General features: G+C 44.4%; 1 protein-coding gene across 3 annotated transcripts; it reads left to right on the forward strand.

The window, feature by feature from the left end:
* The first annotated feature begins 41,483 nt into the window (after window positions 1-41,483).
* On the forward strand, window positions 41,484-50,144 carry rnaseh2a (ribonuclease H2, subunit A). Of its 3 annotated transcripts, none has more exons than XM_065001361.1 (9): window positions 41,484-41,584; window positions 45,626-45,792; window positions 46,012-46,083; window positions 46,302-46,428; window positions 46,533-46,620; window positions 47,047-47,184; window positions 47,482-47,569; window positions 47,926-48,049; window positions 48,755-50,144. In XM_065001361.1, the coding sequence occupies exons 2-9, from the start codon at window positions 45,666-45,668 to the stop codon at window positions 48,918-48,920; spliced, it is 930 nt and encodes a 309-aa protein (XP_064857433.1). In that variant the 5' UTR covers window positions 41,484-41,584; window positions 45,626-45,665; the 3' UTR covers window positions 48,921-50,144. The 3 variants fall into 3 exon arrangements, with proteins under 3 accessions (XP_064857433.1, XP_064857435.1, XP_064857434.1); XM_065001363.1 differs by lacking the exon at window positions 41,484-41,584 and adding an exon at window positions 41,643-41,784; XM_065001362.1 differs by lacking the exon at window positions 41,484-41,584 and adding an exon at window positions 42,268-42,690.
* The last annotated feature ends 21,945 nt before the right edge of the window (window positions 50,145-72,089 follow it).

Below are 72,089 nucleotides of genomic sequence, written 5' to 3' on the forward strand. Positions count from 1 at the left end.
CAAAGGGTCTGAATATTTATGTAAATAAGGTATTTCTGTTTTATACATTTGCAAACACTTCTGAAAACCTGTTTTCACTTCATCATTATGGGGTATTGTGTGTAGATTGCTGAGAATTTTTATTAATCCATTTTAGAATACGGCTGTAATGTAACAAAATGGTGGAAAAATTAAGGGGTCTGAATACTTTCCGAAGGCACTGTATATGTACTGTATATATATTTTATTGGCCTTCAGTTAATAAAAAAGTAAGTAGGTCAAATAAAATATTCACAGTGGAATATATAGCAGTTTATTCAAGGGCACTCCAAATGTATAAAAGATATCTAGACATTATGGTTAAATTATTTAAGTTGCCTTGTACCACCTGAATTCAAATCGCTATCAAGCTCTGTAACTGAAGTTGGAATGTAGATTATTGAACTGTTGACTGTTCAGTGAAAGTTATAAATGAATCCTTTATGGTGGAACAGTGTACACACACACACACACACACACGCACACACACACACACACACACACACACACACACACACACACACACACACACACACACACACACACACACACAGAGAGAGAGACTTTGATTCTGGTAGTGACAGCTCAGGGATTCTTATATCTCTCTTTTCGGTTTCCAGGTTGAGGTTTGGGGTTGGGTGGGAGACTAGGGCGGAGGGACATTGTAGTTCACCTTTTCTTGTTGTTCTCAACTTGACTTTTATTAAAACAAACTTTCTTGGGTTTAAAAGGTGTACAGAATAATGAAGATATTGACATAAAAGTGAGGGTAAGGTTGTGTTGGATATAGGATACAAACCCGGTTTAGGGTTTAGGTTTGGGGGTAGGGTTGGGTACATGATATGAACCCAGTTTAGAGTAAGGGTAAAGGTTTAGGGGTAGGGTATAGCATATTAACTCAGTTTAGAGTAAGGGTAAAGGTTTAGGGGTAGGGTATAGCATATTAACTCAGTTTAGAGTAAGGGTAAAGGTTTAGGGGTAGGGTATAGCATATTAACTCAGTTTAGAGTAAGGGTAAAGGTTTAGGGGTAGGGTTGGGTACATGATATGAACCCAGTTTAGAGTAAGGGTAAAGGTTTAGGGGTAGGGTATAGCATATTAACTCAGTTTAGAGTAAGGGTAAAGGTTTAGTGGTAGGGTATAGCATATTAACTCAGTTTAGAGTAAGGGTAAAGGTTTAGGGGTAGGGTATAGCATATTAACTCAGTTTAGGGAAAGGGTAAAGGTTTAGGGGTAGGGTATAGCATATTAACTCAGTTTAGAGTAAGGGTAAAGGTTTAGGGGTAGGGTATAGCATATTAACTCAGTTTAGAGTAAGGGTAAAGGTTTAGGGGTAGGGTATAGCATATTAACTCAGTTTAGAGTAAGGGTAAAGGTTTAGGGGTAGGGTATAGCATATTAACTCAGTTTAGGGAAAGGGTAAAGGTTTTGTGTAAGGTTAGGTGCAGGATACGAACCCGGTTTAGGGTAAGGATAAAGGTTTGGGGGTAGGGTTGGGTACAGGATACGAACCATGTTTAGGGTAAAGGTTTAGAGAGTAGGGTTGGGTTGGGTACAGGATACGAACCATGTTTAGGGTAAAGGTTTAGAGGGTAGGGTTGGGTACAGGATACGAACCCAGTTTAGGGTTGGGTATAGCATATTAACCAGGTTTAGGCAAAGGGTATAGTTTGGGGGTAGGGTTGGGTACAGGATACGAACCCAGTTTAGAGTAAGGGTAAAAGTTTTGGAGGGTAGGGGTGAATACAAGATACGAACCCAGTTTAGGGAAAGGGTATAGTTTGGGGGTAGAGTACAGGATACGAACCCGGTTTAGAGTAAGGGTAACGGTTTTAGAGGGTAGGGTTGAGTACAAGATACGAACCCAGTTTAGGGAAAGGGTATAGTTTGGGGGTAGGGTTGGGTACAGGATACGAACCCGGTTTAGAGTAAGGGAAACGGTTTTGGAGGGTAGGGTTGAGTACAAGATACGAACCCAGTTTAGGGAAAGGGTATAGTTTGGGGGTAGGGTTGGGTACAGGATATGAACCCGGTTTAGAGTAAGGGTAAAGGTAAAAAATATCAGAAACTTTGAACATCCCACGGAGTACCATTAAATCCATTATTAAAAAATTTAACGAATATGGCACCACAACAAACTTGCCAAGAGAGGGCCGCCCACCAAAACTCACAGACCAGGCAAGGAGGGCATCAATCAGAGAAGCAACAATGAGACCAAAGATAACCCTGGAGCTGCAAAGCTCCACAGCGGAGAATGGAGTATCTGTCTATAGGACCATTTTAAGCTGTACACTCCACAGAACTTGGCTTAACGGAAGAGTGGCCAGAAAAAAGCCATTGTTTAATGACAAGAACAAGCAAAAACGTTTGGTGTTCACTAAAAGGCATGTGGGAGACTCCCCAAACATATGGAATAAGGTACTCTGGTTAGATGAGACTAAAATTGAGCTTTTTGACCATCAAGAAAAATGCTATGTCTGGCGCAAACCCAAAACCTCTCATCACCCAGAGATCAACATCCCGACAATGAAGCATGGTGGTGGCAGCATCATGCTGTGGGTATGTTTTCATTGGCAGGGACTGGGAAACTGGTCAGAATTGAAGGAATCATGGATGGCGCTAAATACAGGGAAATTCTTGAGGGAAACCGGTTTCAGTCTTCAAGAGATTTGAGACTGGGACGGAGGTTAACCTTCCAGCAGGACAATAAGCCTAAGCATACTGCTGAAGCAACACTCGAGTGGTTTAAGGGGAAACATTTACATGTCTTTGAATGGCTTAGTCAAAGCCTAGACCTCAATCCAATTGAGAATCTGTGATATGACTTAAAGATTTCTGGAGCAGTTTTGTCTTGAAGAAAACAATCCCAGTTGCTAGATGTGCAAAGCTTATAGAGACATACCCCAAGAGACTTGCAGCTGTAATTGCTGCAAAGGTGGCTCTACAATGTATTGACTTGGGGGGGGTGAATAGTTATGCACACTCAAGTTCAGCTTTCCTGTCTCATTTTTGTTTGTTTCAATATTTTGCATCTGCAAAGTGGTAGGCAGGTTGTGTAAATCAAATGATACAAGCCCCCCCAAAATCTATTTTAATTCCAGGTTGTAAGGCATCAAAATAGGAAAAATGCCAAGGGGGTGAATACTTTTGCAAGCCACTGTATCTATAGGTGTGCATTTATATTTGCCTGGAGTGAAAGTCTCTATTGCCTAGACAAAGAGAGAAGTATTTCACTGAATGTATTTCCCTATGGCATATCCCTGAAGAGGTTACAAGAGGTGTAGTGGAGAAGACAATGGCTGCATCTTAAATGGCACCATATTCCCTACATAGTGCCCTACTTTTGACCAGGAACCATAGGGTGCCATTCGGGCCACACTCTGCCATCCTCAAATACTACACAGCTGGTGGTGTTCACACATACACACGCGTGTTTGTCTCTGTCATCCACCCAGTGAACTACAGCTGGACGCTTCACATCATGAAATGTCAAGTGATGATGAGGTGTTTAGAGGGAGAAAAGAGAAAATATGGTGTGTGTGTGTGTGTGTGTGTGTGTGTGTGTGTGTGTGTGCACGTGTGTGTTTGTGTGTGTTCGTGTGTGTTTGTGTGTGCACGTGTGTGTTTGTGTGTGTTCGTGTGTGGGTGTTGTTGTTGTTGTTTTCTTGTGTCTCTAAACTGCGAGTTAAACTTGGAAACAGATCAAGTAAGATAACCATGATGGATGTTAGATCTTGACACATTCAAACCCAACCCTGTTGGTAATTCACAAGAACAGAACAGCCCGCTAGAACTGCCTTTTCAATTCCTAGAACTTTTGCTCAACCCCCCTGCTGATCCCCTATATGGTGCACCCGGTGTGTGTGCGCGCGCGTGTGTGTGTACGCATGTGTTAGTGTGTGTGTGCACATTACAACAGCCTCTTCAATTCAATTCCTCCTACAAGAAGAGCCTCAGCTCAACCCCCACTGATCCACCTTGATGGTGTCCTCCCCCGCTAATCACCACAACAACAAATATCGGCAGATAATGCTACCAGACAATAACCAGCAGATCATGCTACCTTCAGGGTCATTTGATGCTTGAAAAGCCCAGCCAGACGTGAGGGGACACGAATGGGGAGTTTTTTTTGAAAATGCATTAGAACTCATGAAACAAAGATGAACCGGTGAACCGGTGACCTCGACCCCCTCCATTCATCCATCCCCCTCCTGATCGATTTGAGACACACACATGCCCGCCTGCATGCACATAATCTCCCTCTCAAACACACACACACACACACACAGGTTGCCCATCCACTCTCCGATCTCAGCAGGGTACATACTCCAGCCGCCTGGCATAACATTAAAAAAAGGTTGTCTGATAGCGTTTATATCATGGATAGTGGATATAGGGTTACTTAATGGCTGAATCCCTATGGGCCAGGTCAAAACTAGTGCACTTCATAGGGAACAGGTTCAAAGCTAGTGCACTTAATAGGGAACAGGGTCAAAGCTAGTGCACTTCATAGGGAACAGGGTCAAAGCTAGTGCACTTCATAGGGAACAGGGTGCCATTTGGGACGTAGACCATGTCTATTCTGTTTGTTTCAGACTTTGCACTAATATCATAGCATTAACAAAGGTCCTACTTTGAGTAAATACAGATACCTATAGATCACCTAAAGACTGATAGTCCCCATCGGCTCAACCCACAGCAGACATGGCTATTTTCGGTTTTGTTTACTCATTGAAAGTGAGTGCATGTCATAGCATTAGTAAAAGGTTACGCTACTCGAAACCTGATATGTTAATTTCAAACCTTCCACTAATGTCATAGCATTAGTAGCAAATGTTCTACTTCGACCGAAACAGCCTATGCTCTGACACTCCCCATGGGTTAAAAGCACAGCACTGTTATTTTCTCTTACCGCTTGATGGAAGTTGATGTGTTTTTAAATGTATTTTTTTCATTGATGCAGAATTATTGAAGCACCCATGCATCTGCTCTGAATGTATATTTCAATGGTGATATACACTACACAGCCAAAAGTATGTGGACACGGGCTTGTCGATCATCACATTCCAAAATCATGGGAATTAATATGGAGTTGTTCCCCCCTTTTGCATCTATAACAGCCTCCACTCTTCTGGGAAGGCTTTCCACTAGATGCTGGAACATTACTGCGGGACTTGCTTCCATTCAGCCATAAGGTCATTAGTGAGGTTGAGCACTGACTGGCTTGCAGTCGGTGTTCCAATTCATCCCAAAGGTGTTCGATGGGGTTGAGGTCAGGGCTCTGTGCAGGCCAGTCAAGTTCTTCCACAACAATCTAGACAAACCATTTCTGTATGGACCTCACTTTGTGCATGGGGGCATTGCCATGCTGAAACAGGAAAGAGCCTTCCTCAAACTGTTGCCACAAAGTAGGAAACACAGAATTATCTAGAATATCATTGTATATTGCTGTCTCTGCCTGGCCGGTTCCCCTCTTTCCACTGGGATTCTCTGCCTCTAACCCTGTTACGGGGGCTGAGTCACTGGCTTACTGGGGCTATCTCATGCCGTCCCTGGGGGGGTTGCGTCACCTGGGTGGGTTGATTCACTGTTGTGGTCAGCCTGTCTGGGTTGGCGCCCCCCCCTTGGGTTGTGCCGTGGCGGAGATCTTTGTGGGCTATACTCGGCCTTGTCTCAGGATGGTAAGTTGGTGGTTGAAGATATCCCTCTAGTGGTGTGGGGGCTGTGCTTTGGCAAAGTGGGTGGGGTTATATCCTTCCTGTTTGGCCCTGTCCGGGGGTGTCCTCGGATGGGGCCACAGTGTCTCCTGACCCCTCCTGTCTCAGCCTCCAGTATTTATGCTGCAGTAGTTTATGTGTCGGGGGGCTAGGGTCAGTTTGTTATATCTGGAGTACTTCTCCTGTCCTATTCGTTGTCCTGTGTGAATCTAAGTGTGCGTTCTCTAATTCTCTCCTTCTCTCTTTCTTTCTCTCTCTCGGAGGACCTGAGCCCTAGGACTATGCCCCAGGACTACCTGACATGATGACTCCTTGCTGTCCCCAGTCCACCTGGCCATGCTGCTGCTCCAGTTTCAACTGGCCTGGGCCCTAGGACCATGTCCCAGGACTACCTGACATGATGACTCCTTGCTGTCCCCAGTCCACCTGGCCATGCTGCTGCTCCAGTTTCAACTGTGCTGCCTTACTATTATTCAACCATGCTGGTCATTTATGAACATTTGAACATCTTGGCCACGTTCTGTTATAATCTCCACCCGGCACAGCCAGAAGAGGACTGGCCACCCCACATATGCTCTCTCTAATTCTCTCTTTCTTTCTCTCTCTCGGAGGACCTGAGCCCTAGGACCGTGCCCCAGGACTACCTGACATGATGACTCCTTGCTGTCCCCAGTCCACCTGACTGTGCTGCTGCTCCAGTTTCAACTGTTCTGCCTTATTATTATTCGACCATGCTGGTCATTTATGAACATTTGAACATCTTGGTCATGTTCTGTTATAATCTCTACCCGGCACAGCCAGAAGAGGACTGGCCACCCCACATAGCCTGGTTCCTCTCTAGGTTTCTTCCTAGGTTTTGGCCTTTCTAGGGAGTTTTTCCTAGCCACCGTGCTATTACACCTGCATTGTTTGCTGTTTGGGGTTTTAGGCTGGGTTTCTGTACAGCACTTTGAGATATCAGCTGATGTACGAAGGGCTATATAAATAAATTTGATTTGATTTGATTTGATATATTGTAGCGTTAAGATTTCCCTTCACTTGAACAAAGGAGCCTAGCCGGAACCGTGAAAAACAGCCCCAGACCATTATTCCTCCTCCACCAAACTTTACAGTTGGCACTATGCATTGAGGCAGGTAGCGTTCTCCTGGCATCCGCCAAACCCAGATTAGTCCGTCGCACTGCCTGATGGAGAAGCGTGATTCATCACTCCAGAGAACACGTTTTTCACTGCTCCAGAGTCCAATGGCAGTGAACTTTACACCACTCCAGCTGACGCTTGTCATTGCGCATGGCGATATTAGGCTTGTGTGCAGCTGCTCGGCCATGGAAACCCATTTCATAAAAGCTCCCAACTAACAGTTCTTGTGCTGACGTTGCTTGCAGAGGCTGTTTGGAACTCGGTAGTGAGTGTTGCAACCAAGGACAATGCTTCAGCACTCGGCGGTCCCCTTCTGTGAGCTTGTGTGGCCTAACACTTCACAGCTGAGCAGTTGTTGCTCCTGGATGTGTCCACTTCACAATAACAGCACTTACAGTTGACCAGGGCAGCTCTAGCAGGGCAGACATTTGATGAAAGGTGGCATCCTACTGTATGATGGTGCCACATTGAAAGTCACTGAGTTCTTCAGTAAGGCCATTCTACTATCCTCCAGGCAAGCTTCAATGCCATACAACTCTCCTTCCGTGGCCTCCAATTGCTCTTAAATACAAGTAAAACTAAATGCATGCTCTTCAACCGATCGCTACCTGCACCTACCCGCCTGTCCAACATCACTACTCTGGACGGCTCTGACTTAGAATACGTGGACAACTACAAATACTTAGGTGTCTGGTTAGACTGTAAACTCTCCTTCCAGACCCATATCAAACATCTCCAATCCAAAGTTAAATCTAGAATTGGCTTCCGATTTCGCAACAAAGCATCCTTCACTCATGCTGCCAAACATACCCTTGTAAAACTGACCATCCTACCAATCCTCGACTTTGGCGATGTCATTTACAAAATAGCCTCCAATACCCTACTCAACAAATTGGATGCAGTCTATCACAGTGCAATCCGTTTTGTCACCAAAGCCCCATATACTACCCACCATTGCGACCTGTACGCTCTCGTTGGCTGGCCCTCGCTTCATACTCGTCGCCAAACCCACTGGCTCCATGTCATCTACAAGACCCCGCTAGGTAAAGTCCCCCCTTATCTCAGCTCGCTGGTCACCATAGCATCTCCCACCTGTAGCACACGCTCCAGCAGGTATATCTCTCTAGTCACCCCCAAAACCAATTATTTCTTTGGCTGCCTCTCCTTCCAGTTCTCTGCTGCCAATGACTGGAACGAACTACAAAAATCTCTGAAACTGGAAACACTTATCTCCCTCACTAGCTTTAAGCACCAACTGTCAGAGCAGCTCACAGATTACTGCACCTGTACATAGCCCACCTATAATTTAGCCCAAACAACTACCTCTTTCCCAACTGTATTTAATTAATTTATTTATTTTGCTCCTTTGCACCCCATTATTTTTATTTCTACTTTGCACATTCTTCCATTGCAAAACTACCATTCCAGTGTTTTACTTGCTATATTGTATTTACTTTGCCACCATGGCCTTTTTTGCCTTTTTTACCTCCCTTCTCACCTCATTTTCTCACATTGTATATAGACTTGTTTATACTGTATTATTGACTGTATGTTTGTTTTACTCCATGTGTAACTCTGTGTCGTTGTATCTGTCGAACTGCTTTGCTTTATCTTGGCCAGGTCGCAATTGTAAATGAGAACTTGTTCTCAACTTGCCTACCTGGTTAAATAAAGGTAAAATAAAAATAAAATAAAAAATACTGTCAATGTCTGTCTATGGAGATTGCATAGCTGTGCACTCGATTTTATACATCTGTCAACAACGGGTGTGGCTAAAATAGCCAAACTCACTCATTTTAATGTCCACATACTGTTGGCCATGTGTGTATTTCCCCATTGTAATTTTCAGATTCTATACTTCTCCAGTATATTGATTAGCTTCATCTTATTTAGTTGATTTTTGTTTTTATGGCATAGATTAAACAGTATATTGATTAGCTTCATCTTATTTAGTTGATTTTTGCTAACCATGGAGTTTATGGCATAGATTAAACTATGAAGTCATGAAAATCCAGATCAAGTTTGTTTAATAGTAGTGACACAGCAATGACACAAAATGTTCAAATCAAATAAAGGAACGTGTGAACACCTATTTACACCCATCACGTTTCTCAGAGGGCAGTCATTTACTACATGACGCATGTTATGTATGTATCTTGGTCAAACATTTCATAATAAGCAGACAGCTGGCAGAGCGAGGGGAGATACAAGGGTTGGTGTGTTGACACGGTGCAACAGGAAGTAGAGTGTCTGTCCACTGACCAGACATTGGTAAAGAGAGTTGGCCAAAGACCTCCATAAGTGGAGAGCCTTTGTTGCTGCATTATCATTTTGTTTCATGTATTTAGCCTTTATTTTGACAGGGAGACATGCTGAGACCAAGGTCTCTGTTACAGATGAGCCCTGAATATACATCAATACACTACATAACAATATTCACATCAATACACTATACATATCAATACACTATACATATCAATATTCACATCAATACACTATACATAACAATATTCACATCAATACACTATACATATCAATATTCACATCAATACACTATACATATCAATATTCACATCAATACACTATACATATCAATATTCACATCAATACACTATACATATCAATATTCACATCAATACACTATACATATCAATATTCACATCAATACACTATACATATCAATATACACATCAATACACTATACATATCAATATACACATCAATACACTATACATATCAATATACACATCAATACACTATACATATCAATATTCACATCAATACACTATACATATCAATATACACATCAATACACTATACATATCAATATTCACATATACATATCAATATTCACATCAATACACTATACATATCAATATTCACATCAATACACTATACATATCAATATTCACATCAATACACTATACATATCAATACACTATACATATCAATATACACATCAATACACTATACATATCAATATTCACATCAATACACTATACATATCAATATTCACATCAATACACTATACATATCAATATTCACATCAATACACTATACATATCAATATACACATCAATACACTATACATATCAATATTCACATCAATACACTATACATATCAATATTCACATCAATACACTATACATATCAATATTCACATCAATACACTATACATATCAATATTCACATCAATACACTATACATATCAATATTCACATCAATACACTATACATATCAATATACACAATACACTATACATATCAATATTCACATCAATACACTATACATATCAATATTCACATCAATACACTATACATATCAATATTCACATCAATACACTATACATATCAATATTCACATCAATACACTATACATATCAATATTCACATCAATACACTATACATATCAATATACACATCAATACACTATACATATCAATACACTATACATATCAATATTCACATCAATACACTATACATATCAATATTCACATCAATACACTATACATATCAATATTCACATCAATACACTATACATATCAATACACTATACATATCAATACACTATACATATCAATATTCACATCAATACACTATACATATCAATATTCACATCAATACACTATACATATCAATACACTATACATATCAATACACTATACATATCAATATTCACATCAATACACTATACATATCAATATTCACATCAATACACTATACATATCAATATTCACATCAATACACTATACATATCAATATTCACATCAATACACTATACATATCAATATTCACATCAATACACTATACATATCAATATTCACATCAATACACTATACATATCAATATTCACATCAATACACTATACATATCAATATTCACATCAATACACTATACATATCAATATAATACACTATCAATACACTATACATATCAATATTCACATCAATACACTATACATATCAATATTCACATCAATACACTATACATATCAATATTCACATCAATACACTATACATATCAATATTCACATCAATACACTATACATATCAATATTCACATCAATACACTATACATATCAATATTCACATCAATACACTATACATATCAATATTCACATCAATACACTATACATATCAATATACACATCAATACACTATACATATCAATATTCACATCAATACACTATACATATCAATATTCACATCAATACACTATACATATCAATATTCACATCAATACACTATACATATCAATATACACATCACATATACAATATACATATCAATACACTATACATATCAATATTCACATCAATACACTATACATATCAATATTCACATCAATACACTATACATATCAATATACACTATACATATCAATACACTATACATATCAATATTCACATCAATACACTATACATATCAATATTCATACATATCAATATTATTCACATCAATACACTATACATATCAATACACTATACATATCAATACACTATACATATCAATATTCACATCAATACACTATACATATCAATACACTATACATGTCAATATTCATATCAATACACTATACATATCAATATTCACATCAATACACTATACATATCAATATTCACATCAATACACTATACATATCAATACACTATACATATCAATATACACATCAATACACTATACATATCAATATACACATCAATACACTATACATATCAATATTCACATCAATACACTATACATATCAATATACACATCAATACACTATACATATCAATACACTATACATATCAATATTCACATCAATACACTATACATATCAATATACACATCAATACACTATACATATCAATATTCACATCAATACACTATACATATCAATACACAAAAGCGAAATACAGTCATAGAAAATAAACACATTCTTCAGTAAAACACTTTTCAATAAGCCTTCAATTTACCCTAGACACATCAATCATCCAGTTTCAGAGCAGTCTGAGATTATTCCAGTAAGGTGAAATAACTCAATTGAAGGAAGGAAATTGAAGGAAGCAGCGCATCCTAATCCAGGCACTATCATCTCCCGTCTGGATTACTGCAACTCGCTGTCTGGGCTCCCTGCCTGTGCCAATAAACACAACTCATCCAGAACACTATACAGCCCGTCTGGTGTCAACCTTCCCAAGTTCTCTCACTATACATATCACCCCACTCCTACACTATACTCTATCCATGGCTTCCAGTTGAATATTCACATCAATACTACAAGACCATATGCAATATTCTGTGACATCAATACCTTCAGGCTCTGATCAGGCCCTACACCCAAACAAGGGCACTGCGTTCATCCACCTCTGGCCTGCTCGCCTCCCTACCACTGAGGAAGTACAGTTCCCAATATTCATCCCAGTCAAAACTATTATCAATATGCTCTGGCCCCCAATACAACAAACTCCCAATCACACGCCAGGACAGCGGAGTCAATCACCACCTTCATAGACACTTGAAACCCCACCTCTTTCAGGAATACCTAGGATAGGATAAAGTAATCCTTCTCAATTTACCCTTAAAAATTTAGATGCACTATTGTAATGGCTGTTCCACTGGATGTCTTAAGGTGAACGCACCAATTTGTAAGTCGCTCTGGATAAGAGCGTCTGCTAAATTACTTAAATGTAAATGTAAATGTAAGGGATACATGTACAGTTAAAGTCGGAAGTTTACATATACTTAGGTTGGAGTCAATTAAACTTGTTTTTCAACCACTCCACAAATGTCTTACTAACAAACTGTAATGATTTTCCTCCTCTTCTGAGGAGGAGTAGGAAGGATCGGACCAATGCACAGCGTGGTATGTGTCCATATTTATTTCATGAACACTGAAATAACAAAATAACCAAAGTGAAATAAATGAAAATCGAAACAGTGTTGTATGGTGAAACACAGACACAGAAAACAACTACCCACAAATCATAGGGGGAAAACAGGCTGCCTAAGTATGGTTCTCAATCAGAGACAACGATAAACAGCTGCCTCTGATTGGGTACCATACCAGGCCAAACACAGAAATACAACAGAATACAAAACAGAATGCTCACCCCAACTCAGGCCCTGACCAAACTAAAACAGAGACATGAAAAAGGAACTAAGGTCAGGACGTGACACAAACTATAGTTTTGGCAAGTCTGTTAGGACATCTACTTTGTGCATGACAATTGTTATTTCACTTATCATTCACTGTATCACAATTCCAGTGGGTCAGAAGTTTACATACACTAAGTTGACTGCCTTTAAACAGCTTGGAAAATTCCAGAAAATTATGTCATGGCTTTAGAAGCTCCCGATAGGTTAATTGACATAATTTGAGTCAATTGGTGTATTTGTTGATGTATTTCAAGGCCTACCTTCAAACTCAGTGCCTCTTTGCTTGACATCATGGGAAAATCAAAAGAAATCAGCCAAGACCTCAGAAAACAATTTGTAGACCTCCACATGTCTGATTCATCCTTGGGAGCAATTTACAAACGCCTGAAGGTACCACGTTCATCTATACAAACAGTAGTACGCAAGTATAAACACCATGGGACCAGCCGCCATACCGCTCAGGAAGGAGACGCGTTCTGTCTCCTAGAGATGAACGTACTTTGGTGTGAAAAGTGCAAATCAATCCCAGAACAACAGCAAAGGGCCTTGTGAAGATGCTGGAGGAAACGGGTACAAAAGTATCTATATCCACAGTAAAACGAGTTCTATATCGACATAACCTGAAAGGCCACTCAGCAAGGAGGAAGTCACTGCTCCAAAACCGCCATAAAAGCCATACTACGGTTTGCAACTGCACATGGGGACAAAGATTGTACTTTTTGGAGAAATGTTCTCATCTGAACAAAACTGTTTGGCCATAAAGACCATTGTTATGTTTGGAGGAAAAATGGGGAGGCTTGCAAGCCGAAGAACACCATCCCAACCATGAAGCATGGGGGTGCTTTGCTGCAGGAGGGACAGGTGCACAAAATAGATGGCATCATGAGGGAGGAGAAAATTATGTGGATATATTGAAGCAACATCTCAAGACATCAGTCAGGAAGTTAAAGCTTGGTCGCAAACGAGTCTTCCAAATGGACAATGACCCCAAGCATACTTCCAAAGTTGTGGCAAAATGGCTTAAGGACAACAAAGTCAAGGTATTGGAGTGGCCATCACAAAGCTCTGACCTCAATCCAATAGAAAATGTATGGGCAGAACTGAAAACGCGTGTGCGAGCAAGGATGCCTAAAAAACCGGACTCGGTTACAGGAGTCAGGAGGAATGGGCCAAAATTCACCCAACTTATAGTGGAAGGCAACATATAACGTTTGACCCATGTTAAACCATTTAAAGGCAATGCTACCAAATACTAATTGAGTGTATGTGAACTTCTGACCCACTGGGACTGTGATGAAAGAAATAAAAGCTGAAATAAATCATTCTCTCTCCTATTATTCTGACATTTCACATTCTTAAAATAAAGTGGTGATCCTAACTGACCTAAAACAGGGAATTTTTACTAGGATTAAATGTCAGGAATTGTGAAAAACTGAATTTCAATAGATTTGGCTGAGGTGTATGTAAACGTACGACTTCAAGTGGATGTCCATATAAATAGGAATAAGTGACAGATAGCAAATAGTAGCAGCAGCGTCATGTGATGAGTCAAAAGTTTGTGCAAAAAGGGTCAACGCAGACAGTCCAGGCAGCTATTTGGTGAACTATTTATCAGTCTTATAGCTCGGGGTAGAAGCTGTTCAGGTTCCTGTTGGCTCCAGACTTGGTGCATTGATACCACCTGCCATGCGGTAGCAGAGAGAATAGCCTATGACTTGGGTGGCTGGAGTCTGCCATTCTTCAGGGCCTTCCTCTGAGGTCCTGGATACCAGGGCGCTTGGCCCCAGTGATGTACGGTTGTTAAATAGACTTCTTTTTAGGAAAAGGACTTTAAACATGTCAGAGATTTGAAATGTTAAATTCATATGCAGTCAAAAGTACTGCCTTGGCGCTGCTAGAGTTAAATATTCAGAAATAGTATCAACAGCATCCACCAGTGCAGAGAGGGGGGGGGCAGTAATTCCCCTGTGCCACAGCCAGGAGGGGGGCAGTAAATCCCCTATGCCACAGCCAGGAGGGGGGCAGTAAATCCCCTATGCCACAGCCAGGAGGGGGGCAGTAAATCCCCTATGCCACAGCCAGGAGGGTAGAAATTCCCCTGTGCCACAGCCAGGAGGGCAGAAATTCCCCTGTGCCACAGCCAAGAGGGCAGTAATTCCCCTGTGCCACAGCCAGGAGGCCAGTAAATCCCCTATGCCACAGCCAGGAGGGCAGTAATTCCCCTGTGCCACAGCCAGGAGGCCAGTAAATCCCCTATGCCACAGCCAGGAGGGCAGTAATTCCCCTGTGCCACAGCCAGGAGGGGGGCAGTAAATCCCCTATGCCACAGCCAGGAGGCCAGTAAATCCCCTATGCCACAGCCAGGAGGGCAGTAATTCCCCTGTGCCACAGCCAGGAGGCCAGTAAATCCCCTATGCCACAGCCAGGAGGGCAGTAATTCCCCTGTGCCACAGCCAGGAGGGGGGCAGTAAATCCCCTATGCCACAGCCAGGAGGGGGGCAGTAAATCCCCTATGCCACAGCCAGGAGGGCAGTAATTCCCCTGTGCCACAGCCAGGAGGCCAGTAAATCCCCTATGCCACAGCCAGGAGGGGGGCAGTAAATCCCCTATGCCACAGCCAGGAGGGCAGTAAATCCCCTATGCCACAGCCAGGAGGGGGGCAGTAAATCCCCTATGCCACAGCCAGGAGGGCAGTAAATCCCCTATGCCACAGCCAGGAGGGCAGTAAATCCCCTATGCCACAGCCAGGAGGCCAGTAAATCCCCTATGCCACAGCCAGGTGGGCAGTAATTCCCCTGTGCCACAGCCAGGAGGGGGGCAGTAAATCCCCTATGCCACAGCCAGGAGGGGGGCAGTAAATCCCCTATGCCACAGCCAGGAGGGGGGCAGTAAATCCCCTATGCCACAGCCAGGAGGGCAGTAAATCCCCTATGCCACAGCCAGGAGGGGGGCAGTAAATCCCCTATGCCACAGCCAGGAGGGCAGTAAATCCCCTATGCCACAGCCAGGAGGGCAGTAAATCCCCTATGCCACAGCCAGGAGGGGGGCAGTAAATCCCCTATGCCACAGCCAGGAGGGGGGCAGTAAATCCCCTATGCCACAGCCAGGAGGGGGGCAGTAAATCCCCTGTGCCACAGCCAGGAGGGGGGCAGTAAATCCCCTGTGCCACAGCCAGGAGGGGGGCAGTAAATCCCCTATGCCACAGCCAGGAGGGGGCAGTAAATCCCCTATGCCACAGCCAGGAGGGGGCAGTAAATCCCTATGCCACAGCCAGGAGGGGGCAGTAAATCCCTATGCCACAGCCAGGAGGGGGCAGTAAATCCCCTGTGCCACAGCCAGGAGGGCAGTAAATCCCCTATGCCACAGCCAGGAGGGGGCAGTAAATCCCCTGTGCCACAGCCAGGAGGGGGGCAGTAAATCCCCTGTGCCACAGCCAGGAGGGGGGCAGTAAATCCCCTATGCCACAGCCAGGAGGGCAGTAAATCCCCTATGCCACAGCCAGGAGGGCAGTAAATCCCCTATGCCACAGGGGGGCAGCTTGCCGTTTTAAGAGTGGCAGTAAGTCTCCTATACCACAGCCGGCGCTACAAGGATGAGTGATGAGCCTTTTGGAGCTGTCAGTGTGGGAGCTTGAGGGGACAATGCTATTCAGTTGACTCATTTGAGAAATATAGGGAAATACAGAGAAAATAAATAGGCCGACACATACAGTACCAGTCAAACGTTTGGACACACCTAGAAATACCTGATTTAGGCTGAGCACTTGTTGACTGCTTTTAGTTCACTCCTGTGGTCCAACTCATCCTAAACCATTGCAATTGGGTTGTGGTCGGCTGATTGTGGAGGCCAGGTCATCTGATGCAGCACTCCATCACTCTCCTTCTTGGTCAAATAGCCTTTAAACAGCCTGTAGGTGTGTTGGGTCACTGTCATGTTTAAAAACAAATGATACTCCCACCAAGTGCAAATCAGATGGGATGGCGTATCACTGCAGAATGCTGTGGTAGCCATGCTGGTTAAGTGTGCCTTGAATTCTAAATAAATCCCTGTCAGTGTCACCAGCAAAGAACCCCCACACCATCACACCTCCTCTGTGCTTCACTGTGGGAACCACACATGCGGAGATCATCCGTTCATCTACTCTGCGTCTCACAAAGACACGACGGTTGGAACCAAAAATCTCCGGTCTAATGTCTAATTTCACTAGTCTAATGTCCATTGCTCGTGTTTCTTGGCCCAAGCAAGTCTCTTCTTTTTATTGGTGTCCTTTAGTAGCGGTTTCTTTGCAGCAATTCGACCATGAAGGCCTGATTCACACAGTCTCCTCTGAACAGTTGATGTTGAGATGAGTCTGTTACTTGAACTCTGTGAATCATTTATTTGGGCTGCAATTTTTGAGGCTGGTAACTAATGAACTTTACCTCTGCAGCAGAGATAACTCTGGGTCTTCCTTTCCTGTGGCGGTCCTCATGAGAGCCAGTTTCATCATAGCACTTGATGGTTTTTGCGACTGCACTTGAAGAAACTTTCAAAGTTCTTGAAATGTTCTGTATTGACTGACCTTCACGTCTTAAAGTAATGATAGACTGTCATTTCTCTTTGCTTATTTGAGCTGCTCTTGCCATAATATGAACTTGGCCTTTTACCAAATAGTGCCATCTTCTGTATACCACCCCTACCTTGTCACAACACAACTGATTGGCTCAAACACATTAAAAAGGAAATAAATTCCACAAATGAACTTTTAACAAGGCACACCTGTTAATTGAAATGCATTCCAGGTGACTAACTCATTAAGCTGGTTGAGAGAATGCCAAGATTGTGCAAAGCTCTCATCAAGACAAAGGGTGGCTACTTTTAATAATCTAAAATGAGTTTTCACTGTCTTCACTACTATTCTACAATGTAGAAAATAGTAAAAATAAAGAAACACCTGTGAATGAGTAGGTCTGTCCAAACTTTTGACTGGTACTGTACTGTACGGCAGGTAGCCTAGTGGTCAGAGCATCAGGCCAGTTCGAATCCCCAAGCTGACAAGGAAAAAATCTGTTGTTCTGCCCCTGAACAAGGCATTTACACACTGTTCCTAAACCTTCATTGAAAATAAGAATTTGTTTTTAACTGACTTGCCTAGTAAAATAAAGGTTAAATAAAAAATATAAAAATGTCAGGTAGACATACAGTATACTACACACACACTTTGTCTGTATTGCTTACTTGAAATATTTCCCTGAATTTCTGACCACCACACAACATTTGAAACATAGTGATAAGCGACAATAACGGGAGAACCATGCACAGTAGTGATCATAATGGTCTACCTTATATTACAGATGTACTTTAGACATGTTATTTGGAAACCAAAGACTGAGCTAATATCCAGGAGCCAAGACCAATATTTATACCAGGACATTTGTCCAAGATCCAGAGTTGAGACCATGACAAGTTAAAGACAAAATGTATGTGGTTTCGAGGCCAAGACCACTAGATCAAGAGTCCATGGGCCTTTTCTTCAATTGTAAAAAAAACTAAAGTAGAGTACAGTAGAGTACAGTACAGTAGTAGAGCACAGTAGAGTAGTAGAGCACAATACAGTACAGTAGTAGAGCACAGTACAGTAGTAGAGCAGAGTACAGCACAGTACAGTACAGTAGTAGGGCACAGTACAGTAGTAGAGCACAGTGCAGTACAGTAGTAGAGCACAGTACAGTAGTAGAGCACAGTGCAGTACAGTAGTAGAGCACAGTACAGAAGATCACAGTACAGTAGTAGAGCACAGTACAGTAGTAGAGCAGTACAGTAGAGTAGTAGAGCACAGTACAGTAGTAGAGCACTACCGTAGAGTAGTAGAGCACAGTACAGTAGAGCATAGGGGAGTAGAGTACAGTAGATTAGTAGAGTACAGTATAGTAGAGTAGAGCGTAGAAGAGTACAGTGCAGTAGAGTAGTAGAGTACAGTAGAGTAGTAGAGCACAGTACAGTAGAGCATAGGAGAGTAGAGTACAGTAGAGTAGTAGAGTACAGTGCAGTAGAGTAGAGTAGTAGAGTACAGTAGAGTAGTAGAGCACAGTACAGTAGAGCATAGGGGAGTAGAGTACAGTAGAGTAGTAGAGTACAGTATAGTAGAGTAGAGCATAGTAGAGTAGAAGAGTACAGTGCAGTAGAGTAGAGTAGTAGAGTGCAGTAGAGTAGTAGAGCACAGTACAGTAGAGCATAGGAGAGTAGAGTACAGTAGAGTAGTAGAGTACAGTACATTAGAGTACAGTAGAGTAATAAAGTACAGTAGAGTAGTAGAGTACAGTAGAGTAGTAGAGCACAGTACTGTAGAGCATAGGAGAGTAGAGTACAGTAGAGTAGTAGAGTACAGTACATTAGAGTACAGTAGAGTAATAAAGTACAGTAGAGTAGTAGTGCACAGTACAGTAGAGCATAGGAGTTGTAGAGTACAGTAGAGTAGTAGAGTACAGTACATTAGAGTACAGTAGAGTAATAAAGTACAGTAGAGTAGTAGAGCACAGTACAGTTGGAGCCTTCCTGCTGGCTACTTGTCCACTACCCATATGGTGGTCCTCTGTAGCTCATTTGATAGAGCATGGCACATGAAACTTTAAAATGGAGATAGCCCTCAATGGAGCTGCCCATGCTGTCACTGATGCCAATATATATATATATATATATATATATATATATATATATATATATATATATATATATATATCAATAAACAATTGATAAACAATATATATATATATATATATATATATATATATATATATATATATAGTGTAAATTGTTTCGGTTGTGATCGTTCAGTTTAGACAACTGACTTATGTTGGACATGTGTGTTTTGGTAGTGACATCAACAGGTGGGACATCTTTTTTTTAGATTTCTTTAAATAAACAAAACGACTAATTTGATCAGTATCTTTCAATGTAATAATACAACAACTCAAGATGTTCTATTGAAATAGAGTTAAGTTTTTTGTTTTTTACAAAAAACATGAATTACTTTACAACACAAAGTTTAGGAGTGAGGGTTTGGGACAGCCAGCTCTCAATAAAATAGGTGTCTAAACAATAACTTTGTACTACTATATTAATTCACCAATATGTTTGTAATTGCCTTTGAACACATCATGATGTAAATAAATAATGTCCTAAGTTTGGAGACTTATACATGCACTCTGCAGAAATCACTCTGCTATTTCCTGGTTGTTCAAATTCTAATTAGTTCGCCTAATTTCAGTTTATCTGACAAAACAAGTAAGTATAGTGTAGATAATCATTATACCATCTAAACCACTGTGAAATATATTTTCCATAACCAAAAATATTGTATTTTCAGCTGTTTGAAGCTGGTGTACAAAACCCAAACTAAAAGACGCAAAAACAAATCTTAAAAATACGAAAAGCATAGAACTAGCCCACATAGAACAGATCGATCACTTCTTAGACTTGCTTTCAACGAAAATGACAGATCTATAACTTACATTTCTAGGTTAATTCTGTCAGGTTGCTCACAAAGTTACATATTGCTGCTTTAACGATTAAAAAAAAATGCTTTTATGGGAAAGCAATGTTTGCCACTTATGCAGAATCACCATATACCATTTTCTTGTATAAAAAATAATTTCACAAAAGTAGTCCTCGACTCACACTGCATAATTCAATATACTTGGAATCAGGGTCGGCAGCTCTGTGAAATAATAGAGGTGAAACAATGATGGTGGGTGTTGGACAAGGTTCATGTTTCAGGTGTTATCTCCCCAGTTTTGAGAGCTCTTGGCTGTGAGAGATAAATATTGACATCAATTGGGTAGAACACACACACACACACACACACACACAGGTTGAAGTACAACAAGATCTCTGTTTGTTTGGAGCAGAAGTGTTACAAAAAACACTAAATTGCTGAATTAGCTTGGTGCCCTTGGATAAACTTTTCATAATCTGTTATCGGTCTTCCCCCGATGTGGAGAACAACACACACACACCTCTCTGTACATTGCTCCGTTCATCTTTCTCTCAATCCTGAGTATTCTCCCAGTCCCACTATTTTCTCATGGTCTAAGAGTCTTTTAGGTGCCTTTTGGCAAACTCCAAGCAGGCTGTCATGTGCCTTTTACTGAGGAGTGGCTTCCCTCTGGCCATTCTACTGTAAAAACCTGATTGGTGGAGTGCTGCAGAGATGGTTGTCCTTCTAGAAGGTTTCTCCCATCTGCACAGAGGAACTCTGGAGCTCTTTCAGAGAGACCATCAGGTTCTTGGTCACCTCCCTGACTAAGGCCCTACTCCCCTGATTGCTCAGTTTGGCCAGGCGGCCAGCTCTAGGAAGAGTCTTGGTGGTTCCAAACTTCTTCCATTTAAGAATGATGGAGGCCACTGTGTTCTTGTGGACCTTCAAGGCTACAGAACATTTTTTGGGACCCTTGCCCTTGGCACAACCCTGTCTCGGCGCTATACGGACAATTCCTTCTACCTCAAGGCTTGGTTTTTGCTCTGACATACACTGTCAACTGTGGGACTTAAATATAGACAGGTGTGTGCCTTTCCAAATCATGTGCAATCAATTTAATTTACCACAAGTGGACTCAATTGCTAGAAACATCTCAAAGATGATCAATGAATTTCGAGTCTCATAGCAAAGTATCTGAATACTAATACGGTTTTCCCCTTTGTCATTATGGGTTATTGCGTGTAGATTGATAAGGATTTGTATGTATTTAATACATTTTAGAATAAGGCTGTAACGTAACAAAATGTTGAAAATGTCAAGGGGTCTGAATACCTGCGGAATCAACTGTATAGGAATCAACTGTATAGGAATCAACTGTACAGGAATCAACAGTACAGGAATCAACTGTAAAGGAATCAACTGTAAAGGAATCAACTGTACAGGAATCAACTGTACAGGAATCAACTGTATAGGAATCAACTGTACAGGAATCAACTGTATAGGAATCAACTGTACAGGAATCAACTGTACAGGAATCAACTGTACAGGAATCAACTGTATAGGAATCAACTGTACAGGAATCAACTGTTCAGGAATCAACTGTATAGGAATCAACTGTACAGGAATCAACTGTATAGGAATCAACTGTACAGGAATCAACTGTACAGGAATCAACTGTATAGGAATCAACTGTACAGGAATCAACAGTACAGGAATCAACTGTATAGGGAATCAGTGTGCTGTTTGGGTAGCATATGGTGTGATAGTACAGGTGCATGTTTTGACATACAGTACAGTATGTGTGAATGAATGTGTATATATGCAAATACTTAACTCTGCACCTGTTTGAGGATTTGAGACATTTGTACTGATGCCATTTGGAATTTGAAAGGCTTCTGGAATATTTCCATATGTTTCATGAGCTCTGTTGTTTTGTTTGCTCTAGGAAAAGAAACAAATGAGCTTAGTTTATTGGCTCCTTTATGAAGAAAAGAAACACGGACACGAAAGCTGCATCTTCCCACCAGCTCGAAGCCTATTATTCTCTCAGAATAGTGTTCCCAAATGATAGTTTATCAATTGATTGTTTATCAAATTAGCTCTGTTTCTCGCTGAGTCTCTAACCAGGTAGGCGACGGAAAATTAATTGTCCACACACACGCAAGCCCGCAGCGTACGCAGCACACACACGCAAGCCCGCAGCGTACGCAGCACACACACAGTCCCTGATTGCATATAGTGCAGCTGGTGAAAATGAATATTTCTCTCTCTCTCTCTCTCTCTGTCTCTCTCTCTCTCTCTCTCTCTCAATCTAAGGGGCTTTATTGGACTGGGAAACGTGATTGAAACTAAATTGAAATGAACAAACAAATTTACAGTAAATATTACACTCGCTCTCTCTCTTTCTTACATTCCTCCCCTCTCTGTCTCACCATCTCCCTCTCTCTCTGTCTCTGTTAATTTGCCTTGTTATTCAGTGTGAAGGAGGCTACCATTTTGCCAACTAAACAGACGCTTCTAAACTGGGTTCAAATACTATTCAAAATCATTTCCAATACTTTATCTGTGCTTGATTGAGCTTGCCTGTAGAAATGGAACCAATTACAAAGCCTCACATGTGCAGACCCCACCCACCTGGCACTTGAGGGCAGACTAAAGCAAAAGCTCAAAGTATTTGAATGATTTCTAATCGTAATTAAACCCAGGTCTGAGTCACTGAGCCCCAATCCTCTTGCTGCTTACCTTCATTAATTTGACTAAATGTCAATGGCTCCTGGCGATTAAAGACGGCGATCATTTACCGGTCATGATTTTGATAAGGGCAATTAGCCCACAAGCTGCTGAAGAAAATCAATGTGGAAAGTAAAGGCAAGAAAGAGAAGCCAGGATGAGAAGAAAGGAGACAGGATGAGGAGAGGAGAGGCAGGATGAGGAGAGGAGAGGCAGGATGAGGAGAGGAGATGCAGGATGAGGAGAGGAGAGGCAGGATGAGGAGGAGAGGCAGGATGAGGAGAGGAGAGGCAGGATGAGAAGAGGAGAGGCAGGATGAGGAGAGGAGAGGCAGGATGAGAAGAGGAGAGGCAGGATGAGGAGAGGAGAGGCAGGATGAGAAGAGGAGAGGCAGGATGAGAAGAGGAGAGGCAGGATGAGGAGAGGAGAGGCAGGATGAGGAGAGGCAGGATGAGAAGAAAGGAGACATAGGATGAGGAGAGGAGAGGCAGGATGAGAAGAAAGGAGACACAGGATGAGGAGAGGAGAGGCAGGAGGAGGAGAGGAGAGGCAGGATGAGAAGAAAGGAGACACAGGATGAGGAGAGGAAAGGCAGGATGAGGAGAGGAGACGCAGGATGAGGAGAGGAGAGGCAGGATGAGAAGAAAGGAGACACAGGATGAGGAGAGAAGAGGCAGGATGAGAAGAAAGGAGACACAGGATGAGGAGAGGAGAGGCAGGATGAGGAGAGGAGAGGCAGGATGAGGAGAGGAGAGGCAGGATGAGAAGAAAGGAGAGACAGGATGAGGAGAGGAGATGCAGGATGAGAAGAAAGGAGACACAGGATGAGGAGAGGAGAGGCAGGATGAGAAGAAAGGAGACACAGGATGAGGAGAGAAGAGGCAGGATGATGAGAGGAGAGGCAGGATGAGAAGAAAGGAGAGACAGGATGAGGAGAGGAGATGCAGGATGAGAAGAAAGGAGACACAGGATGAGGAGAGGAGAGGCAGGATGAGAAGAAAGGAGACACAGGATGAGGAGAGGAGAGGCAGGATGAGGAGAAGAGAGGCAGGATGAGAAGAAAGGAGACACAGGATGAGGAGAGGAAAGGCAGGATGAGGAGAGGAGAGGCAGGATGAGAAAAAAGGAGACACATGATGAGGAGAGGAGAGGCAGGATGAGAAGAAAGGAGACACAGGATGAGGAGAGAAGAGGCAGGATGATGAGAGGAGAGGCAGGATGAGAAGAAAGGAGACACAGGATGAGGAGAGGAAAGGCAGGATGAGAAGAGGACAGGCAGGATGAGAAGAGGAGACACAGGATGAGAAGAGGAGACGCAGGATGAGGAGAGGAGAGGCAGGATGAGGAGAGGAGAGGCAGGATGAGAAGAGGAGACACAGGATGAGGAGAGGAGAGGCAGGATGAGGAGAGGAGAGGCAGGATGAGGAGAGGAGAGGCAGGATGAGAAGAGGAGAGGCAGGATGAGAAGAAAGGGGAAACAGGATGAGGAGAGGAGAGGCAGGATGAGAAGGAGAGGCAGGATGAGGAGAGGAGAGGAGAGGCAGGATGAGGAGAGAAGAGGCAGGATGAGGAGAGGAGAGGCAGGATGAGGAGAGGCAGGATGAGGAGATGAGAGGCAGGATGAGGAGAGGAGAGGCAGGATGAGGAGAGGAGAGGCAGGATGAGGAGAGGAGAGGCAGGATGAGAAGAGGAGAGGCAGGATGAGGAGAGGAGAGGCAGGATGAGGAGAGGAGAGGCAGGATGAGAAGAAAGGAGAGACAGGATGAGGAGAGGAGAGGCAGGATGAGAAGAAAGGAGACACAGGCTGAGGAGAGGAGAGGCAGGATGAGGACAGGAGAGGCAGGATGAGAAGAAAGGAGACACAGGATGAGGAGAGAAGAGGCAGGATGAGAAGAAAGGAGACACAGGATGAGGAGAGAAGAGGCAGGATGATGAGAGGAGAGGCAGGATGAGAAGAAAGGAGACACAGGATGAGGAGAGGAAAGACAGGATGAGAAGAGGACAGGCAGGATGAGAAGAGGACAGGCAGGATGAGAAGAGGAGACACAGGATGAGAAGAGGCTCTGGCCCCCCAATGGTGGAACAAACTCCCTCACGACGCCAGGACAGCGGAGTCAATTACCACCTTCCGGAGACACCTGAAACCCCACCTCTTTAAGGAATACCTAGGATAGGATAAAGTAATCCTTCTCACCCCCCCCCCTTAAAAGATTTAGATGCACTATTGTAAAGTGGCTGCTCCACTGGATGTCATAAGGTGAATGCACCAATTTGTAAGTCGCTCTGGACAAGAGCGTCTGCTAAATTACTTAAATGTAAATGTAATGTAAATGAGAGGCAGGATGAGGAGAGGAGAGGCAGGATGAGAAGAGGAGACACAGGATGAGGAGAGGAGAGGCAGGATGAGGAGAGGAGAGGCAGGATGAGGAGAGGCAGGATGAGGAGAAAGGGGAAACAGGATGAGGAGAGGAGAGGCAGGATGAGAAGGAGAGGCAGGATGAGGAGAGGAGAGGAGAGGCAGGATGAGAAGAAAGGAGACACAGGATGAGGAGAGGAGAGGAAAGGCAGGATGAGGAGAGGAGAGGCAGGATGAGAAGAAAGGAGACACAGGATGAGAAGAAAGGAGACACAGGATGAGGAGAGGAGAGGCAGGATGAGAAGAAAGGAGACACAGGATGAGAAGAAAGGAGACACAGGATGAGGAGAGGAGAGGCAGGATGAGAAGAGGAGAGGCAGGGCAGGAGAGGAGAGGCAGGATGAGAAGAAAGGAGACAAAGGAGACAGGATGAGGAGAGGAGAGGCAGGATGAGAAGAAAGGAGACACGGGATGGGGAGAGGAGAGGCAGGATGAGGAGAAAGGAGACACAGGATGAGGAGAGGAGAGGCAGGATGAGGAGAGGAGAGGCAGGATGAGAAGAAAGGAGACACAGGATGAGGAGAGGAGAGGCAGGATGAGAAGAAAGGAGACACAGGATGAGGAGAGGAGAGGCAGGATGAGAAGAAAGGAGACACAGGATGAGGAGAGGAGAGGCAGGATGAGGAGAGAGAGGCAGGATGAGAAGAAAGGAGGACAGGATGAGGAAGAAAGGAGACAGGAGAGGAGGCAGGATGAGAAGAAAGGAGACACAGGATGAGGAGAGGAGAGGCAGGATGAGGAGAGGAGAGGCAGGATGAGAAGAAAGGAGACACAGGATGAGGAGAGGAAAGGCAGGATGAGGAGAGGAGAGGCAGGATGAGAAGAAAGGAGACACAGGATGAGGAGAGGAAAGGCAGGATGAGGAGAGGAGAGGCAGGATGAGAAGAAAGGAGAGACAGGATGACGAGAGGAGAGGCAGGATGAGAAAAAAGGAGACACAGGATGAGGAGAGGAGAGGCAGGATGAGAAGAAAGGAGACACAGGATGAGGAGAGGAGAGGCAGGATGAGAAGAAAGGAGACAGGATGAGGAGAGGCAGGATGAGGAGAGGAGAGGCAGGATGAGAAGAAAGGGGAAACAGGATGAGGAGAGGAGAGGCAGGATGAGAAGAAAGGAGACACGGGATGAGGAGAGGAGAGGCAGGATGAGAAGGAGAGGCAGGATGAGGAGAGGAGAGGAGAGGCAGGATGAGAAGAAAGGAGACAGGATGGGAAAAAAGGAGACACAGGATGAGGAGAGGAGAGGCAGGATGAGGAGAGGAGACACATGATAAGGAGAGGAGAGGAAGGATGAGGAGAGGAGAGGAAGGATGAGGAGAGGAGAGGCAGGATGAGAAGAGGAGAGGCAGGATGAGAAGAAAGGGGAAACAGGATGAGGAGAGGAGAGGCAGGATGAGAAGGAGAGGCAGGATGAGGAGAGGAGAGGAGAGGCAGGATGAGGAGAGAAGAGGCAGGATGAGGAGAGGAGAGGCAGGATGAGGAGAGGAGAGGCACGATGAGGAGATGAGAGGCAGGATGAGGAGAGGAGAGGCAGGATGAGGAGAGGAGAGGCAGGATGAGGAGAGGAGAGGCAGGATGAGAAGAGGAGAGGCAGGATGAGGAGAGGAGAGGCAGGATGAGAAAGGAGAGGAGAGGCAGGATGAGAAGAAAGGAGAGACAGGATGAGGAGAGGAGAGGCAGGATGAGAAGAAAGGAGACACAGGCTGAGGAGAGGAGAGGCAGGATGAGGACAGGAGAGCAGGATGAGAAGAAAGGAGACACAGGATGAGGAGAGAAGAGGCAGGATGAGAAGAAAGGAGACACAGGATGAGGAGAGAAGAGGCAGGATGGATGATGAGAGGAGAGGCAGGATGAGAAGAAAGGAGACACAGGATGAGGAGAGGAAAGACAGGATGAGAAGAGGACAGGCAGGATGAGAAGAGGACAGGCAGGATGAGAAGAGGAGACACAGGATGAGAAGAGGCTCTGGCCCCCCAATGGTGGAACAAACTCCCTCACGACGCCAGGACAGCGGAGTCAATTACCACCTTCCGGAGACACCTGAAACCCCACCTCTTTAAGGAATACCTAGGATAGGATAGTAATCCTTCTCACCCCCCTTAAAAGATTTAGATGCACTATTGTAAAGTGGCTGCTCCACTGGATGTCATAAGGTGAATGCACCAATTTGTAAGTCGCTCTGGACAAGAGCGTCTGCTAAATTACTTAAATGTAAATGTAATGTAAATGAGAGGCAGGATGAGGAGAGGAGAGGCAGGATGAGAAGAGGAGACACAGGATGAGGAGAGGAGAGGCAGGATGAGGAGAGGAGAGGCAGGATGAGGAGAGAGGCAGGATGAGGAGAAAGGGGAAACAGGATGAGGAGAGGAGAGGAGAGGCAGGATGAGAAGGAGAGGCAGGATGAGGAGAGGCAGGAGAGGAGAGGCAGGATGAGAAGAAAGGAGACACAGGATGAGGAGAGGAGAGGAAAGGCAGGATGAGGAGAGGAGAGGCAGGATGAGAAGAAAGGAGACACAGGATGAGAAGAAAGGAGACACAGGATGAGGAGAGGAGAGGCAGGATGAGAAGAAAGGAGACACAGGATGAGAAGAAAGGAGACACAGGATGAGGAGAGGAGAGGCAGGATGAGAAGAGGAGAGGCAGGGCAGGAGAGGAGAGGCAGGATGAGAAGAAAGGAGACACAGGATGAGGAGAGGAGAGGCAGGATGAGAAGAAAGGAGACACGGGATGGGGAGAGGAGAGGCAGGATGAGGAGAAAGGAGACACAGGATGAGGAGAGGAGAGGCAGGATGAGGAGAGGAGAGGCAGGATGAGAAGAAAGGAGACACAGGATGAGGAGAGGAGAGGCAGGATGAGAAGAAAGGAGACACAGGATGAGGAGAGGAGAGGCAGGATGAGAAGAAAGGAGACACAGGATGAGGAGAGGAGAGGCAGGATGAGGAGAGGAGAGGCAGGATGAGAAGAAAGGAGACACAGGATGAGGAGAGGAGAAAGGCAGGATGAGGAGAGGAGAGGCAGGATGAGAAGAAAGGAGACACAGGATGAGGAGAGGAGAGGCAGGATGAGGAGAGGAGAGGCAGGATGAGAAGAAAGGATGACACAGGATGAGGAGGATGAGAAGAAAGGCAGGATGAGGAGAGGAGAGGCAGGATGAGAAGAAAGGAGACACAGGATGAGGAGAGGAAAGGCAGGATGAGGAGAGGAGAGGCAGGATGAGAAGAAAGGAGAGACAGGATGACGAGAGGAGAGGCAGGATGAGAAAAAAGGAGACACAGGATGAGGAGAGGAGAGGCAGGATGAGAAGAAAGGAGACACAGGATGAGATGAGGAGAGGATGAGGAGAGGAGAGAGGCAGGATGAGAAGAAAGGAGACAGGATGAGGAGAGGGCAGGATGAGGAGAGGAGAGGCAGGATGAGAAGAAAGGGGAAACAGGATGAGGAGAGGGAGAGGCAGGATGAGAAGAAAGGAGACACGGGATGAGGAGAGGAGAGGCAGGATGAGAAGGAGAGGCAGGATGAGGAGAGGAGAGGAGAGGCAGGATGAGAAGAAAGGAGACACAGGATGAGGAGAGGAGAGGCAGGATGAGGAGAGGCAGGATGGGAAGAAAGGAGACACAGGATGAGGAGAGGAGAGGCAGGATGAGGAAAGGAGAGGCAGGATGAGAAGAAAGGAGACACAGGATGAGGAGAGGAGAGGCAGGATGAGAAGAAAGGAGACACAGGATGAGGAGAGGAGAGGAGAGGCAGGATGAGAAGAAAGGAGACACAGGATGAGGAGAGGAGAGGCAGGATGAGGAAAGGAGAGGCAGGATGAGAAGAAAGGAGACACAGGATTAGGAGAGGAGAGGCAGGATGAGAAGAAAGGAGACACAGGATGAGGAGAGGAAAGGCAGGATGAGGAGAGGAGACACAGGATGAGGAGAGGAGAGGCAGAATGAGGAGAGGAGAGGCAGAATGAGGAGAGGAGAGGCAGGATGAGGAGAGGAGAGGCAGGATGAGGAGAGGAGAGGCAGGATGAGAAGAAAGGAGACACAGGATGAGAAGAAAGGAGACACAAGATGAGGAGAGGAGAGGCAGGAAGAGGAGAGGCAGGATGAGGAGAGGCAGGATGAGGAGAGAGAGGAGAGGCAGGATGAGGATTTCTATCTGATTAAATCAATATGGGAAGTCAGGGAAGGCAACACAGCAGCATACTCCTGGGTTGACTGGAAACCCTCTAAACCGACTACCTACAGGCCACACAGATAATACTGATTCTAAACAGTTCTGATTAGTTTATTAGGATCCCCATTAGCATGCAGCAGCTAATCTTCCTGGGGTCCACGTAAAATACAAATGCATGACATTAAATTCCCAAAATAATATAAATAAACACACACACACAGTATATAGACACCAAGAGACAGCAAAAATGCTATTTACACACTATTCATACGGTATTTACATATTTTTATATACAGTAGTTTAATTAGATCTTTAGAAAGAGAAGAGGATACATTGTGTGTTGTTGTTTTTTAAGTTAAACTTGTTGCCTGAGTAACCTCTGGTGGCAGAGCATTCCATGATGACATGGCCTCTATGCATAAAATATATTTTTTTTACCTTTATTTAACTAGGCAAGTCAGTTAAGAACAAATTCTTATTTACAATGACGGCCAAACCTGGACGACGCTGGGCAAATTGTGCGCCGCCCTATGGGACTCCCAATCACGGCCAGATGTGATACAGCCTGGTTTCGAACCAAGGACTGTAGTGGCGCCTCTTGCACTGAGATGCAGTGCCTTAGACCGCTGCGGAACACAACTGAGCAACACATTAAATCTGTTTTTTTGGTTTGGGTACTGTGAAGAAACCCATAGTGGTGTGTCTGGTGGGGTATATATGCATTTCTGAAAGTCCAGCATTGGAGAGATTTTAGATTTGATACAGAATAGATATGGTTACTATGGTTTTGTACTGTATGCCATTGCTTTCTTTGGGAATCCGTGTGAAAGGCAGCACAGTGTAGGTCTGGAAACCCTAACAAGGATGCCAAGTGGCAACACACATCATATGTGTCATTTTGGATTTACACAATATATCGTTTTCCATCTGTTTTAGGTCCCTGGAATCCCTCAATACTGACAACTTAAGACATCCCCAAGTGTAAGGTGTCAAGTATCGCACTGTGTTAGTACTGCTAACCTTGGCCATACAGCATACACACGCCTTCTGTGAAAGATCTCTACAGAGTACAATAAATAGACAATAGCTGAGGTCTGTGTGACTTCTAAGTGTTTTATTCACTTTATTTAACCAGGGGAACCCATTGAGACCAGGGACTCATTTAAAATGACGCCCTGAGAACAACAGTTCAAGCAATGTAAGCAACAAATAATCAAGTTTTAGAGAGACCTGTAGGTAATTCCAGGCCTGAGGGGCAAAGTAACCGAAAGCTGTGTTTCCCTAACTGAGAGGAGACCCGCGGAACCTCTAGAACCATCCAGTCTAGAGAGTCTAATAGTTACTAGATTTCCCATTTTAGAAGTGAGGTGAGGTAATATGGGAGTTTCCGGAGAAGTTCCTTATTAACGATAACAGCCAATGTCGGGGCCCTTCTGGTCATCTGAGACTCCCAGCCAACAGAACTATTTAAGAGACAGTGATGCGTACAGAACTTATCACCAGTGATAAAACGCAAGGCTGAGTGGTAGACTGAATCTAGAGGTTTTAACACAGAGGCTGAGTGCTAGACTGAATCTAGAGGTTTTAACACAGAGGCTGAGTGGTAGACTGAATCTAGGGGTTTTAACACAGAGGCTGAGTACTAGACTGAATCTAGAGGTTTTAACACAGAGGCTGAGTGAGGTTTTAACACAGAGGCTGAGTTTGAATCTGAGTGCTAGACTGAATCTAGAGGTTTTAACACAGAGGCTGAGTGGTAGACTGAATCTAGAGGTTTTAACACAGAGGCTGAGTGGTAGACTGAATCTAGAGGTTTTAACACAGAGGCTGAGTGCTAGACTGAATCTAGAGGTTTTAACACAGAGGCTGAGTGGTAGACTGAATCTAGAGGTTTTAACACAGAGGCTGAGTGGTAGACTGAATCTAGAGGTTTTAACACAGAGGCTGAGTGGTAGACTGAATCTAGAGGTTTTAACACAGAGGCTGAGTGGTAGACTGAATCTAGAGGTTTTAACACAGAGGCTGCATGTAGATTGAGTCGCCATAGTCCATTACTAGGAGTGTTGCTTGAACAATCTTCCTCCTATTTTCAAAAGTGAGACAGGACTTATTTCCAGACAAGAAACCAATCTTTACTCACCACTGTTTAGTCAGCTTATCAATGTGTGTTTTAAAGGACAGCTTCTCATCATTCCAAATACCTAGATACTTATAATGGGGGACCAGCTTCATTTGGGCTCTACTCAAGGTACAGATAGGCAGATATTTAGCATAAAAACATATACTATTATATCATAGTATATAAACAGTATATCAATATTTAGCACTAATTTAAGATCGGTGATCAATTCTTGAATTGATTCAAAGCCAAGCTGAAGGTTGTGAATGACCTTATCTGCAATATACACTGAATATACTAAACATTAGGAACACCTTCCTCACTATTCAGTTGCAGCCCCCTCCCCCTTTAGCCCTGAGAACAGCCTCAATTCGTCCAGGCATGGACTCTACAAGGTGTTGAGAGCGTTCCACAGGGATACTGGTCCATGTTGACTCCAATGCTTCCCACAGTTGGCTGGATGTCTTTTGGGTGGTGGGAATTCTTGATACACACTGGAAACTGTTGAGTGTGAAAACCCCAGCACCGTTGCAGTTCTTGACACACTCAAACCGGTGTGCCTGGCACCTACTACCATACCCCGTTCAAACGCACTTAAATCTTTTGTCTTGCCCATTCACCCTCTGAAGGGCACACACACACAATCCATGTCTCAATTGTCTCAAGGTTTAAAAATGTGTCTTTAACCCGTCTCCTCCCCTTCATCTACAGTGACTTGAAGTGGATTTAACAAGTGACATCAACAAGAGTTCACAGCTTTCACCTGGTCAGTCTGTCATGGAAAGAGCAGGTGTTCTTAATGTTGTGTATACTCAGTGTATGTCTAAACATTCTTCAACTGCTGTCATCTTGTATCTGTTTCCGAGTCAACCTTGTGAGCACAATGGGAATGTAACAGTGCCCTATAGTATCTCACAGGATATTGTGAAGCTGTTTTCAGAATTGAATATTGGCATCAACAGACATGGGGATAGTTGACATATAGGCCTACATGATCGAAAGTAGACAGATACACAATTAGTCTTTGAAAGCCTCAAACGTTTTCTTTTTACAACAAATTGCGCTCAAGCCATACTTTTGTTTGTCGCAATCATATCATCTCCTAATTATTGTAGCTAGATTTCCAAAGAGATAAAAACACACAGTAAGTAATCATGGTCTGGTTCCTATCCACCATTCAGCCCTTTTTAAACATGTCTCTCCCGATCATTACAATTGGTTTTGTGTCTGACTGTAGTTACATGAAACAATAACTGTTTCACTGTTCTGGTTTTATTTTGACAACTAAAACATATACATTTCAGAGCTGACTTCCAGTCATCTCCTATCCAACTGTCATCATCCCCCTTTCTTTCCCTCATCATCCCTTCTTTCTTTCCCTCATCATCCTCCTTTCCCCTTCATCATCCCCCTTTCTTTCCTTCATCATCCCTTCTCTTTCCCTCATCATCCTCCTTTTCCCTTTCATCATCCCCCTTTCTTTCCTTCATCATCCCTTCTTTCTTACCTTCATCATCCCTTCTTTCTTTCCCTCATCATCCTCCTTTTCCCCTTCATCATCCCCCTTTCTTTCCTTCATCATCCCTTCTTTCTTTCCTTCATCATCCCTTCTTTCTTTCCCTCATCATCCTCCTTTTCCCCTTCATCATCCCCCCCTTTCTTTCCCTCATCATCCCTTCTTTCTTTCCTTCATCATCCCCCTTTCTTTCCTTCATCATCCCTTCTTTCTTTTCCTCATCATCCCTTCTTTCTTTCCCTCATCATCCTCCTTTTCCCCTTCATCATCCCCCCCCTTTCCCTCATCATCCCTTCTTTCTTTCCTTCATCATCCCCCTTTCTTTCCTTCATCATCCTCCCTTCCCTCATCATGCCTTCTTTCTTTTCCTCATCATCCCTTCTTTCTTTCCCTCATCATCCTCCTTTTCCCCTTCATCATCCCCCCCTTTCTTTCCCTCATCATCCCTTCTTTCTTTCCTTCATCATCCCCCTTTCTTTCCTTCATCATCCTCCCTTCCCTCATCATGCCTTCTTTCTTTTCCTCATCATCCCTTCTTTCTTTCCCTCATCATCCTCCTTTTCCCCTTCATCATCCCCCCTTTCTTTCCCTCATCATCCCTTCTTTCTTTCCTTCATCATCCCCCTTTCTTTCCTTCATCATCCTCCCTTCCCTCATCATGCCTTCTTTCTTTTCCTCATCATCCCTTCTTTCTTTCCATCATCATCCCTTCTTTCAGCTTTTATATCTCCATCATAAGGACTATCTGAGTGGAGCTGCCTAATTATATGAAACAAAAGCTATTTCATGTTCTGGATTTGTTTCAACAATACAAAAATAATCATACTTTCAAAGCTCACTTCCATCCACCCCCTCCCAGTCTTCTGCCTATCATTATGACTACCTCGGTGTGTGACTGCCCAAAACACATCCACCCCCTCCCAGTCTTCTGCCTATCATTATGACTACCTCGGTGTGTGACTGCCCAAAACACATCCACCCCCTCCCAGTCTTCTGCCTATCATTATGACTACCTCGGTGTGTGACTGCCCAAAACACATCCACCCCCTCCCAGTCTTCTGCCTATCATTATGACTACCTCGGTGTGTGACTGCCCAAAACACATCCACCCCCTCCCAGTCTTCTGCCTATCATTATGACTACCTCGGTGTGTGACTGCCCAAAACACATCCACCCCCTCCCAGTCTTCTGCCTATCATTATGACTACCTCGGTGTGTGACTGCCCAAAACACATCCACCCCCTCCCAGTCTTCTGCCTATCATTATGACTACCTCGGTGTGTGACTGCCCAAAACACATCCACCCCCTCCCAGTCTTCTGCCTATCATTATGACTACCTCGGTGTGTGACTGCCCAAAACACATCCACCCCCTCCCAGTCTTCTGCCTATCATTATGACTACCTCGGTGTGTGACTGCCCAAAACACATCCACCCCCTCCCAGTCTTCTGCCTATCATTATGACTACCTCGGTGTGTGACTGCCCAAAACACATCCACCCCCTCCCAGTCTTCTGCCTATCATTATGACTACCTCGGTGTGTGACTGCCCAAAACACAGACACACACTCACACATACAATGCACACACACATACCCTCCCCCACCCCACCACCCCCATACACACCTGCCGACCCCCCCACACACACACATACCCTCCCCCACCCCACCACACACATATACCCCCCATACACACCTGCCGACCCCCACACACACCATTCTAAATATGTATCAAGGTGATTGCTTCTCTCTGAGTGACTGATTCACATCAGTGATTCACAGAGCTGATAACCCAGCCCAGGGTAATGAAATACTCACCGGCTGACAAATGACATTTTTCACACAGCAGCCCTTATTCGATTTGGCCCCCTATTAAATGTCTTCCACTCTCTGTGGCTTGTGTTGGTTTGGTTCACTCCTGCTGTTGTTGTGTGTCTCATATGCCTCAACTATATAATAAGATTTCAGAGAGGATTAACTGGTCTTGATTGACATTTTGCTTGGTCCTGCATGCTCATCACACATTTTCTGGATAAGATTTGGCCCACTCTTAAATGTCTCCCTCCTCTCTGAGGATTGGCTTTAGCCTGGTTAAACCAACGTGAATGGTGTTCTCATAATGGTGAACACAGCATTCCGTTTGGTTTAGGCTAGCTTGGCTCAGCCTTACGGTTTCCACTGCTGTTCAGACAGATTTGGTCTCCCTGTTTAAATGGCTTCTTCTGTGTTTTTGTTTGGCTAAGACTCAGGTTTAAGACCCATATACACCCACAGGCCTCTCCGTCTTTTTATTAAGGTTTAAAGGGGGAAGGAATTAAATCAACAATCTGGAGTTGAATTGCAGGGGTATCTTACTGTATTTTCACCAGCAGGAAACATCCCTGTTACTTTAATGGGAGTAAAAAAGTTAATGATACCAATCTACACGTGTCGTTCCAAATTTCACTCATTTATGGGTAAAGACTTTAATCCAGTTAAACTTTGTGAAATCTGTTCTGTTCCGCAGTGTGGTGCATGGTGGGTATTTTTCTCTGATAATTCCAGAAAAAGAGCACAGTGTTTCCACCCAGGAATTGCTTTCTCTCACCTTTTGTACCCACTAGCCAGCAGCACTGACACATGAGCACTGATTTTGCAGATGGTAGCTATCTTGCAGAAAGTTTTACTTGCAATGATTGTGGTATGTGGTTATACTACCTATAGTCGAATGCACTGATTGTCAGTAGTTCTGGATAAGAGCATCTGCTAAAGGCCTAACATATAAATGTAATGACTTGCCTAAGGATTGCCTCTAAGAGCTAATTGACAATCAAGGGAAAGTGTGTTTTTTGTATTCTGTCCATGTGCTACTTGGTTCTACTTAATAATCGCCTGACACAGTAGCAGCAATACAACTTAATGCACTACACACAGAGACGGACACACACCAGTGGAGGCTGCTGAGGAGAGGACGGCTCATAATAATGGTTGGAATGGAGCAAATGGAATGGCATCAAGCCATATGTGTTTGATGTATGTGAAACCATTCCACTCTATTACGCTCCAGCCATTACCACGAGCCCATCCTCCCCAATTAAGGTGCCACCAATCTCCTGTGACACACAAACACACACACTAATGTGCAGCATGTACCGTAGGCACTCCCTCACGTAAAGTAAGAGAGGAGAAAGAGATGTTTGCCCTTGGTAAGGTGGAGGAGAAAGAGATGTCTGCCCTTGGTAAGGTGGAGGAGAAAGAGATGTCTGCCCTTGGTAAGGTGGAGGAGAGGAGAAAGAGATGTCTGCCCTTGGTAAGGTGGAGGAGAAGAGAAAGAGATGTCTGCTCTTGGTAAGGTGGAGAAGAGGAGAAAGAGATGTCTGCCCTTGGTAAGGTGGAGGAGAAGAGAAAGAGATGTCTGCCCTTGGTAAGGTGGAGGAGAGGAGAAAGAGATTTATTTTTATTTATTTCACCTTTATTTAACCAGGTAGGCTAGTTGAGAACAAGTTCTCATTTGCAACTGCGACCTGGCCAAGATAAAGCATAGCAGTGTGAACAGACAACACAGAGTTACACATGGAGTAAACAATTAACAAGTCAATAACACAGTAGAAAAAAAAATGGGCAGTCTGTATACAATGTGTGCAAAAGGCATGAGGAGGTAGGCGAATAATACAATTTTGCAGATTAACACTGGGGTGATAAATGATCAGATGGTCATGTACAGGTAGAGATATTGGTGTGCAAAAGAGCAGAAAAGTAAATAAATAAATAAAAAAAACAGTATAAAAACAGTATGGGAATGAGGTAGGTGAAAATGGGTGGGCTATTTACCAATAGACTATGTACAGCTGCAGCGATCGGTTAGCTGCTCGGATAGCTGATGTTTGAAGTTGGTGAGGGAGATAAAAGTCTCCAACTTCAGCGATTTTTGCAGTTCGTTCCAGTCACAGGCAGCAGAGTACTGGAACGAAAGGCGGCCAAATGAGGTGTTGGCTTTAGGGATGATCAGTGAGATACACCTGCTGGAGCGCGTGCTACGGATGGGTGTTGCCATCGTGACCAGTGAACTGAGATAAGGCGGAGCTTTACCTAGCATGGACTTGTAGATGACCTGGAGCCAGTGGGTCTGGCGACGAATATGTAGCGAGGGCCAGCCGACTAGAGCATACAAGTCGCAGTGGTGGGTGGTATAAGGTGCTTTGGTGACAAAACGGATGGCACTGTGATAGACTGCATCCAGTTTGCTGAGTAGAGTGTTGGAAGCCATTTTGTAGATGACATCGCCGAAATCGAGGATCGGTAGGATAGTCAGTTTTACTAGGGTAAGCTTGGCGGCGTGAGTGAAGGAGGCTTTGTTGCGGAATAGAAAGCCGACTCTTGATTTGATTTTCGATTGGAGATGTTTGATGTGAGTCTGGAAGGAGAGTTTGCAGTCTAGCCAGACACCTAGGTACTTATAGATGTCCACATATTCAAGGTCGGAACCATCCAGGGTGGTGATGCTAGTCGGGCATGCGGGTGCAGGCAGCGATCGGTTGAAAAGCATGCATTTGGTTTTACTCGCGTTTAAGAGCAGTTGGAGGCCACGGAAGGAGTGCTGTATGGCATTGAAGCTCGTTTGGAGGTTAGATAGCACAGTGTCCAATGACGGGCCGAAAGTATATAGAATGGTGTCGTCTGCATAGAGGTGGATCAGGGAATCGCCCGCAGCAAGAGCAACATCATTGATATATACAGAGAAAAGAGTCGGCCCGAGAATTGAACCCTGTGGCACCCCCATAGAGACTGCCAGAGGACCGGACAGAATGCCCTCCGATTTGACACACTGAACTCTGTCTGCAAAGTAATTGGTGAACCAGGCAAGGCAGTCATCCGAGAAACCGAGGCTATTGAGTCTGCCGATAAGAATATGGTGATTGACAGAGTCGAAAGCCTTGGCGAGGTCGATGAAGATGGCTGCACAGTACTGTCTTTTATCGATGGCGGTTATGATATCGTTTAGTACCTTGAGTGTGGCTGAGGTGCACCCGTGACCGGCTCGGAAACCAGATTGCACAGCGGAGAAGGTACGGTGGGATTCGAGATGGTCAGTGACCTGTTTGTTGACTTGGCTTTCGAAGACCTTAGATAGGCAGGGCAGGATGGATATAGGTCTATAGCAGTTTGGGTCCAGGGTGTCTCCCCTTTGAAGAGGGGGATGACTGCGGCAGCTTTCCAATCCTTGGGGATCTCAGACGATATGAAAGAGAGGTTGAACAGGCTGGTAATAGGGGTTGCGACAATGGCGGCAGATAGTTTCAGAAATAGAGGGTCCAGATTGTCAAGCCCAGCTGATTTGTACGGGTCTAGGTTTTGCAGCTCTTTCAGAACATCTGCTATCTGGATTTGGGTAAAGGAGAACCTGGAGAGGCTTGGGCGAGGAGCTGCGGGGGGGGCGGAGCTGTTGGCCGAGGTTGGAGTAGCCAGGCGGAAGGCATGGCCAGCCGTTGAGAAGTGCTTATTGAAGCTTTCGATAATCGTGGATTTATCGGTGGAGACCGTGTTACCTAGCCTCAGTGCAGTGGGCAGCTGGGAGGAGGTGCTCTTGTTCTCCATGGACTTCACAGTGTCCCAGAACTTTTTGGAGTTGGAGCAACAGGATGCAAACTTCTGCCTGAAGAAGCTGGCCTTAGCTTTCCTGACTGACTGCGTGTATTGGTTCCTGACTTCCCTGAACAGTTGCATATCACGGGGGCTATTCGATGCTGGCAGATGTCTGCCCTTGGTAAGGTGGAGGAGAGGAGAAAGAGATGTCTGCCCTTGGTAAGGTGGAAGAGAGGAGAAAGAGATGTCTGCCCTTGGTAAGGTGGAGGAGAGGAGAAAGAGATGTCTGCCCTTGGTACGGTGGAGGAGAGGAGAAAGAGATGTCTGCCCTTGGTAAGGTGGAGGAGAGGAGAAAGAGATGTCTGCCCTTGGTAAGGTGGAAGAGAGGAGAAAGAGATGTCTGCCCTTGGTAAGGTGGAAGAGAGGAGAAAGATGTCTGCCCTTGGTAAGGTGGAAGAGAGGAGAAAGAGATGTCTGCCCTTGGTAAGGTGGAAGAGAGGAGAAAGAGATGTCTGAACTTGGTAAGGTGGAAGAGAGGAGAAAGAGATGTCTGAACTTGGTAAGGTGGAAGAGAGGAGAAAGAGATGTCTGAACTTGGTACGGTGGTTAAGAGGAGAAAGAGATGTCTGAACTTGGTAAGGTGGAAGAGAGAAGAAAGAGATGTCTGAACTTGGTAAGATGGAAGAGAGGTGAAAGAGATGTCCTTGGTATGTAAATAAAATGATGACCTTGCACTATTTACACACTGACGAAGATGTAGTGTGTGTATGTGAGCATGAGGGTATACGTTTGAGCGTGTCTCCACGTGCGTACGTCTGTGTCACATAGACTGAGACACTCAGCGACCTGATGAGGTGTGCTACTGCCCAATAGCTTGTTTTTTACCTCCCTAGCTGAGTAGCGAAGTCATTTCCCCCCGCACGTCGCCTGGGATTACGACATCACCTCAGCAGGTGCTCGTCTACATTACAGGAACCCGACAGCGAGGCCATCAAAAAGAGCAGCATCGCATTAGTGGAAACCAAGACTGTTCTCAGGGCAGGCCTGGTTGTAGCTTGATATGTTCAATTTTCGCATTTAAGCTAACCCTTTCCCTTAACCTAATTATCTTAACCGTCCACGTTAATTGTCCTAACCTGCCACGTTAATTATCCTAACCTGCTATGAAAAGTCACTTCTGCTAATCAAAACCGGCAGACCTGCCCTGAGAACAGTCTCAAAAAGGGAGGGGGGAGAGGGTCCACTAGAGAGTGAGTGCACCTGACCCTCGAGAGGGGGAGAGGAGGTTGGGGGGAGAGAAGACAGTCCACTTAGTAGCAGTGTCACCCCCTCCAGCCCTCCTTCTTAGTTCCATACACACAGTGGTCAATTACAAAGGGATGGAGTGGGGGGAGAGAAGAGTGGGGAGCGAGGTAGAGGTAGAGGCAGAGAGAGGTAGAGGCAGAGAGAGGTCGAGGCAGAGAGAGAGAGAAGGAGAGGTGAATGAGAGAGAGAGCACAAAAAAAGAGAGACACACAGAAGAAAAACAACCCCTCTGGTTTGTCTAAGAGGGTGATTGGTCTACAAACCATTATCAGAGAGGACCATAAAGACCACACACACACACAATCTAGGAGGATCAGAGAGGTCAACATGACTAACGACGCTAATGCTCCATGAGTACGTCCTCATGGTCACCACCGCTCTCTCTCACACACACACACACACACACACACACACACACACACACACACACACACACACACACACACACACGGCTGCTAGCCGTGTGCTAACCACTGCTAACTAATTAGCACCCATTGAGGGGGACTTGTCGTTCCGTTGGATGAAATTGGAACGTCCAAGTGGGAACAACAAATGAATGTAGGTTAATAAATGATATCAGTCATCATGGTGGTTGGTGTAATGAGGAAAGGGTTAATAGTTTGACATGTTGTACTATCAGAGTGAGAAGAGAGAAAACATGAAAAGAGACTTGAGAAGAAGTGTGTTCTTTCAGAGATGACATCCTGTGACATGGTTATAACCACTAACATATCTGGACTGCAGGTAAATTAGGCTACATTAAATCTAGATGTCACTGTGTAATCCCAACCGCGAGGCCATCAAGAGGGAGGGGGAGGCGGGGGAGGAGGGGGAAAGGGACCACTTAGGAAAGGCCGTGATTTTTGTTGTTGTACCATGTTAACATTCGCTTGAATACCAACCTAAGTGATTCGGTCATGTGTACGTAGCTACAATGGGATTTTGTTTTGTGTGTGAAATATTTGTTGTTCACAGGGGCCGACGTGTGCAAACACACACTCAGCATCTCGTTCAACAGAGTGACATTGTTGTTGTCACTCATGTTCAAGTTTCAGGTTTTATTTGTCACATGCACAAATAGGGAAATGCTTAATTAACATGCAAGCCCTTGAGTTAGACCAGTAAGGTGGAAGACTGTTGCTGCCATCCTCCGAGTGTAGAGGTACTGCACTAAAAGAATAGGCATTACAACCCAGGGATACAGTGGGTGGGACTACAAATCCCACAAAGCCCCGCATGAGGGTCACGTCAGCGATTCCGCGCCAAAATTGACTGACCACCAGACAAGAACATCGACAACACACGGGGTGAGTGGGAATTTTATGTGCTTATCTTTCCTTTTCACTTGCTAAACGGCGTACATTATTCAACTAAACGCAAGTAAGAAACTAAAATGTTTCTAACATGCATTAAACAAACTGCTTAGCTAGACAGTTAGCCCTAGATCACGACTCTCAGTTCCATTACTAGTACACAAGTCATTTGACGAAGGCGTCTTCTGTATGGGGTGAAGTATATATTTAATAAACAATTTAATAAACAAAAATATTGTTTTTTCCAGGTGTTTGAAGCTGGTGCACAAAACCGAAAGTAAAAAAACGAAACTCAAGCACGGGAAGCATAGAAATCGAGCACATAACACAGGTCTACCGCTAATTTGACTTGCTTTAATGAAAGTGACAGATCTATAACTTATATTTCTATGTGAATCTGGGTCACCCAAAAAGTGACATAATAATGCTTTAAAAGGTGCACTACCGCTCAGCCATTTCATCGTTGCTAAAATTAATGGTTTGCATTGCTTGTTTGTGACACACAAGCAAGTATAGTGTAGAGAATCAATGTACCTTCTAAACTGCTGTGAAATATATTTTCCATAACCAAAAATAATGTATTTTCAACTGTTTGAAGCAGGTGTACAAAACCCAAAGTGCGATGCATAAACGAAACTTAAGAACGGGAAGCATAGAAATAGCGCACATAGTCTAGTAAGCGACAGATCTGTTCTAACTTTCAATGAGTGACATCTCTAACTCACAAGTTTGGTCTGGTCGCCTAAAAAGTTACATATTGTAGTTGTAAGAGCCACGATGTTTGGTCTGAACATTAACATGCATCGCTTGAGGTACGGTTTTGGAATCATAAGGACTTTCTTTCTTACCAGCGATAAATACTTTTCAAAAAACGAAAGGTTGAATTGATAACTTTTTTATAGGGTGAATGTTCCCACAAGGCCACATCTCCATGTTACAGCGCTTGTTTATGGGACATTTATGGAAGACAGAGGCGACCACCTGTGCTAATTCGCTATCTAGCAGGCTGCCGAACCTCTGTGTGTAACCGTAACTCCGGGAGTGTAGTTTCTTTGGATGGAGGCACCTATAGTTGTATGGATCTGTGCAAAACTGCTACAGTAAGTGTATATTTTTTTATTTGACAGATTCTTTATTGCTGATGAAAAATAAGGGTAGGATGTCTGTCCACCCAGGAGGTTTGGTGATGAAATGTCACTTATTTATGGTTTGTTGTCTTAAAAACGATATCTAGCTTACCTCTGTATTGTTTTATGCCCCCGGATTTGAGAAGAAGGATGACTAGGTCAACGGCGAGCCTGTCAGTTAGTATTAATTCTCGCACAGCATCCAGCCAAGTTGACGCAGTGCGATTTCCAGATTCTTTGACACTTTTTTATCTCATGCCTCCATTGAATTATTCACCCTAATTTTGTCCCTCCTAAAGGGTAAAAACTGCAATAACTTTTGAATGAATTATGATAGAGACATGAGGTTTGGACCATTGGTTTTCTTAGAGGTGAAATTATGCGTTTTTGATTGGACACCCTAATAAGGACCATATATTTCGAAAGCTGTATGCAAAGCGCTGATTGACGTTTCTAAACGTGAAAACACAGCGTGGGGATTGTATACTGAACAAAAAATATAAACGCAACATGCAAGAATTTCAAAGACTTTACTTAAGTACAGTTCATATTGCCATCAATAAAATGCAATTGTGTTTGTTGTCCATATCTTATGCCTGTCCGTACCATAACCCCACCATGGGGAACTATTTTCACAACGTTAACATCAGAAAATCCCTCGCCCACACAACGCCATACACGTGGTCTGCGGTAGTGAGGCCGGTTGGATGTACTGCCAAATTCTCTGGAATGAGGATGGTAGAGAAATGAACATGAACTTGAATGTTAATTAAACAGATCTGGTGGACATTGCTGCTGTCAGCATGCCCATTACACACTCCCTCAACTTGAGACATCTGTGGCATTGTGTTGTGTGACAAAACTGCACTTTTTAGAGTGGTCTTTTATTGTCCCCAGGACAAGGTGCACCTGTGCAATGATCATGCTGTTTAATCCGCTTCTTGGTATTGCACACCTGTCAGCTGGATGGATTATCTTGGCAAAGGAGAAATGCTCACGAACAGGAATGTAAACAGAGAAATAAGCTTTTTGTGCGTATGGAACATTACTGGGATCTTTCATTTCAGCTCATGAAACATGGGAAAATTGAAATGTTGCGTTTATGTTTTTGTTGAGTATAGTTGACATGGGCCAGTCGTGGGCGAAGCTAACCGCTGAAGACTGAAAGGCAGAATGCCGCCTAGAGTTTGAGATCTTGCTCTGACCCAGGCCGTCGTTCTGCTGCACTCTCACTATCAGCCTGACTTCTTTTAGTGACTAGCTTAAATATACTTCCGTAACTCACCAAAGTAAAGATGTTAGAGTGCTGGGTCACGGTTGTCATTCCTCCAAAATACTTTGCATACTGCCACAGACTAGCTTAAGTCCCCGTGCATGCATGGGATTTGCACTAATACTGCCACAGACTAGCTTAAGTCCCGTGCATGCATGGGATTTGCACTACTACTGCCACAGACTAGCTTAAGTCCCCGTGCATGCATGGGATTTGCACTAATACTGCCACAGACTAGCTTAAGTCCACGTGAATGCATGGGATTTGCACTACTACCGACACATCCACGTGCATGCATGGGATTTGCACTACTACCGACACATGCACGTGCATGCATGGGATTTGCACTACTACCGACACATCCACGTGCATGCATGGGATTTGCACTACTACCGACACATCCACGTGCATGCATGGGATTTGCACTACTACCGACACATCCACGTGTTAGTTCTACTGTGAATGGTTCACAGGTCAGCTGTTTGTTCACCCACACCAGCCCAGAATTACTAATAAGCCATCCACAACCGCTTGACTATATGTGATAAAGTGGAAATCTGAGGCCCACATCCGACCCTAACCCGCTAGTCTAGGCTACAGTCAGAGACAGCAGAATTATTTGTTGTTGTCAGGGGGTGCAAGATATTTTTTTATGCCTATGTTTGTGCTTATAATTTCTGACATTTTGGTGGGCTATTTGTTAGTCAACTTGTCTATAATTAGATACATGCAGCTTCTCTTCTGTCATTATGTTTCCCTAGAAGTAAACCTTTGCTCACCAGTGTCACCAGAATCATATAGATAGGATGAATGCTTCAATCTAGTTGACATCAGTTTTCTTTTGTCATTTTTCCTTCTTTCACAGAGGAAAGACGTTTAGGGACCAGGGAGAGAATTTTATAACAAACAAAAAAAACAGGAACTATTTTCTATGCAACATTTCCAAATGATAGCAGTTTTAGCAGTTGTAAGGAAATAGACAGCTGTGTCCACCCATGCTCCCTTTATCCACACACTATTTAATGACCCTAAACCTGCACCTCCCTGCGGATGTAACCGTGGGGACGGCGGATTATGAGTCAACCCACCCATCACTATTCTACTGTTATTTCTAACTGGCTATATCTTGTAATTGCTTGTTTACAATTTGATTGCTATTTCACGTTTCAAAATGTCAACATAGCTACTCACCAAGACCCTTGAAATGTTAGTTACAGTTGTTTAGGCTACTTATCTTTTACAGTTGTTTACAGATCACTTGTTGTTTACAGTGTACTTTCTCTGTACAGTTGTCTACAGATCACTTGTTGTTTACAGTGTACTTTCTCTGTACAGTTGTTTACAGATCACTTGTTGTTTACTGTGTACTTTCTCTGTACAGTTGTTTACAGATCACTTGTTGTTTACAGTACTTTCTCTGTACAGTTGTCTACAGATCACTTGTTGTTTACAGTGTACTTTCTCTGTACAGTTGTCTACAGATCACTTGTTGTTTACTGTGTACTTTCTCTGTACAGTTGTTTACAGATCACTTGTTGTTTACAGTGTACTTTCTCTGTACAGTTGTTTACAGATCACTTGTTGTTTACAGTGTACTTTCTCTGTACAGTTGTTTACAGATCTTGTTGTTTACAGTTGATTCCAGACTTACAGAAACAGACAGTGGAAGGTCACCATGGATCTCGGTGAGTTTGAAGCAGACAACTCGGTGAGCTGTCGCCTGGCTTCAGCAATACCTGCCGTCTGCAAGACAGAAGACTGCTGTTTGGGTATCGATGAAGCCGGCAGGGGGCCTGTACTGGGTGAGTGGGCCTCCTTTTCAAATGTCATGGATCACTAGTCCATGTTAACTCATCTATTTTTACGTTTACATTTTGGTCATTTAGCAGATGCCATTAAACAAATGGATTGGCTCCTATTCAAACGTCATGGATCACTTAGTAGGTCACTGAATGTCTGTTATCTAGTTGCTTGGTCATCCTTTGATGTTGCTTGCTAATATGGTGCGTTCGCCCTACCAGGACCCATGGTCTACGGAATATGTTTCTGTCCCGTCGCCAAAAAGGAAGCTCTGAAGGACTTAAAAGTGGCAGGTAAGTTCATGATTATTATTTTTTTGATTTGAAAGATATGCAATAACCTTCAAGAGGAATCTGTCAAATAATGATTTCATATATGTGTCGTGAAGGATGCCTGTGTGACTGTATTGTACATGTCTGTGTCTCTAGTGACAAACCTTTTGAGGATCAACAAAGTTGATTCATGCATCTGTTTGTTGTACAATGATGAGTTACTGTGTCTCCTCTTCTAGACTCGAAGACATTGACTGAGGCCCAGAGAGAGGATCTATTCCGCAACCTGGACGAGGCCAAGAGCTTTGTAGGCTGGGCTCTTCAGATTCTCTCACCCAACACTATCTCTACCAGCATGCTGCAGAGGTATTTACACACATACTGTACTACACACACACACAGAGAAAGAGACACAGAGCGAACAACCGAACACACACACAGATGATTATAACCGTTCTGTTCATCCACAGGTCAAAATACAACCTGAATGCTCTCTCTCATGACGCAGCCATTGGCCTGGTACAGTTCGCCCTGGACAGTGGAGTGCAGCTCAAAGAGGTACGGTACAAAGCATCTTGGTTATTTCAAACCATCCATACAAACACACCGATATCCTTCATACAACATAACAAACCCTCTAGATGTTCTTTCTGCCCTCCTCTTTTCTCTGGCTTTGTCTCTCTATATTCCTTTTTATGTCTCCCTCCCTCGCGTTCTCCCTTTCTCTCTACCGTAGTCACTACCCTTCCAGCTATATAGACATGTTCTTTTTACTCGTTATTTACTGTGTATTTATTCCTTCTGTCACTATTTCTGTTTTTGTTATTTTATTTTGTATCTTTAACTGCATGGTTGGAAAAGGACCCGTAACTAAGCGTTTCACTGTTGTTTATGAAGCACGTGACAAATGAAATGTCGTTTGATTCATTTGACCAATCATTTATTACTACCCTGTCCCTTGTCCTCCCTCCCTGTGTGTGACAGGTGTTTGTGGACACGGTGGGTCCTGCAGAGAAGTACCAGGAGAAGCTGTCCCAGCGGTTCCCCGGGGTGGAAGTGACCGTACGACCCAAAGCTGACTCCCTCTTCCCCATAGTCAGTGCTGCCAGTATCTGTGCCAAGGTTAGATGTCACGCTAATGCCAAACTCTTCCTTTGTTTTTAATAGTTTCCTCTCTTTGTCTCCTGTACCTCGGGACCAGGGACCTGAAAGTTACTGGAGTGAAGGGTTTTGTCCCAGATGAGCAGTCCTCTTCAGGAGCAGGATTTGAGGTGAGGCCTGAGTGCCAGTTTGTTTGTGCTATCATGCCAACTTCTTGTCAAACCCTGACAGCGATTAAGTTGACAGGCGCACAAACAGACCTGGGACCAGGCTAAGAAGGAGGATCACTGCCCTAAATGATCTCTGCTGCTCCCTCAGGTGGCCAGGGACCATTCAGTAAAAGACTGGAACTTTCCAGAAGACCTAGGAGAGGTGGATGCAGACTACGGCTCTGGCTATCCCAACGGTCAGTAGGGATGCGTGTTAGGGAATCTTCACCCATCACACACACTTTTTAATGGCTTGGCAACACTGGAACGATATATGAAGTTCAGCATCTTGTATTGAATCCCAATTTAGTCAAATTTGATGCTTTCTTTTTGTCCTTTAATAATAGAATGTGTTTTAACACTAGAAGTGCAGAGACCATCGTTTAAATGTTGTATTATTCTGCAATTTTAAAAGTCATGGCTGGTAAAGGATGGAGGCCCATCTTTTGTGTTAAATAGAAGTTTGTAGAAATACAGTCGTGTTTTAGTGCTGTAATTGTATCATTTGTTTAAAATAAAGTAGAATGGACCTTTTTCTTGTTGTGTCCTCCAGACCCGAAGACGAAGGCGTGGCTGTTGAAGGAGCTTGACCCGGTGTTTGGCTACCCTCAGTTTGTCAGGTTCAGCTGGAGCACCACACAGACCCTGCTGGACAGCAAGGCTGTCACTGTACACTGGTGAGGAGAGATGGGCTAGGGGGACTGGGGTGGGGTGAGGGTCTGTGTTGAGAGAGGGGGTACAGGTGAAGAAGGGCTTAGAGATGGGCTAGGGGGACTGGGGTGGGGTGAGGGTCTGTGTTGAGAGAGGGGTACAGGGAAGAAGGGCTTAGAGATGGGCAGGGGGCTGGGGTGGGATGAAGTTGAAGGGGGTACAGGTGAAGAAGGGCTTAGAGATGGGCTAGGGGGACTGGGGTGGGATGAGGGTCTGTGTTGAGAGAGGGGGTACAGGTGAAGAAGGGCTTAGAGATGGGCTAGGGGGACTGGGGTGGGATGAGGGTCTGTGGGTCTGTGTTAGAGATGGGCTAGGGGGCTGGGGTGGGATGAGGGTCTGTGGGGGGGTACAGTGTTTAGAGATGGGCTCTGGGGTGGGATGAGGGTCTGTGTTGACAGGTGAAGAAGGGCTTAGAGATGGGCTAGGGGGACTGGGGTGGGATGAGGGTCTGTGTTGAGAGAGGGGGTACAGGTGAAGAAGGGCTTAGAGATGGGCCAGGGAAGGGAGTGGTAGATGGTGAAAAGTGCTCAGTGTTTACCCTATATTCTACTAATGTATTTTACTACTATACAAGTGTTTCAGCTTTGTGAAAAGGGAAGAGGCGTAATGTGAAAGCTGTGTTTGTCTACATTCAGTAGAACAAGTTCACATAAGTATTTGTGTGTAATCAGGGATGATGATGAGGAGGATGGTGAGAAGGCCGCAGCCCGTCAGAACAACACCTCCATGCTCTCCTACTTCAAGACAGGCTCCAAGACCTCCGCCCAGCAGGGCAACACACACCAGACACACCGCTTCTTCACAGAGAGGAGACTGCAGAGACTGGCCACACTCTGAGACAAGGAGAGGAATACACACACCCACCGAGACAAGGAGATGAATACACACACCCACTGAGACAAGGAGAGGAATACACACACCCACTGAGACAAGGAGAGGAATACACACACCCACTGAGACAAGGAGAGGAATACACACACCCACCGAGACAAGGAGAGGAATACACACACCCACCGAGACAAGGAGATGAATACACACACCCACCGAGACAAGGAGAGGAATACACACACCCACCGAGACAAGGAGAGGAATACACACACCCACCGAGACAAGGAGAGGAATACACACACCCACCGAGACAAGGAGAGGAATACACACACCCACCGAGACAAGGAGAGGAATACACACACCCACCGAGACAAGGAGAGGAATACACACACCCACCGAGACAAGGAGAGGAATACACACACCCACCGAGACAAGGAGAGGAATACACACACCCACCGAGACAAGGAGAGGAATACACACACCCACCGAGACAAGGAGAGGAATACACACACCCACCCAGACAAGGAGAGGAATACACACACCCACCCAGACAAGGAGAGGAATACACACACCCACCCAGACAAGGAGAGGAATACACACACCCACTGAGACATGGTGCACAACACACACACACACTGAGACATGGTGCACAACACACACACACTGAGACATGGTGCACAACACACACACACTGAGACATGGTGCACAACACACACACATTCTGTTTAAAGTCTCTGTCCACTGTTTCCAGATGTATATGAAATGTGATCTATACTTAATTACAATATTACTGAAATAGTGTTCTTTCCAAAAATGGGTATCAAGTGTGTTATAAAGCAGCTTTTCTGTGTTGGAATGGTGTGGGTGTACCCCAACAGCAGAACGGTGTGGTTGTACCCCAACAGCAGAACGGTGTGGTTGTACCCCAACAGCAGAACGGTGTGGTTGTATACAGGTCATTAAAATATTCTAGCGAGTAGACAGCCTACTTGCCAGCTCCTCAGGAGGTGGGCTTTTCTGTGGGTTTTTCTCTCCAATGTATTATTTGGCGTTATTTGGAGTTAACAGAATATTAACTTTAAAAAAAGTGACATTTTATAGACTGTTTGCTGTGAAAACCACTGATTGAATGATCAATTGAAAAGGATTCAAGCACAACTTCATGAGCTTTGTTGTCATTTGAATAATACTTTAATGTGAAATGAACAATAAATATATATTGTTTCTAAATAATTGTCTATTTCTTTCATAGTGTTCAGGAAAGGAAATAGTGTTTACTTCAGGTATGTTTTTATTATTTTAATTAAATTATTTATTGTTTGAATACTGCGGTTGGTAGGTAATGCTCAACTTTCATATTCTCATACTGCCCTCATGTGGTGAAAAACATACTTCAAGATATCTTTCAAGTAAATCCTCTCCCGAACAATCTTGCTGTTGCCTTTATAGGAGTCACACACCACAACGTTCCATAGGCACTGGAAATCACCTTTTACTTGAATAATTAGGAAGTGTCCAGGAAGTCATAAAGGTAATACATTGTTTAAGCTTAAATACAGCTCATATTATGACTGCCTACTATTATTCTAATGCTTCATACTCAGTGACAGACTTAAGACAAGTAATACCTAGGCCTACAGTTATCATGAAAAATGCATATTAATACAAGATATACTATACTGAGTTTCCCTGAGAAAATACCAGTGATATTTGCATAGAGTAAATAAAGTGACCGTTGTGTAAATTACTTTTATACGCAATAGATTAGGTACACAAGTCTGACTATTGTCTTGTTAACTAAAAAGATAGCGAGTTTGGCATTGCATCAAGTGTCCGCTGGTAATTGTCTGCCTCTGAATCTCTGAACTCAACTCATACAGTCTTGGGCATCCTCTGTTGTTGACATGGCAACCGGGTTTACATCATGAGTCTTATAATCTTCAGGAATTCCATCTTCTGTTTTCCCCCCGGGAGTTGAGTGTGACTCGGGTAAATTGAAATTCCCTGCATCTCAACCAAGTTTTCTTCTGGGCTTTATTCAGCAGACACTAGTCTGGTGTCTACACAGGTGTCTATAGGTATGACCAAAATACACACAATAACAAGTTAGCACAAGTGTTCAGCTACGTATCTAAGGCGTTAGCTAGCCTATTCATTGTCCGTTAGCCTTCATTGCCCTTCTGCCTGGAATCCACTATCTTCTTCCCCATGTTCATAGCCACAGTGGACACAGCAAAGGAGGAGAGGATGATGATGGATGTGCCTACAAACTGTGTGGAGGCCCCTCTGGGGGCTACCTTCATGGCCCTCCTGGGGAGGGAGTCAGGGTCTGCAGCCTGGGCCACCATGGTCTGGGCAATGGGCTCCATGGATTTCTCTGGTGGTCTGGTAGAGACTGGAGCTCAGATACTTCTGGAGCTGATGGTTAAGTCCTCTTGCCCCACAAAGAGCTGCTTCTGGGGCTGGGACTATCTTTGGTCCAGTGGAGCTCAGGCAAACATCCGGGGACTGGAGGAGGCTAAATCCACTTGCCCACTCCGAGAGCTGCTTCTGGAGCTGGCGTTCAACAGTCTCTGCCTGGGTCTCTCTCTCTCAGCTGGAGCTCAGTCAGGCATTCATCCAGATACTGAAGGCTAGGTCCACCGGCCAACTTCGAGAGCTGTTTCTGGGCCTGGAAACTCAACACTGACTGCCTCTTCTGGAAGCCTCAAATCAGGTAAACATCCAGTCTACAGTCCACACAGTAAGTAATGTCCTAGTTCAGCCTTGATCCCTCTAGTCTCTCCTGTCTGCCTTTTATAACCTCCCAAGCCTGTTCCCATGGAGCTCTACCTCAAATCCCTCTGAGTTAGCTCTGTCTGTGTCCGGCTGCGTCAATGTGATTGTAAATAGATTAGGACAACTGGCTGACATTGGAGAGGGCTAAGCTTTATCAGTGTCATGACTGTCCTGTGAGGATCCAAATAGGTCAGATCAGCTTTGCAATAAATAACTTCAACAAGACTCCCTCTCACCTGCAGATGGGGGGGAAGAAGGAACTGGTGGGGGTTAATAGTAAATCAAGGACCGAACATTCAGCATCTCCCTCTTCAATGTGCCTTTGTCTTAAGAAGATTTTTCCCGCCGAAAATCTAAAACTTTCAAATGAAACTATTGGAACAATATTTCTAACATAGAACATGGGCAGAGGTGACCTAAAAGTACACTAATGTTATATTGTGATGCCATTACAAATGTTATAAAGGAAATACTGTAACTTGAAAAGTATACACACTATAAGTACAAAGTTTCCATCCTCAGTGTTGTGCATGCTATATGAAAAATGCTGAAAATTCTGGTTCATTAAGAAAGCTAAACTTAAATGACTTATTTGCTGAAAAGATTTTATTGTCATTTGAGCAGATGGTCGAGAAATATCGACTCCCAAAGCAGGACTTTTTCCGCTTCCTACAAATAAGACATTATATTCTGAAGTGCACCACCTTAATTGGTAACCCTGATGTGTCTGTCATTGAAAGAATGCTTTTTTTCCCACAAAGGAAAATATCTGTAAGTCTGTTTTATGATACTTTAAGGTCATTTTCTGCTGTCAACACACAGAGGGTGAAACAAGTGTGGGAGAAAAAATTGTCTGTTACTATTGACGAAGAGATGTGGGAGGACATTTGGAGATATGCAAAAACAATATCTATATGTAATCGTACTAGAGCAATCCAATTAAGAATAATACACAGATTGCATATATCCCCAAATCGCAGACATGCTTTTAGTCCCACTTCCTTTTCCCCTCAGTGTCTTAAATGCAAAACTGATACAAGCACCCTAACACATTGTTTATGGTCACGTACCAAAATACATAGATACTGGTCTGGTGTTCTGCAAGAAATTGAAAAGATCCTAGGGGTTGATCTAGAATTGGACCCAGTTTCTTTACTGTTAGGTCTCCCTAGTAGGCATGTTACTTCTGTGGGTAAAGGGAGGCTTTACAACATCCTTACCTTCGCAGCGAGGAAAAACATCCTTTTACAGTGGATTAGTGATAAGGTTCCTTCTATTAAAGATTGGCATAAGATACTATTTGAATGGGTGCCTCTGGAATATCTGACATGTACATTGCATTCTAAAACAGACCAGTTCTACAAAGTATGGGAACCCTACCTAAATTACCTAGAACCCGAGGTATCAGCTATTATGCTGCAAGGATTCTCTTAGAATGGCGGGGATCTATGTATTTCAGAACTACACTGTATGTTCCATGTGTGGAACCTAACTTCTTGGTTTAAACTGAGCTTTTTAGTTTAATTTCTGTTTGTAAGTTTGTTTAAAATGTATGTATTGAGAGACGCAATGATGGGGATGGGGTGAGAGAAGCACCGAGCGGGAAGAGGAAAATGGTGTACGTATGTATGAGTGTGTGTGGTATGTATGTATGTGTGTATGCATATATATGTGTATATGCATGTGGGTATGTGTATATGTATATGTGTGTATATATATATATATGCGTAGATATGTGTAAGTGAGTGCTGTGTTTTTTTTGTTGTTGCTTTGTCTCTGTTGTTGTATCTCTTAATATGGGTGAAAATTGTGAAATTCCAATAAAAATACTGTTACAAAAAAAGAAAAAAAGAAAGCTAAACTTAGATATGTGTTTCTGGTTGTTGATTCAGTTAGACCATACCTATTCTAAAGCTTATCTTAAAATATTCAGGCAGGTTAGCTGGCTAAATTATTGCTCCTACTTTGTAGTACAGCCCTCTGGTGGTCCTCCTGGGGTTCATAAAGTGGAACCCATAACACACAGAAGGAAATGGTACAGGTCAGGTCAAGAGAGTAGGCTACCTAGCCATCTAAAAGAGGGGCTTTATAATCTAATAGTGCTCTTTTTATATAGGCTCATGTCTGTGCTTGTCCTAATAAAGAAAGGAAAAACACTTATGTAAAACCAGTGGCATAGGTGAGATTAGGTCACGTGTCTTGTCTAACAGTCATACATTCCCCTACAAGCCACATGTTTTCTTCCTAGAACAGAACTTGATAAAAACAGTGGGGCATTTAATCAGTGGAATAGGATCGCGTGTCAGTGGCGAAATAGACATTTATACGGTAACCGTGTTCCCCTCACAGAAAGCAAGGCAATGTACGGTTTCGGGACCAGAAGGTGCGTCGAGGTGACTGGGAAGTTGGAACCTAACCAACTAAATTACGATAACTGACCAGGTGCAACGTTGGAATCGTAGGCCGTTATATAGCTGCAATACAGCAGAAACATCGGCCCTTAGCTCATGCCTTCAGCACCGCGGACAGCGTCATGGCGCCAGGAATAGGGCTACCTCGGTAACCTAGACAACGCCGGGTCCACGGTCCCTAATCCCCGCGGCTCTTAATTGTCGTAATGAGATTGGTATGTTGGCTGTTCTTTTCCGCTTCTGGCATAGAACACTGAACACATCATGAGTCATGACATTAGGCCTCTGAATCTGGGAGAACCTTCTGTATATTACACAACATCGCAAGGTTTTAGGGTGTATCACATTTTAGTAAGTTAGCAGAAGCTCTGATCCAGAGCGACCTACAGGAGCAATTAGGGTTAAATACCTTGCTCAAGAGCACATTGGCAGATTGTCACCTAGTCGGCTCTGGGATTCCAACCAGCGACCATTATGCTACCCAGGTTATCATATGCCACCACCTATTGTCTCAGCATCAGATGAATTCCAGTCAGGGTTTGGGTCAATACCATTTCAATTCCAGAAAGTAAACCCAATTCCAATTCTCTTCAATACTTTTCCATTTTCAATGAGGAAAATGTGGAATTGGGATTTGGTTTCCTTTCTGAATTGACTGGAATTAAAATGGGATTTGACCCCAACCATGATTGCAGTTTTTCATAATGTAGCTACAAGCAATAATACATCACTAGCCAGGTGGTGCCCTCATCAAGTGATGATTAAGGCATTGTGAATAACAGGCTAAATAAGACCACTGATGCATAGGCGTATGTTTAAAGTCCCTTCATGATACCACCCTGGAGATAGGATCAAATAGTATAGGACAACACTGATGACACAGGAGCTATGAACACGATACATGATCAGTCGAGATTCAGAGATGAGTAATGCACTATTCAGAGGGGCTGGGTTAAATGCGGAAGACACATTTCAGTTGAATGCATTCATTTATACAACTGACTAGGTATCCCCCTTTCTCTTAAATGGGATATAGGGTGCCATTTCAGACACACCATAGAGTATCTGATTTCTCCATCTTTTCTGGTGGTATTGTGTCCATGGCATGCACGTCATATCCAATTCATCGCTGGCCACCATGGTAATCTATTGGTTTGGATGGAATAGAAGGCAGGGAACCTTTCCAGTTAGTTAGATATGCCTATGCTGCTAGCAATACATACTCTGTGGTCAGATCAGGTCATGCCCAGTTCAAAAGAATAGAGATGAGTTACATAGATCTCAAGTTAAAGAACAGAGTCCCAGGTTAAGAGGCATTAGTAGACATTCCAAGTGAAATTCCAAGTGATTCTGTGTCAAGGACCACCTGGTCCACACTGATTCAGGCAAATGTTCTGGAAGACATGGATCTATCTGGTTAAATCCTCCTATTAGGTCTCCGATCTATGACATGTTGTAGTGTCAATAAATTGCTTACTGAAAGAGCCCTGCTATCTTCATCGTTGCCTTCCAACAGATGCCGAGATGGAGGCGAGGAGAGAGGACGCAATAACATAGTTTTGCTGTCCTAGCGGTTAGTGCCTCGAAACCCAACACGCAAGTACTTCCTAGTGCTTCCTAGTTGGCATGGGTTCGATTCTGACCCATGGTCTTCTGACTCACAAACTCTCCCTCCTTTTCTGTGTCCTCTTCACTATACCAAACATATATAAAACCCTTATAAAATATACATTTCAAGAAAAAACGTATGATTTGATTTTCATTTGAGATTCACCTCATGAGAATCTTGTGTGGACAGACTAGGTAACATCTAATTTGTGGAATTACGCGTAATTGAAATACTGTATTTCCGAGATTAATAACCCCATGGTCTCAGTCTTACTGCAGGGACACCCCTCTACCACAAGGTGCTGCTGTTGTACTGTAGTGAACACGTATTGTAGGTAAACCACCTTGTGTGACACTGTATTACAGTAATCACTGTGGATGATGTAGACATCAATAAAGCCCAATGGGTTATGGTGACATGCTGTTAGTCACTGCTCCTGTGATGTTCTTATGTCTTGGAGGGAGGGAGGAGGGAGGGGGAGGGAGGGAGGGAGGGAGGGAGGGAGGGAGGAGGGAGGGAGGGAGGGAGGGGCTGGAGGGACAGAGTCAGAGAGGGGAGGGATTAAAGTGTATTATGGTATCAGGCTGTGTACAAAGGGACATCTTCACATGCGGTCACAGTCAGAGATGAGGGGAAGGGATGGAGTAGTACGAGTCTTTAACACAGCCAGGTACAGGGCTCCAACAGATGTCACAGCCAGGTAGAAGCCTCCAACAGATGTCACAGCCAGATTGAGACCTACAACAGATGTCACAGCCAGGTAGAGCCAGGTAGAGGCCTCCAACAGATGTCACAGCCAAGTAGAGCCAGGTAGAGGCCTCCAACAGATGTCACAGCCAAGTAGAGCCAGGTAGAGGCTTCCAACAGATGTCACAGCCAAGTAGAGCCAGGTAGAGGCTTCCAACAGATGTCACAGCCAAGTAGAGCCAGGTAGAGGCCTCCAACAGATGTCACAGCCAGGTAGAGGCCTACAACAGATGTCACAGCCAGGTAGAGGCCTACAACAGATGTCACAGCCAGGTAGAGGCCTACAACAGATGTCACAGCCAGGTAGAGGCCTCCAACATATGTCACAGCCAAGTAGAGCCAGGTAGAGGCCTCCAACATATGTCACAGCCAGGTAGAGGCCTACAACAGATGTCACAGCCAGGTGGAGGCCTACAACAGATGTCACAGCCAGGTAGAGGCCTACAACATATGTCACAGCCAGGTAGAGGCCTACAACAGATGTCACAGCCAGGTGGAGGCCTACAACAGATGTCACAGCCAGGTAGAGGCCTACAACAGATGTCACAGCCAGGTAGAGGCCTACAACAGATGTCACAGCCAGGTAGAGGCCTACAACAGATGTCACAGCCAGGTAGAGGCCTACAACAGATGTCACAGCCAGGTAGAGGCCTACAACAGATGTCACAGCCAGGTAGAGGCCTACAACAGATGTCACAGCCAGATTGAGACCTACAACAGATGTCACAGCCAGGTAGAGCCAGGTAGAGGCCTCCAACAGATGTCACAGCCAAGTAGAGCCAGGTAGAGGCCTCCAACAGATGTCACAGCCAAGTAGAGCCAGGTAGAGGCTTCCAACAGATGTCACAGCCAAGTAGAGCCAGGTAGAGGCTTCCAACAGATGTCACAGCCAAGTAGAGCCAGGTAGAGGCCTCCAACAGATGTCACAGCCAGGTAGAGGCCTACAACAGATGTCACAGCCAGGTAGAGGCCTACAACAGATGTCACAGCCAGGTAGAGGCCTACAACAGATGTCACAGCCAGGTAGAGGCCTCCAACATATGTCACAGCCAAGTAGAGCCAGGTAGAGGCCTCCAACATATGTCACAGCCAGGTAGAGGCCTACAACAGATGTCACAGCCAGGTAGAGGCCTAGATGTCACAGCCAGGTGGAGGCCTAACAGATGTCACAGCCATGAGGCCTCAACAGATGTCACAGCCAGGTGAGGCCTACAACAGATGTCACAGCCAGGTAGAGGCCTACAACAGATGTCACAGCCAGGTAGAGGCCAGGTCAGAGGCCTACAACAGATGTCACAGCCAGGTAGAGGCCTACAACAGATGTCACAGCCAGGTAGAGGCCTAACAGATGTCACAGCCATGTCACAGATGTAGAGGCCTACAACAGATGTCACAGCCAGGTATGTCACAGCCAGGTAGAGGCCTACAACAGATGTCACAGCCAGGTAGAGGCCTACAACAGATGTCACAGCCAGGTAGAGGCCTACAACAGATGTCATAGGTAGAGGCCTCAACAGTCACAGCCAGGTAGAGGCCTAACAATGTCAGCCAGGTGTCACAGCCAGGTAGAGGCCTACAACAGATGTCACAGCCAGGTAGAGCCAGTCACAGCCAGGTAGAGGCCTACAACAGATGTCAGATGTCACAGCCAGGTAGAGGCCTACAACAGATGTCACAGCCAGGTAGAGGCCTACAACAGATGTCACAGCCAGGTAGAGCCAGGTAGAGGCCTCCAACAGATGTCACAGCCAGGTAGAGGCCTACAACATATGTCACAGCCAGGTAGAGGCCTACAACAGATGTCACAGCCAGGTAGAGCCAGGTAGAGGCCTCCAACATATGTCACAGCCAGGTAGAGGCCTACAACAGATGTCACAGCCAGGTAGAGGCCTACAACAGATGTCACAGCCAGGTAGAGGCCTACAACAGATGTCACAGCCAGGTAGAGCCAGGTAGAGGCCTCCAACAGATGTCACAGCCAGGTAGAGGCCTCCAACAGATGTCACAGCCAGGTAGAGGCCTACAACATATGTCACAGCCAGGTAGAGGCCTCCAACAGATGTCACAGCCAGGTAGAGGCCTCCAACAGATGTCACAGCCAGGTAGAGACCTCCAACAGATGTCACAGCCAGGTAGAGGCCTCCAACAGATGCCACAGCCAGGTAGAGCCCTACAACAAACAGAAAAGGGCCTATGGTCGTCACAAACTTGAAAGCACAGAATCTTCTAGAATGTCTTTGTATGCTCCTTCACTGGAACTAATGTGCCTAGCCTGAACCATGAAGAACAGCCCAGACCATTATTCTTCCTCCACCAAGCTTTACAGTTGGCTCTATGCATTTGGGCAGGTAGCATTCTACTGGCATCCGCCAAACCAAGATGCGTCCGTCGGACTGCTCGATGGTGAAGCGTGATTCATCACTCCAGAGAACGTGTTTCCACTGCTCAAGAGTCCAATGGCGGCGAGCTCTACAACACTCCAGCCGACGCTAAGCATTGCGCATGGTGATCTAAGGCCTGTGTGTGGCTACACGGCAATGGAAACCCATTTTATGAAGCTCCCGATTAACAGTTCTTGTGCTGACATTGCGTCCAGAGGCAGTTTGGAACTTGGCAGTGAGTGTTGCCACCGAGGACAGATTATTTTTATGCGCTATGTGCTTCAGCACTCAGCGGTCCCGTTCGGTGAGCTTGAGTGGCCTACCACTTCGCGGCTGAGCCGTTGGTGCTCCTAGATGTTTCCGCTTCACAATAACAGCACTTACAGTTGACCGGGGCAGCTTTAGCAGAGCAGAAATTTAACAAACTGACTTGTTAAAAAGGTGGCATCCTATGACGGTGCCACATTGAAAGTCACTGAGCGCTTCAGTATGGGCCATTCTACTGCCAATGTTTGTCTATGGAGATTGCATGGCTGTGTGTTCGATTTTACAGCAACGGGTGTGGCTGAAATAGCCGAATGCAGTAATTTGAAAAGGTGTCCACATACTTTTTTATATATATATATATATATATATATTGTATTTAAACATTTAACGAAACAGTAATATGAGATCTGGGCTCTGGTCAAAAGTAGTGCACTATATAGATAATAGGGTGCCATCTGGGACGAGGCCTAAGTCTAACCAAACACTATAGCATGAGGCTAGATTTATGATGGGTTGAATGTTTATGTTAAATACACAGGATACAAACATTCCATTCCAGCTAAACAATGGATATATAGCATTTTTCAACAAAACCCATTTTAATACACATCTGAAACCTATTCATTTAAAATCTGGAAAATAGTCATATTTTACAAACTCATAAAGCTACCCATAAGCATTCATTTCTGATGTAAAAACACAAAAGGGAAACATTTGTGTAAATAGCATTTTGGAAATAAACTCTTCAAATATACCTTTAGTCCAATTCCAATTCTCTTCCATCCTCTCCTCAATTTCTGTATCTGATTCACTAACAGTCTTCTTGTCTCTGTAATGATCTGATAGGTCTGAGCATTATGTCAGTTGTCAACTATGCCACCTGCTTTAGCAGATCAAGGAAAGGAAACGAGGAGGAAGGATCACTTCCTCATTCTGTATCTCTCCTCTCCACCCCTTCTCTCAAATCAAATCAAATCAAATGGATTTATATAGCCCTTCGTACATCAGCTGATATCTCAAAGTGCTGTACAGAAACCCAGCCTAAAACCCCAAACAGGAAGCAATGCAGGTGTAGAAGCACGGTGGCTAGGAAAAACTCCCTAGAAAGGCCAAAACCTAGGAAGAAACCTAGAGAGGAACCAGGCTATGTGTGTCACGGTTCATGAATCCACTGCCTCCTTTTCCTTTTCTCTCTCTCTCTCTCTCTCTCTCTCTCCCGTGTTTGTGTGGGCGTGGTTCCCAATCTCGGCCTGATTGTCTGCGCCAGCTGGAATCACTTATCTTCCCTTTATATGTTCTGTAACCAGTGTTTCTTGTTGTCAGATCGTTGTTACTTCCCTGAGGTTGTGTCGTGTGTCCGTGCTCATCTCTCGCCGCCCTTGTGTGGATTATCTGCTGTGCTCCTTCCTACCCATCCGGACACTCTCCCCTGGGTTTCTCAGCACGCTCACATAGGAGGATGCGCCCTAGTCCCTGGGTCGGATTCCGTCTGAGTACAGTCTGTCTGTCCTGTTGCTGCTGTAACCTGTATTCATTAAACCATCGTTGCTTGCATCTTGCATCCGCCTCTGTATTGTTACAATGTGGGGTGGCCAGTCCTCTTCTACCTGTGCCGGGTGGAGATTATAACAGAACATGGCCAAGATGTTCAAATGTTCATAAATGACCAGCATGGTCGAATAATAATAAGGCAGAAGAGTTGAAACTGGAGCAGCAGCACGGTCAGGTGGACTGGGGACAGCAAGGAGTCATCATGTCAGGTAGTCCTGGGGCATGGTCCTAGGGCTCAGGTCCTCCGAGAGAGAGAAAGAAAGAGAGAATTAGAGAGAGCATATGTGGGGTGGCCAGTCCTCTTCTGGCTGTGCCGGGTGGAGATTATAACAGAACATGGCCAAGATGTTCAAATGTTCATAAATGACCAACATGGTCCAATAATAATAAGGCAGAACAGTTGAAACTGGAGCAGCAGCACGGCCAGGTGGACTGGGGACAGCAAGGAGTCATCATGTCAGGTAGTCCTGGGGCATGGTCCTAGGGCTCAGGTCCTCCGAGAGAGAGAAAGAAAGAGAGAAGGATAGAATTAGAGAACGCACACTTAGATTCACACAGGACACCGAATAGGACAGGAGACGTACTCCAGATATAACAAACTGACTCTAGCCCCCCGACACATAAACTACTGCAGCATAAATACTGGAGGCTGAGACAGGAGGGGTCAGGAGACACTGTGGCCCCATCCGAGGACACCCCCGGACAGGGCCAAACAGGCATGATATAACTCCACCCACTTTGCCAAAGCACAGCCCCCACACCACTAGAGGGATATCTTCAACCACCAACTTACCATCCTGAGACAAGGCTGAGTATAGCCCACAAAGATCTCCGCCATGGCACAACCCAAGGGGGGGCGCCAACCCAGACAGGATGACCACATCAGTGAATCAACCCACTCAGGTGACGCACCCCTTCCAGGGACGGCATGAGAGAGCCCCAGTAAGCCAGTGACTCAGCCCCTGTAATAGGGTTAGAGGCAGAGAATCCCAGTGGAAAGAGGGGAACCGGCTAGGCAGAGACAGCAAGGGCGGTTCGTTGCTCCAGAGCCTTTCCGTTCACCTTCCCACTCCTGGGCCAGACTACACTCAATCATATGACCCACTGAAGAGATGAGTCTTCAGTAAAGAATTAAAGGTTGAGACCGAGTTTGCGTCTCTGACATGGGTAGGCAGACCGTTCCATAAAAATGGAGCTCTATAGGAGAAAGCCCTGCCTCCAGCTGTTTGCTTAGAAATTCTAGGGACAATTAGGAGGCCTGCGTCTTGTGACCGTAGCGTACGTGTAGGTATGTACGGAGGGACCAAATCAGAGAGATAGGTAGGAGCAAGCCCATGTAATGCATTGTAGGTTAGCAGTAAAACCTTGAAATCAGCCCTTGCTTTGACAGGAAGCCAGTGTAGGGAGGCTAGCACTGGAGTAATATGATCAAATTTTTTGGTTCTAGTCAGGATTCTAGCAGCCGTATTTAGCACTAACTGAAGTTTATTTAGTGCTTTATCCGGGTAGCCGGAAAGTAGAGCATTGCAGTAGTCTAACCTAGAAGTGACAAAAGCATGGATAAATTTTTCTGCATCATTTTTTGGACAGAAAGTTTCTGATTTTTGTAATGTTACGTAGATGGAAAAAAGCTGTCCTTGAAATGGTCTTGATAAAAGAGAGATCAGGGTCCAGAGTAACGCCAAGGTCCTTCACAGTTTTATTTGAGACGACTGTACAACCATTAAGATTAATTGTCAGATTCAACAGAAGATCTCTTTGTTTCTTGGGACCTAGAACAAGCATCTCTGTTTTGTCCGAGTTTAAAAGTAGAAAGTTTGCAGCCATCCACTTCCTTATGTCTGAAACACATGCTTCTAGCAAGGGCAATTTTGGGGCTTCACCATGTTTCATTGAAATGTACAGCTGTGTGTCATCCGCATAGCAGTGAAAGTTAACATTATGTTTTCGAATAACATCCCCAAGAGGTAAAATATATAGTGAATACAATAGTGGTCCTAAAACGGAACCTTGAGGAACACCGAAATTTACAGTTGATTTGTCAGAGGACAAACCATTCATAGAGACAAACTGATATCTTTCCGACAGATAAGATCTAAACCAGGCCAGAACTTGTCCGTGTAGACCAATTTGGGTTTCCAATCTCTCCAAAAGAATGTGGTGATCGATGGAATCAAAAGCACCACTAAGGTCTAGGAGCACGAGAACAGATGCAGAGCCTCGGTCCGATGCCATTAAAATGACAAGTGCCGTCTCAGTGCTATGATGCGGTCTAAAACCAGACTGAAGCATTTCGTATACATTGTTTGTCTTCAGGAAGGCAGTGAGTTGCTACGCAACAGCCTTTTCTAAAAATTTTGAGAGGAATGGAAGATTCGATATAGGCCGATAGTTTTTTATATTTTCTGGGTCAAGGTTTGGCTTTTTCAAGAGAGGCTTTATTACTGCCACTTTTAGTGAGTTTGGTACACATCCGGTGGATAGAGAGCCATTTATTATGTTCAACATAGGAGGGCCAAGCACAGGAAGCAGCTCTTTCAGTAGTTTAGTTGGAATAGGGTCCAGTATGCAGCTTGAAGGTTTAGAGGCCATGATTATTTTCATCATTGTGTCAAGAGATATAGTACTAAAACACTTGAGCGTCTCTCTTGATCCTAGGTCCTGGCAGAGTTGTGCAGACTCAGGACAACTGAGCTTTGAAGGAATACGCAGATTTAAAGAGGAGTCCGTAATTTGCTTTCTAATAATCATAATCTTTTCCTCAAAGAAGTTCATGAATTTATCACTGCTAAAGCGAAAGTCATCCTCTCTTGGGGAATGCTGCTTTTTAGTTAGCTTTGCGACAGTATCAAAAAGGAATTTCGGATTGTTCTTATTTTCCTCAATTAAGTTAGAAAAATAGGATGATCGAGCAGCAGTAAGGGCTCTTCGTTACTGCACGGTACCGTCCTTCCAAGCTAGTCGGAAGACTTCCAGTTTGGTGTGGCGCCATTTCCGTTCCAATTTTCTGGAAGCTTGCTTCAGAGCTCGGGTATTTTCTGTGTACCAGGGAGCTAGTTTCTTATGAGAAATGTTTTTTGTTTTTAGGGTTGCGACTGCATCTAGGGTATTGCGCAAGGTTAAATTGAGTTCCTCAGTTAGGTGGTTAACTGATTTTTGTCCTCTGGCGTCCTTGGGTAGACAGAGGGAATCTGGAAGGACATCAAGGAATCTTTGTGTTGTCTGTGAATTTATAGCACGACTTTTGATGTTCCTTGGTTGGGGTCTGAGCAGATTATTTGTTGCAATTGCAAACGTAATAAAATGGTGGTCCGATAGTCCAGGATTATGAGGAAAAACATTAAGATCCACAGCATTTATTCCATGGGACAAAACTAGGTCCAGGTCTGTCTTTATCTCCCCTCATCTCTCTTTCACTCTCCTCCACTTTCGTTCTCTTTCTGTTTCTCTCTCCCTCTTTCCCTCTCTCTCTCCATCTTTCTTTCCTCTCTCTCTCTCTTCTCCCTCTAGTCTATGGAGTATGACTGACGATGGTTCTCCCGTGGGACTTCTAGTCTGCTGGTATTTTATTTAGTGCCTCTTCTCTTCTCCCAGGTTTTTAGCAAGGCTGTAGTCTGTGACCCACTTCCACACAGGGAAGAAGAGGAGTGTGTGTGTGTGTGTGTGTGTGTGTGTGTGTGTTAAGAATTTTCATACACCGCAGGAAATGCAAACTTGTAGTGTATTTAAGGCTTCTAAAGTTTGTCAATTCCACTTTAAAATGTCAGACTTGATTTGCCCAAAAGAAAGATGTATCAACAACTACAAAAACATGTCCATTAATTATAATCCACATAAAAAATGTAATTTCCTGTTGCTGCAGGATTATTTATCCTGCTGTAACAAACTGGCTGAAATGAAGATCCTACATCTGTATATGCCTGTGCATACGCACTGCCAAACACTAGAATCAGAGCGCAATGACAAGAACACAATGAACACAATGTACAGAACATTACTGTAACAAAAGGCTAGCTGCTGCTCTAACTCACTGACACACTCCACTAGCTCTGATTAGCCCACCTGACAACGTTGTTGTTGTACCTAATTTCACTGAATACGCTCTGCATCATGTTACTTGTTGTTGCTAAACTATTAGAAGAAAAGGTGCTATCTAGAACTTAAAAGCGTTCTTCAGCTGTCCCCATAGGAGAACCCTTTGAAGAACTCCTTTTGGTTCCAGGTAGAACCCTTTTGAGTTCCATGTAGAACTCGTTACACAGAGGGTTCTACATGGAAATGAAAAGAGTTCTACCTGGAACCACGACAGGTTCTACCTGGAACCTAAAAGGGTTCCCAATACAAACTAAAGGGAAGAAGCTGTCTTCTGGAGTGATGTGAGGTGACGTGGCCCTTGTTGTAGACACTGAATGAGGAGAGGGAGAAAATATCAAAAAACACATTCTAAAGGGCTTTGCCTTGTCAAGCTTTTTGTTACCCCAACCCCCACATGCATCATTTAGGGGATGACATCACCCCTTTGAGGACTATGGCACGGTGCGCACTGTGACCTAGTTGGAATGCGGTATATGGAGACTTTCACTAAGGCTTTATTCCATTGGGCCATTCGGGTACGCTGGGTTTCCTTCCATCCCAATAGTTCCGAATGAACATGAAAATGTCAAATAAACGTGTCTCCTTTTCATTATTGAAGAGGAAAAGTGTTGCTACATATTTGGGATGAATTAGACAAACAGGCAACTTGGTAGTAGTCTAGGATCCCTTTTCGGTTTTTCTTTTACTGGCAGATTGTCCGTGCAGGAGGAGGTTGAAGCTTTTGTTAACATTTACATTTACATTTAAGTCATTTAGCAGACGCTCTTATCCAGAGCGACTTACAAATTGGTGCATTCACCTTATGACATCCAGTGGAACAGTAGTGCATCTAAATCTTTTAAGGGGGGGGTGAGAGGGATTACTTTATCCTATCCTAGGTATTCCTTAAAGAGGTGGGGTTTCAGGTGTCTCCAGAAGGTGGTGATTGACTCCGCTGTCCTGGCGTCGTGAGGGAGTTTGTTCCACCATTGGGGGGCCAGAGCAGCGAACAGTTTTGACTGGGCTGAGCGGGAACTGTACTTCCTCAGTGGTAGGGAGGCGAGCAGGCCAGAGGTGGATGAACGCAGTGCCCTTGTTTGGGTGTAGGGCCTGATCAGAGCCTGGAGGTACTGAGGTGCCGTTCCCCTCACAGCTCCGTAGGCAAGCACCATGGTCTTGTAGCGGATGCGAGCTTCAACTGGAAGCCAGTGGAGAGAGCGGAGGAGCGGGGTGACGTGAGAGAACTTGGGAAGGTTGAACACCAGACGGGCTGCGGCGTTCTGGATGAGTTGTAGGGGTTTAATGGCACAGGCAGGGAGCCCAGCCAACAGCGAGTTGCAGTAATCCAGACGGGAGATGACAAGTGCCTGGTTTAGGACCTGCGCCGCTTCCTGTGTGAGGCAGGGTCGTACTCTGCGGATGTTGTAGAGCATGAACCTACAGGAACGGGCCACCGCCTTGATGTTAGTTGAGAACGACAGGGTGTTGTCCAGGATCACGCCAAGGTTCTTAGCGCTCTGGGAGGAGGACACAATGGAGTTGTCAACCGTGATGGCGAGATCATGGAACGGGCAGTCCTTCCCGGGAGGAAGAGCAGCTCCGTCTTGCCGAGGTTCAGCTTGAGGTGGTGATCCGTCATCCACACTGATATGTCTGCCAGACATGCAGAGATGCGATTCGCCACCTGGTCATCAGAAGGGGGAAAGGAGAAGATTAATTGTGTGTCGTCTGCATAGCAATGATAGGAGAGACCATGTGAGGTTATGACAGAGCCAAGTGACTTGGTGTATAGCGAGAATAGGAGAGGGCCTAGAACAGAGCCCTGGGGGACACCAGTGGTGAGAGCACGTGGTGTGGAGACGGATTCTCGCCACGCCACCTGGTAGGAGCGACCTGTCAGGTAGGACGCAATCAAGCGTGGGTCGCGCCGGAGATGCCCAACTCGGAGAGGGTGGAGAGGAGGATCTGATGGTTCACAGTATCGAAGGCAGCCGATAGGTCTAGAAGGATGAGAGCAGAGGAGAGAGAGTTAGCTTTAGCAGTGCGGAGCGCCTCCGTGATACAGAGAAGAGCAGTCTCAGTTGAATGACTAGTCTTGAAACCTGACTGATTTGGATCAAGGTCATTCTGAGAGAGATAGCGGGAGAGCTGGCCAAGGACGGCACGTTCAAGAGTTTTGGAGAGAAAAGAAAGAAGGGATACTGGTCTGTAGTTGTTGACATCGGAGGGATCGAGTGTAGGTTTTTTCAGAAGGGGTGCAACTCTCGCTCTCTTGAAGACGGAAGGGACGTAGCCAGCGGTCAGGGATGAGTTGATGAGCGAGGTGAGGTAAGGGAGAAGGTCTCCGGAAATGGTCTGGAGAAGAGAGGAGGGGATAGGGTCAAGCGGGCAGGTTGTTGGGCGGCCGGCCGTCACAAGACGCAAGATTTCATCTGGAGAGAGAGGGGAGAAAGAGGTCAGAGCACAGGGTCGGGCAGTGTGAGCAGAACCAGCGATGTCGTTTGACTTAGCAAACGAGGATCGGATGTTAAGACAACAACAGTTTGATATTTCTTAAACTATTAAACTAAACTATTTCATTATCATTGTTTTAAAACAATAGCAGCCCAGGTTCATTTCAGTTCCTGAATGTGTGTGTGTGTGTCTGTGTCTGTGTGTCTGTGTCTGTGAAAGTTAGTTGGTCACAGGCAGAAGACCCAGACCAATCAATCAAGAGCAGCTAAATCCCAGAGCGAGAGTCTCTAAACCAGACACGCACGCACGCACACACACACACACACTCACACACACACACACATAAACCTGAGAGAAGCATTCAGGGCAGCCAAATTACATGCTGTCACTGTGAGCTACCGGCCATGCAGTGAAGTTGTTCACAGACAGACGGACAGACAGAGACCATTAAGGCAATGATGCTAAAAGCCACTAAGTTCCTCTGTCTTCAGCCCTATAAACCTGGATCGGAACCAACTGCCCTCTTAAATTGGCGAAGAATTGTGTTTATTTGACACATTCTTTACTGGAGGATGAAGCTTTTGTTAAGGCAACAACAGTTTGACATTCTTAAACCATTTCATTGGCATGGTTTGAGATTGAGAGAGAGCTTGTGTGTGTATGCTTTGCAAGTGTGTCTGATGTAAGCATCTCTTATATTGTGGCAATGTTTAACAATGAAATGTCATACTGACACTAAATATATACTTATGCTGTATCACATTGTGTGGGCATGATGAACTTTGTACTTGTCTTTCCCTCAGCAACATGCCCTTGTCCTCATCCAGTAACCTTGGTGACAGAGAGAACTAGAACACCAAGTCAATGATCACTCAAATCATTAGGTTGATGGATCATTTATAACAAAACCTTTTGATAAAGCCAATAATTTCAATGACTATTTCACCGGTAAAGTGGACAAACTGAGAAGTGAAATGACAACATTGAACATTGAACCATCATATTTGTGTATTGAAGATCTAATAATGAAAGAAAAGGATTGCTGTTTTGAATTTGGTCAAGTTTGTGTGGAAGGGATGGAAAAACAATTGTTATCCATCAATAATGATAACCCACCAGGTATAGACAGCCTAGATGGGAAATGATTAAGAATGGTAGCAGACTGCATCGCCACCCCTATTTACCATGTCTGTAATCAAAGCCTATAAGAATGTGTGTCCACATATTGATAAATTTATTGTGAAGATGGGGAGGGGTGTGTCTGTTATAAAAAAGATGTTCTGCGTTTTTAACACAAAGATCAACTGTACTAGTTGTTCAGGGTCTGACAGTGTCCCATCTTGATACTGTCCAGTGATATGGTCAGGTGCAGCAAAGAAAGACCTAGCAAAGCTGCAGCTGGCTCAAAACAAAGCAGAACGCCTTGTCCTTAACTACACACACAGAACTAACGCCAACAACATGCATGATAGTCTTTCATGGCTGAGGGTTGAGGAGTAATTGAATACGTATGTTCTAGTCTTTTTAAGAAACACATGTGTGTTGAAAATGCCTAACCACTTGTATAATCTATTTTCATACACTCAAACAGACATACTTTTCCAAATTTTGTTAAGTTACAGCCTTATTCTGAAATATATATATATTTTTACATGTCTAATCAAACTACACACAATACCCCATAATGACAAAGCAAAAACAGTTTTTTAGAAATGTTAGAAAATGTATTTCAAATAAAAAACAGAAATACTTTATTTACACAAGTATTCAGACCCTTTGATATGAGACTTGAAATTGAGCTCAGGGGCATCCTGTTTCCATTGACATTCCTTGAGCTGTTTCTACAACTTGACTGGATTCCATCTGTGGTAAATGAATTTGATTGGACATGATTTGGAAAGGCACACACCTGCCTATTTAAGGTCCCATACTTGTCAGAGCAAAAACCAAGCCATGAGTTCAAATGAATTGTCCGTAGAGCTCCGAGACAGGATTGTGTCAAGGCACAGATCTGGGGAATGGTACCAAAACATTTCTGCAGCATTGAAGGTCCCCAAAAATACAGTGGCCTCCATCATTCTTAGATGGAAGAAGTTTGGAACCACCAAGACTCTTCTTAGAACTGAGCAATCGGGGGAGAAGGGCATTGGTCAGGGAGGTGACCAAGAACCTGATGGTGACAGGGCTCCAGAGTTCCTCTGTGGAGATGGAAGAACCTTCCAGAAGGACAGCCATCTCTGCAGCACTCCACCAATCAGGCCAGTATGGTAGATTAGCCAGACAGAAGCCACTCCTCAGATAAAGGCACATGACAGCCCCCTTGGAGTTTTCCAAAAGGCACCTAAGGACTATCAGACCATGAGAAACAAGATTATCTGGTCTGATGAAACCAAGATTGAACTCTTTGGCCTGAATGCCAAGCATCATGTTTGGAGGAAACCTGGCACCATCCCTACAGTGAAGCATGATGGTGACAGCATCATGCTGTGGGGATGTTTTTCAGCGGCAGGGACTGAGAGACTAGTTAGGATCGAGGGAAAGATGACTGGAGCAAAGTACAGAGAGATCCTTGATGAAAACCTGCTCCAGTGGGCTCAAGACCTCAGTCTGAGGCAAAGGTTCACCTTCCAACAGGACAACAACCCTAAGTACACAGCCAACACAATGCAGGTGTGGCTTCGGGACAATTCTCTGAATGTCCTTGAGTGACCCAGCCAGAGCCTGCACTTTACGCCGATCGAACATCTCTGGAGAGACCTGAAAATAGCTGTGCAGCGAAGCTCCCCATCCAACCTGACAGAACTTGAGAGGATCTGCAGAGAAGAATGGGAGAAACTCCCCAAATACAGGTGTTCCAAGCTTGTAGTGTCATACCCAATAAGACTCAAGGCTGTAATCGCTGCCAAAGGTGCTTCAACAAAGTACTGAGTAAAGGGTCTGAATACTTATGTAAATGTGATATTTCAGTTTGTTATTTATAATAAATTTGCAAACATTTCTAAAAACCTGTTTTTGCTTTGTCTTTATGGGGTAGTGTGTGGAGATTGATGAGGTAATTTATATATATATTTTATCCATTTTAGAATTAGGCTGTAATGTAACAAAATGTGGAAAAAGTTAATTAAGGGGTCTGAATATTTTCACAATACCCCACCAGACACGCCACTATGGGTTTCTTCACGGTACAAATTTAATGCGTCGCTCAGTTACACTACAGGTCAACATTTTAGAACACCTCCTCGTTCAAGGGTTTTTCTTTATTTTTACTATTTTCTACATTGTAGAATAATAGTGAAGACATCAAAACTATGAAATAACACATATGGAATCATGTAGTAACAAAAACAGTGTTAAACAAATCAAAATATATTTTATATATGAGATTATTCAAATAGCCACCCTTTGCCTTGATAACAGCTTTGCACACTCTTGGTATTCTCTCAACCAGCTTCATGAGGTAGTCACCTGGAATGCATTTCAATTAACAGGTATGCCTGAAAAGTTCATTTGTGGAATTTCTTTCCTTCTTAATGTGTTTGAGCCAATCAGTTGTGTTGTGACAAGGTAGTGAGGGTATACAAAAGCTAGCCTTATTTGGTAAAAGACCAAGTCCATATTATGGCAAGAACAGCTCAAATAAGCAAAGAAAAATGATGGTCCATCATTACTTTAAGACATAAAGGTCAGTCAATATTTCAAGACACTTTGACAGTTTCTTCAAGTGCAGTAACATAAACCATCAAGCGCTATGATGAAACTGGCTCTCATGAGGATCGCCACAAGAATGGAAGACCCAGAGTTACCTCTGCTTCAGAGGATAAGTTCCTTAGAGTTACCAGCCTCAGAAACTGCTGCTCAAATAAATGCTTCACAGAGTTCAAGTAACAGAAAAATGTCAACATCAACTGTTTAGAGTAGACTGTGTCAATCAGGCCTTCATGGTTGAATTGCTGCAAAGAAACCACTACTAAAGGACACCAATAAGAAGAAGAGACGTGCTTGGGCCAAGAAACACAATTGGCCAAGAAACACATTAGACCAGTGGATGTCCAAATGGGAGATTTTTGGTTCCTACCGCTGTGTCTTTGTGAGACGCGGTGTGGGTGAATGGATAATCTCCGCATGTGTATTTCCCACAGTAAAGCATGGAGGAGGAGGTGTTATGGTGTGGGGGTGCTTTGCTGGTGATACTGTCAGTGATTTATTTAGAATTCAAGGTACACTAAACCAGCATGGCTACCACAGCATTCTGCAGCGATACACCATCCCATCTAGTTTGGGCTTAGTGGGACTATCATTTGTTTTTCAACTGGACAATGACCCAACACACCTACAGGCTGTGTAAGGGCTATTTTACCAAGAAGGAGAGTGATGGAGTGCTGCATCAGATGACCGGGCCTCCACAATCCCCTGACCTCAACCAAATTGAGATGGTTTGGGATGAGTCGGATCTCAGAGTGAAGGAAAAGCAGCCAACAAGTGCTCAGCATATGTGAGAACTCCTTCAAGACTGTTTGAAAAGCATTCCAGTTGAAGCTGGTTGAGAGAATGCCAAGAATGTGCAAATCTCTCATCAAGGCAAAGGGTGGCTATTTGAAGAATCTCAAATATAAAATATATTTTGATTTGTTTAACACTTTTTTTGGTTACTACATGATTCCATATGTGTTATTTCATAGTTTTGATGTCTTCACTATCATTGTGTTGGCTGTGTACTTACAATGTAGAAAATGGTAAAAATAAAGAAAAACCTTTGAATGAGTAGGTGTTTTAAAACTTTTGACCGGTAGTGTTTGTATAGAGCTATGTCATCATGGAATGCTCTGCCACCAGAGGTTAATCAGGCAACAAGTTTAGCTTAAAAAATCTGATAAAAAACAAACATATTGTATCACAGAGCCTCTCC

Source organism: Oncorhynchus nerka, linkage group LG15 (assembly GCF_034236695.1).
Source record: "Oncorhynchus nerka isolate Pitt River linkage group LG15, Oner_Uvic_2.0, whole genome shotgun sequence".
Classification (NCBI taxonomy): domain Eukaryota; kingdom Metazoa; phylum Chordata; class Actinopteri; order Salmoniformes; family Salmonidae; genus Oncorhynchus; species Oncorhynchus nerka.

Coding starts and splice junctions, on each gene's coding strand:
- rnaseh2a (XM_065001361.1), top strand. CDS start 45,666: ATGGATCTCGGTGAGTTTGAAGCAGACAACTCGGTGAGCTGTCGCCTG. Junction 46,429..46,532: donor TCTACCAGCATGCTGCAGAG/GTATTTACACAC, acceptor GTTCATCCACAG/GTCAAAATACAACCTGAATG. Junction 47,185..47,481: donor CTGCCAGTATCTGTGCCAAG/GTTAGATGTCAC, acceptor CTGCTCCCTCAG/GTGGCCAGGGACCATTCAGT.